Source organism: Thalassophryne amazonica, chromosome 7 (genome assembly GCF_902500255.1).
Source record: "Thalassophryne amazonica chromosome 7, fThaAma1.1, whole genome shotgun sequence".
Classification (NCBI taxonomy): domain Eukaryota; kingdom Metazoa; phylum Chordata; class Actinopteri; order Batrachoidiformes; family Batrachoididae; genus Thalassophryne; species Thalassophryne amazonica.
Genome location: NC_047109.1, coordinates 77,829,797 through 77,884,735, shown reverse-complemented (window position 1 = coordinate 77,884,735; position 54,939 = coordinate 77,829,797). Strand labels below are relative to the sequence as shown.

General features: G+C 41.3%; 1 protein-coding gene across 3 annotated transcripts; it reads right to left on the bottom strand.

The window, feature by feature from the left end:
• Positions 1–2,376: 2,376 nt before the first annotated feature.
• On the bottom strand, positions 2,377–48,214 carry leng8 (leukocyte receptor cluster (LRC) member 8). 3 transcript variants are annotated; one of them, XM_034174644.1, is made up of 16 exons: positions 47,903–48,212; positions 40,799–40,936; positions 36,735–36,861; positions 31,435–31,509; positions 30,526–30,949; positions 25,987–26,158; positions 25,740–25,910; positions 18,383–18,625; positions 18,128–18,286; positions 16,893–17,187; positions 16,302–16,403; positions 14,918–14,986; positions 14,707–14,836; positions 7,112–7,319; positions 3,381–7,030; positions 2,377–3,080 (listed from the first exon to the last, which is right to left on the bottom strand). In XM_034174644.1, exons 1-15 carry the CDS (start codon positions 47,941–47,943, stop codon positions 6,868–6,870), a joined length of 2,517 nt encoding a protein of 838 aa, XP_034030535.1. In that variant the 5' UTR covers positions 47,944–48,212; the 3' UTR covers positions 2,377–3,080; positions 3,381–6,867. The 3 variants fall into 3 exon arrangements, with proteins under 3 accessions (XP_034030535.1, XP_034030537.1, XP_034030536.1); XM_034174646.1 differs by lacking the exon at positions 2,377–3,080 and having other exon boundaries at positions 6,576–7,030; positions 36,735–36,854; positions 40,807–40,936; positions 47,903–48,214; XM_034174645.1 differs by lacking the exon at positions 2,377–3,080 and having other exon boundaries at positions 6,576–7,030; positions 18,395–18,625.
• Positions 48,215–54,939: the final 6,725 nt, after the last annotated feature.

Below are 54,939 nucleotides of genomic sequence, written 5' to 3'. Positions count from 1 at the left end.
GCTCCTTCCTTTCATTCCCCGAGACCTGCATGCACAAACAGCTCCGAGCACTGTTTCATTGTGACAGCGCAGTCAATATTGCTCACTCTCACAACTGGATCATCCCATGAACAAAACATCTTACAGCCACATTGTAGTCCGCTTTTACTGTTCTACAACTTCACTTGTTCTGACTTAACAGAAATTCTCTCACTCGCTGACACCTATTCTAGAAGTTTTTTTTTTTTCATATGAACTTTAACAGGTTACGTTGTATTAACACAGAATTTTACATATATTAAAGTTAAAATTCTATTTCATGTGGTGAAACCTGTTTATTATAACAAGTTTCTGCAGTACTGGTCAACTTCTGCTACCAAACATTTTTTCCCCCGTTAATTTTTGCTCCCTTCCAGCAGTCCCAGACCACTTTGCATTTTATGTCATTTGCATCATCTGCTTTTATTTCTAAAAATTAGTTGATAGATTTGTAGCTTTTACCTTTCTGGTGTTCATCTTCTGTATTCTTGCTGCACTCCAGACCAATTCCATTTTTAAAAAAGAAATATATTCTGCAGTTAGCTGAGTATTAAGTGTCTGATGGTCGGGTCTGGCATGTCCCCCGAATCATTTTGCTGCAAATGTGTCAGGTAATATCATTCAGACTTCACTCATATTTACACACAGATCAAGCTTAGCCAACTCTACTATTGCACCCATATCACTGTAGTAGTTAGGAATCTGCAGGTAAGTGACCCTCACCCAAGAGAAAATCGTTTTCTCAAAACTGCTCTTGGCCTTGTTAAGGGCTCCTTCACGCAACACGATCTACGTCAAGTAACGCACGGAGTAATTGCACGACAGTTGTGAAAAATTGGAGCTGCGACCAACGCCTCGTACATCTGTTGCTACAACTATTTGCACACACCAGTGGCTGAAAGACAGTGCCCTGAGAGAGCCCATTCGATCCCTCTCACGACAGGTGTCGGCCAAATTCCAGGTGACATACACAAACATCTAACACCGCTTGCTTAGCATTTAGAAAATGTGTTGCCATTTGCTCTTAGCACGAAAACAGTTTGCTGACAATCGCTTTCGAGTTGACGGTGAAATTGGTCTAATTGCCCTGAGTGTGAAGTTGCCAAGTACATGTGGGGTGCCAGAATGTCAGCTCCCCCAACACGTGTGCCTATGTTTCACGCGCAACCCCCTGAACACGTCGCGCATGGTCCCCACGCAGGCGAGGTGCCTTTCATTTGATCAGTGACAACTTTGTGCACTGAACGTACAGGGGGAGTGGCTGGCTGTCAACAGCAGTAGTTTTGACATCGCTGATTCTGGACGTCACAGCTGCAAAACACGTACGTTGTTTTGATGGACCACGTACTTGCTGTCCTCACATGGAAATACATAAAAACATCACTTTTGTGACATGCAGGAGTGCATGCACATTTGACAGACTGCCAGATCATAATAGGCAGCAGGTGAACTGAATGTCACTTCACCCACTTGAGCTTTGTTCCATATGATGCAGTGTCTGTCCTGCAGTGCACCATCCACAAGACACACTTTGGGCTGGACACACCGGCTGGGTTCAGCAGATGTGGACAAGGAGTGCCCTGCTTCTCATTCATGTCATTTCATGACTGTACGTCTGTGACCATGGGTCATCTACAGAGCAAGTGTTCATACATGTATTGTCCGCTTGATAAGAGGAATTCAATAACATGTCTTTTTAAATGGTGTTAATTTTTAAAAAATAAGGCCATCTCCTTGTTGATTTCAGGCATTTCGCTGCACCTTTTACAGGACAGTGATGGTAGTGCAGTGGTGAAGTTTCTGGCTGGCAATCAGAGCTTTTATAAATTGCAGGTTGAATCCAGTGGGTGGCATATATATTTTCACAGCAGCTGCATGATGTGGTTATGCATGCTACAACTACTTGCATTGTGTTCCCGATGCGACTGTCATGCGCAACACCAGCACGTGCATGAAACCAATACAGCAGGATCGTTCACGCCTGCCTGTCAGCTCAATGTTTTCATGATTCGCCCTGATTTGTACCATATGTGAAAGGGCCCTAATTCATGATTAGGTTAAAATTTTACAGGGTAAAACAAGGACATCTTGGTGAGAAACACGATTACACTTTTCACATTTTTCAATTTGCCATTGTCAACAACCTCCTATTTTGTGAAAGCAGAAGTTTGAGTCACAGCCAAACTGTTCCCCCATTTCAAGTCTGCAGCAACAGGTGTACGAGCTGATGATTATTGCAGTAAACTGATACCACCAGCAACTTTTAATTAGTACAGCTATTCATCTGACAAACTTCAAAACAAATCACACGTATAAATTATAACAACTTTATTAGGCTTCTGTTTTCCCTTTTTTTTTGAAAATGTATGTACACAGACAGTATTTACAAAAATGGCAGTTCATATCAAATCTGTAGATTATTAAGTAGGTATAGAGTCAGTTAGCTGCAACAAACTATTCAAGCACTGCAGAGGAAATACAATACTTACTAGTGACTGACTAGTTGCACACAGCAATCAGTCACAAGCACACAAAGGAAAAGAATGAAAGAATACTGGTTAGAGGTTGACAGGAGGAAAGGAGGACATGCGGGTATAGATAAGAAAAAAACATTTAAACGAGACAAATGACAAGAAATAAATAGATGTGACAGTGTGTCCGATATCAAGGAAGAGGATAAAGACTGAGGTAAACTACATGGAAGGAGAGGGGAAAAAAACAAAACTGAAAAAGCAAGCATGGGGGTGGGGGGCAAGGGGAAGTGGAAGTTTGTTAGTCGTTCAAAGTGAATTTTCAAAAAACAGATATGGACATATCCTGGGCTTTTATACACTGAAAACCTCATGACATAACCCTGTGTTAAACAATTAAAATCTAAAAAAAAATTTACAAGAATCAGCTGCAACAATAACCTCAAACAAAATTCTTTTAAAGCTTGGAAAAGACATTTCAATGAAAATTAAAATGACAATCTGCCTAAATTAGAATACACAGACAAAAATCAAGTGTTCTTCTGTTGAATGTAAATGAAACTTCAAGATTGTTCTGCATGTCCAGATCCACTGTGAAAAGAAAAAAGTTCTACTGTACCCCAGACTGCTTAGTTATACAAGCAAAACAAACAATACTAAATTACATCAAAAAAGACAGCAAATTACTGAAAGAAACAAAAAAACAAACAAAAAAAAAACAAACAAAAACAATAAAAAAAAAAAAAATGGATCGAGACAAACAGAACACACTGACAAACAAGAATCATCATCTAAGGAGGAAAATGCTCATCATTTTTACACATTATGTGAAAATGAATCAGCTGCAAGACTTCAACTTGAGTGAATCAAACCAAGACTCGAATGGCTCACAATTCACTCTCCGGCTGGGGTCAGCAGCTGAGGCGGTTTGCCATTTTCACATCGCTCCTTTTACTCCTGCAATGCAGCCGTGCCACAAACTGCAGATGGCGAGGTCTGGTGGCGTGTGAGAAATTATAGAGCGAAGGAAGGGAATAGCAGAGAAAAGTGAGGGAAGGTAAATGAAGGGGAAAGAAAAAAAATAAGTGAGTTCAGCATTCATCCTACATTTGCTGCTGAAATGACAAAACACTGCAAGTAAATATGGATCATATGACATTTTTGTCCTTTGCACTGTTAGGATTCAACAAGGTATCCAAACTGTAATGTGTCAACATTGAACTGCTCAAAAATAAAAAATAAAATAAAAATGTACCAGATACAAGAAGGCAAGCTTTTTTGTTGATCCAAGCACAGAACATTAAAATTGGGGGGTAATACATTCATATTAGAATTAGAAGGCGAAACATTGAAAGCCTGTGATCTACCAGCAGAAATTAGTGACTGGATTCACAATTAACCTGCCACACTGGAATGAACTAAATGATCCCTGCAAAACATGCAATATATCAATTTACATATTTACATCAATGTGCAAAAGGAGAAAAATATATATCACACTTACCCATGTGTGAACAAAAACACCTCAACTATCTATGCACCAACTGAAAGAAATCCCAGCAATATCACAATATTTACAAAAAATATATATAGTCTGAACAAAATTTTCAACAATACATTAAATACCTCAAATTCTATGTTGACAACACTGTTCATGTGTTCTCTGCACTCCCATAAAGTCTACAGGATATGAATCACAAACAAAACCACTCAGGCAAATGTGAAGGACCACTTCATTTAGTTCAAATTTGGATTGTGTTGTAACATTTAACAGCTGCCCAACTCCTACAATTTATCATCATGGATTGTGTGCCAATCAATATTAAAAAACATCTTAAGAAAAGCTCCCGGGATGAAGAGACCCTGATAAGCACTAATGAGCCAGATAAATGGACCAGATGAGGAGGAACAAAAAAAAAAGAAAAAAAAATTCAGTATCATACGCTTGTGGTTTTTTACTGCAATAGCTTAAGTTATTTATTTTTTGTAATTTTACAAAAATAATTTCACTACTGTAAGTATTGGACCAAAAACACCTTTTAAACACTTTCCAAAGGGGATGTCTCGATCAAGCTTGTCAGCCACTCATGAGGTCATTCTCAATCTTTAACAAAGCGATCAGAAGTCCTCACAGCACGCTCAAACAAACTATTTAAAAGTTCGAATGAAACCGCTGCAGCAACAAAATACTGCGGCATTACATTGGTAATATTTTACAGCAGTGACAAAAACAATCCAGCCTCCGCTCTTCATGAGCTCTAGTTTATTTAGTCGCCAAATTATCCTCGTCTTTCTCTGCTACTCCCACTCACGTATTAGTTAAAACTAATTCAACTCCACTCTGATGAGTTCGATACATTTCTTGTTTTTATTGTGGAGGTACCTCACTGCCCAACACTGATGATTAGTCCAAATTTAAACACACAGAAATCACATCTGGAAAGTGCCAAAATTCAACATGTGACTCGTGTGCTGATGCAACACCTTGGAACGTCTCCTCCGTCAGTCACAGAGGCCTTGTCACAGTGCAGCAGACTCGAGGTTTATTGCTGCCGGCATGTCTAACGCAGATGAAAAATTGGGATTGGATCAGGATGCAAAAAGCAGTTACCAATCATCAAAAACACCAGTGTGGCTAACCAGTTTGACATCCGAACATCCCCAGCTGTCATAATTAAATCAGAACACATTTTAGCAGGAACTTTTCTAGGAACCTACAGACTACATCTTTTTTTTGAAAAGGTGAGGGATACTCAGTTTGTCGATCACTGACTGATAATTTTGAATAAGATGCAGAATAACTTTTTTGTGTTATTGCACCTATTTAGGCGGAAGGGACACCTAAAGACAGAGGGTAACCATTAAGCAATCAATGCAGGCAAATTAATGCGTCTGTGATTCAACCATCCAATTAAAAGTCCTTTTCTCTTACCAGCCTCACAGACACCAGAACAACATGTAGGATACAAACCACTCATCATTCCGTCACGAACCAACAGCATTTCTTCAGCTTTGGCCTGCAGCTGTATCTGCAAGGGGCCACTTCACCACTGCAGGGGGCCACTTCATCTTAATGGTAACGCGTACTTCATCTATTTCAGTTCACAGTGAGCAGAGATTCCTTTCAAATCATGGTAGGAACCTACACCTATGGAGAAAGAAGAAGCAGGCTTTCCTTCTTCAGCCAATGGCTGCTCTGGGATCAGGTGGCTTTTTCCAAAACTATGGAGACGTGAGATCATGTTGATGAAGACCACTTGCCTGAATCATCACACAGTCACTGCTCAGGTTGAGATTTCTCCCAACGCTGACTAAACGACTTCACGTGACGAGAGCAGAAAGTCAAATAAATACTAAATTAAAATCAGGAACAAGACTTCCTATTTCAGTCCATACGCCTGGCGAAGAGAAAAACATGGGTGTGGCAGCGGCCTGAAGGTCAGAGAAGCAGCTTCGTAGGTTTGATCCTGACTGGTCAGACAAAAATTTGAGTGGGGAATGTGAGCAACACCCTTATCTTTACTAAGGTGCCCCTGAGCAAGGTCCTTCATTCCCAAATTGGTCCTGTGTGCAGCTGATGGACTTGCATCTCTTGACATCTGTGTCCATTTTTTGTGTGAAACAGGACTCTGCAATTATATATATATATATTTTTTTTTTTGGGGGGGGGGGGGGTGCTCTCAGATGGAAAAGCTCTTCAGAAATACAGTTCATTTAGCAGGATGAATCGCCAGTTGTATGAACTTCGAGCAAACGAGACTTACAAACCACTTCTTGGCAAAACTTTCTGGTGTCTTCTCACAGCATAGTCTTTACAAAAACTTTTGACCTCTTGCCACAAGTGAGGAGAGAGCTGGAGGAGTGACTTGAACATCAATTTCCAGATCCCTTTGAGTAGATAACACTTGAATCTTCAGGTCTCAGAGCTGTTGACTTGAGGGAGGAAACACATAACAGAACACTGTTAGCTTTGTCATCTGATGACAATAAAGGAACAGGAACCATGAGGGTCTCCCTGACAGATATGATACTCCTGGGCCTTTCAGTGCAGACACTATATGATAATCCAAAACTTCACACTTTTCTAGCATCACCAATGTACTGACATAACTTGGGCAAATACAGTATTTCACTGATACTGTGTTTCAGCACACTTCCTCATGTTTATACACCTTAGTGTCAGATGATTACATCTAGATTCTCATGTCTAGATGCTTGCAGCAGTACCATTTATGTTACCCTTCTTTAAAAAACAAAACAAAAAAAAACCCTAGTTTGCCCACTTCTCTACCACAAATCTGAGGTGATGCAAGTGCAGTGTCATTATTTATTTAAAAATCTATGCTGGTCTCTAACCTCCCTCCTTTATGCTAACTCATTAGCAGGCAGCCAAAATAGCAGAGCTGGCTTTACAGTCTATCTTTTTGGGATCAGAGGGGGTAAAGGTGACACCTAGCCCATTAAGAAAGGCCATACAGGAGTCTAAACAAGGGAAGGCCAGAGTAGACTGCACATGCTGCACTGGCATGTCGGGCCTAAACCTGTAGACAGAAGAAACAGAAACTGTCAGCAATTAATTATACAGACAATTTGCACATGAATGCTTTTGAAACATATCTTACGTTTTGACTATTGCCCGAAGTGCAAGCTTTCGTTCCCTCTCTACAAACTTGTCAATGAGGTATGAAGCCATGCGTGGGGCTTCCAGATAAAGCTTAAAGAACCGTCGATAGTTTCCTAAAGCCCAGGCAGCACGCAGCGCAAGAGCATGAGACACACACTCATCAGCTCTCAAAGCTGGTGTCAAATACACCAACTCAGTGGTCAGATCTGGATGTGGAGAGAGAAGGTGCAGAGGTTACAATAGAGGAGACTCACTGGTAGATGTAATCAAAACACAGTGCTCAGTTCATGATCCATTTCTTGGTGGCTCAAAAAAAGTGTCTATTTTTCTTTCTGTGATCGTTATTACACTCTTACTGGTGGCCATTATTGAAGAACGAAGGCAGCAGATGTACTATGCCGTTTGTCGTGCATTTATCTGAAGGTCTGAGTAAAATGGGTCGCTTCAGACATTGTTCAGACGAATAGCGCACTTTGATTAAAAAGTTGAAAATGATATGCTGCACAGCTAAAATGATCTCAAGTGCTTCAAAATGGCAACAAAAACCAGAAAGATGTGGAAGAAAACAGAAAAGCATTCAAATGGATCAAAGAATAGCCAGAATGGCAAAGACTCGACAAATGACCAGCTCCAGGGTGACCAAAGGTGTAAAATTACCTGTGGACACTAACAATTAGAAGGTATGTCGCCAAACGTGTTAGTCAAAGGAGAGGTGTGAACTACAACCCCTGGCAATAATTATGGAATCACCGGCCTCGGAGGATGTTCATTCAGTTGTTTAATTTTGTAGAAAAAAAAAGCAGATCACAGGCATGACACAAAACTAAAGTCATTTCAAATGGCAACTTTCTGGCTTTAAGAAACACTAAGAAATCAGGAAAAATAATTGTGGCAGTCAGTAACGGTTACTTTTTTAGACCAAGCAGAGGGAAAAAAATATGGACTCACTCAATTCTGAGGAATAAATTATGGAATCACCCTGTAAATTTTCATCCCCAAAACTAACACCTGCATCAAATCAGATCTGCTCGTTAGTCTGCATCTAAAAATGAGTGATCACATCTTGGAGAGCTGTTGCACCAAGTGGACTGACATGAATCATGGCTCCAACAACATGGGAAGGTTGTTAAAGGCAAACATACTAGTAGACCAAGGAAGACATCAAAGCATCAAGACAGAAAATGCAAGCTGTTATAAAAGCCAGAGGTGGTGTAACAAAAATACTAGTGATGTGTTGAGCATTATTTTGTTTTTCATGATTCCATAATTTTTTCCTCAGAATTGAGTGAGTCCATATTTTTTTCCCTCTGCTTGGTCTAAAAAAGTAACCTTTACTGACTGTCAATTTTTTTTTTTCCTGCTTTCTTATAGTGTTTCTTAAAGCCCGAACGTTGCCATTTGAAATGACTTTAGTTTTGTGTCATGTCTGTGATCTGCTTTTTTTTCTACAAAATTAAACAACTGAATGAACATCCTCCGAGGCCGGTGATTCCATAATTTTCCCCAGGGGTTGTATAATGTTTTTCCTCCTACAGCCAGCATGACACGTATTAGAGTGTTAGCATGAGAAAGCAGCAAAGGACAATCTGATTGTCCACCAGATGGATGTGAAAACTGCTTATCTACATGCACCAATCAAATGTGAACGTTACGCTGACCAGCTTGAAGTCTATGAAGTTGGGTCCTATGGTGACAAACTTGTATGTAAACTTGAGAAACCTCTGTACGGACTAAAATAGTCAGGACACAACTGGGACAGAATGTTGCATGATTGCTTATGTGAAATACAGTTTGTACAGAATCCAGGTGATCATTGTTTATAGTAGAGTTACTGATAGTGAAAGAGTTCATAATCATATGGTTGCAGATGTATTATGTAAACCAGCAACAAAACTAAGGCAGACTTCATGTGACCTGTTTATATATATATATATATATATATATATATATATATATATATATATATATATACACTCAACAAAAATATAAACGCAACACTTCTGGTTTTGCTCCCATTTTGTATGAGATGAACTCAAAGATCTAAAACTTTTTCCACATACACAATATCACCATTTCCCTCAAATATTGTTCACAAACCAGTCTAAATCTGTGATAGTGAGCACTTCTCCTTTGGTGAGATAATGCATCCCACCTCACAGGTGTGCCATACCAAGATGCTGATTAGACACCATGATTAGTGCACAGGTGTGCCTTAGACTACCCACAATAAAAGGCCACTCTGAAAGGTGCAGCTTTGTTTTATTGGGGGGGGGATACCAGTCAGTATCTGGTGTGACCATTTGCCTCATGCAGTGCAACACGTCTCCTTCACCTAGAGTTGATCAGGTTGTCAATTGTGGCCTGTGGAATGTTGGTCCACTCCTCTTCAATGGGTAGTCTAAGGCACACCTGTGCACTAATCATGGTGTCTAATCAGCATCTTGATATGGCACACCTGAGGTGGGAGGGATTATCTCAGCAAAGGATAAGTGCTCACTATCACAGATTTAGACTGGTTTGTGAACAATATTTGAGGGAAATGGTGATGTGTATGTGGAAAAAGTTTTAGATCTTTGAGTTCATCTCATGCAAAATGGGAGCAAAACCATAAGTGTTGCATTTATATTTTTGTTGAGTGTATATATATATATATATATATATTCATCTTAGGTGCATGTCCACTGTGAGACCAAAAAAAAAAAAAAAAATCCGGAAGTCACAATGTATGATTTTTTAAATAGTTTATTTGTATGTTACTGCTGCAAATAAGTATTTGAACACCTGTGAAAATCAATGTTAATATTTGGTACAGTAGCCTTTGCTTGCAATTACAGAGGTCAAACGTTTCCTGCAGTTTTTCACCAGGTTTTCACACACTGCAGCAGGGATTTTGGTCCACTCCTCCATACAGATCTTCTCTAGATCTTTCAGGTTTGGAGTTTCAGCTCCCTCCAAAGATTTTCTATTGAATTCAGGTCTGGAGACTGGCCAGGCCACTCCAGGGCCTTGAAATGCTTCTTACGGAGCTCCTCCTTAGTTGCCATGGCTGTGTGTTTGGGGTCATTGTCATGCTGGAAGACCCAGCCATGACCCATCTTCAATGCTCTTACTGAGAGAAGGAGGATGTTTACCAAAATCTCGCAATACATGACCCCATCCATCCTCCCTTCAATAAGGTGCAGTCATCCTGTCCCCTTTACAGAAGAGAACCCCCAGATTATGTTTCCACCCCCATGCTTCACGGTTGGGATGGTTTTCTTGGGGTTGTTCTCATCCTCTAAACATGTTAAGTGGAGTTGAGTCCAAAAAGTTCTATTCTGGTCTCATCTGACCACATGACTTTCTCCCATGCCTCCTCTGGATCATCCAGAGGGTCAGTGGTGAACTTCAAACGGGCCTGGACAAGTGCTGGTTTGAGCAGGGGGACCTTGCTGCCCTGCAGGATTTTAAACCATGAAAGCATCATGTGCTACTAATGTAATCTTTGTGACTGTGGTCCCAGCTCTCTTCAGGTCATTGACCAGGTCCTTCTGTGTAGTTCTGAGCTTTCTCAGAATCATCCTTACCCCACAAAGTGAGATCTTGCATTGACAGTCATCTTGAGTTTCTTCCACTTTCTAATAATCGTAACAGTTGTCTTCTACCAAGTTGCTTGCCTGTTGTCCATCCCAGCCTTGACCAGGTCTACAGTTTTGTCCCTGGTGTCCTTAGACAGCTCTTTGGTCTTGGCTGTGGTGGACAGGTTGGAGTGTGATTGAGTGTGTGAACAGGTGTCTTTTATACAGGTAACAAGTTCAAACAGGTGCAGTTAATACACGTAAAGAGTGCAGAATAAGAGGGCTTCTTAAGAAAAATTTACAGGTCTGTGTGAGCCAGAATTCTTGCTGATTGGCAGGTGTTCAAATACTTATTTGCAGCAGTAACATACAAATAAATGATAAAAAAAAAAAATACATACATTGTGATTTCCAGATTGTTGTACTTATTTTCTATATTTTATATACACACACACACATATATATATATATATACATATGTATATACATATATATATACACACAAAGAAATCACATGTACTTAAGTATTCACAGCCTTTGCCATGAAGCTCAAAACTGAGCTCAGGTGCATCCTGTTGCCACTGGTCATCCTTGAGATGTTTCTACAGCTTAAACCCCATCACACCATGACAATTTATTCAGTGTATGCTAAGCGTATTAAAAATGCTGGCATATATCAAATATAAGTTATGATTAAGTTTTATATAAGAGCATGTTGACACACGCTGATATGTTGTAGTACAGCAAGTACATCAAAAATGTTTGGGCATGCACAATATTTTTGAGGAATGCCAGCTTGTCTCATACATCCCACATATGGAGACCATGAGTTATGCGACTGTTGACACGTTTCTTGTAAGTTACTCATTAGTCGAAATACATCCATTGATGCTGTCCATTGATTAGCAGAAAAACTAAAAACTGCAGTCCCTGCAGTATGTGTGCTCACAGACATGCTTGCCAATATTTGTGTGGTAAGCTAACCAAATAAAAGTGTTTTGCCGGTGGTGGAAACGCAAACCAAGCCAGACTTAACTGTTCCGACCTGCACTATATTGTGCAGAACCGACTCGACTGCTCGGTGGAAATGGGACTCTCAGCATATGTTGGCTAAATCATCAAGGTGTGACAGGACCCTTAAATGGAGTCCACCTGGGATAAATTAAGTTGATTGGACATGATTTGGAAAGGCACACACCTGACTACATACAAGATCCCACAGTTGACAGTGCATGTCAGAGCACAAAAAGCATGAGTCAAAAGAATTATCTGTAGACCCCTAAGATGGTCCCAGTGAGCACAGTGGCCTTCATCATCCCTAAATGGAAGACGTTCAGATCCACCAGGACTCTTCCTAGAGCTGGCTGCCCATCTAAACTGAGTCACTGAAGGAGAAGGGTCTTAGTCAGGGAGGTGACCAAGAATCCAATGGTCACTCTGTCAGAGCTCCAGCATTCCTCTGTGGAGAGAAGAGAACCTTCCAGAAGAACAACCATCGCTGCAGCAATGGACCAATCAGGCCTTTATAATAGAGTGGCCAGACGGAAGCCATTCCTTAGTAAAAGGCTCATGGCAGCCCAGCATTATGCTGTGAGGATGTCTATCAGCAGCAAGAACTGGAAGACTAGTCAGGATTGAAGGAAAGATGAATATAGCAATGTACAGACACATCCTGGATGAAAACCTGCTCCAGAGCGCTCTTGATCTCAGACTGGGTCGAGTGTTCATCTTTCAGCAGGACAATGACTCTAAGCACACAGCCAAGATATCAAAGAACTTCAGCTTCAGAGCTTCAGGACAACTCTGTGAATGTCCTTGCGTGGCCCAGCCACAGCCACGACCTGCATCTGATTAAACATCTCTGGAGAGATCTGAAAATGGCTGTGCACCGACACTCCCCATCCAACCTGATGGAGCTTGAGAGGTGCTGCAGAGAGGAGTGGACAAAACTACCCAAAGATAGGGACACCAAGCTGTGGCATCATATTCAAGAACACTTGAGGCTATAATTTCTGTAAAGGTGCATCAACAAAGTATTGAGCAAAGGGTGTGAATACTTATGTACAACCCCTGGCAATAATTATGGAATCACCGGCCTCGGAGGATGTTCATTCAGTTGTTTAATTTTGTAGAAAAAAAAGCAGATCACAGACATGACACAAAACTCAAGTCATTTCAAATGGCAACTTTCTGGCTTTAAGAAACACTGTAAGAAATCAGGAAAAATAATTGTGGCAGTCAGTAACGGTTACTTTTTTTAGACCAAGCAGAGGGAAAAAAATATGGACTCACTCAATTCTGAGGAATAAATTATGGAATCACCCTGTAAATTTTCATCCCCAAAACTAACACCTGCATCAAATCAGATCTGCCCGTTAGTCTGCATCTAAAAAGGAGTGATCACACCTTGGAGAGCTGTTGCACCAAGTGGACTGACATGAATCATGGCTACAACACGAGAGATGTCAATTGAAACAAAGAAGAAGATTATCAAACTCTTAAAAGAGGGTAAATCATCACGCAATGTTGCAAAAGATGTTGGTTGTTCAGTCAGCTGTGTCTAAACTCTGGACAAAATACAAACATGGGAAGGTTGTTAAAGGCAAACATACTGGTAGACCAAGGAAGACATCAAAGCGTCAAGACAGAAAACTTAAGGCAATGTGTCTAAAAAAAAAATCAAAAATGCACAACAAAACAAATGAGGAACGAATGGGAGGAAACTGGAGTCAACGTCTGTGACCGAACTGTAAGAAACCGCCTAAAGGAAATGGGATTTACATACAGAAAAGCTAAATGAAAGACATCATTAACACCTAAACGGAAAAAAACAAGGTTACAATGGGCTAAGGAAACGCAATTGTGGACTGTGGATGACTGGATGAAAGTCATTCAGTGATGAATCTCGAATCTGCATTGGGCAAGGTGATGATGCTGGAACTTTTGTTTGGTGGTGTTCCAATGAGATTTATAAAGATGCCTGCCTGAAGAGAACATGTAAATTTCCACAGTCATTGATGATATGGGGCTGCATGTCAGGTAAAGGCACTGGGGAGATGGCTGTCATTACATCATCAATAAGTGCACAAGTTTACGTTGATATTTTGGACACTTTTCTTATCCCATCAATTGAAATGATGTTGGGGATGATGAAATAATTTTTCAACATGATAATGCATCTTGCCCTAGAGCAAAAACTGAAAGCATTCCTTGCAAAAAGACACACAGGGTCAATGTCATGGCCTGCAAACAGTCCGGATCTTAATCCAATTGAAAATCTTTGGTGGAAGTTGAAGAAAATGGTCCATGACAAGGCTCCAACCTGCAAAGCTGATCTGGCAACAGCAATTAGAGAAAGTTGGAGCCAGATTGATGAAGAGTACTGTTTGTCACTCATTAAGTCCATGCCTCAGAGACTGCAAGCTGTTATAAAAGCCAGAGGTGGTGCAACAAAATACTAGTGATGTGTTGGAGCGTTTTGTTTTTCATGATTCCATAATTTTTTCCTCAGAATTGAGTGATTCCATATTTTTTTCCTCTGCATGGTCTAAAAAAGTAACCGTTACTGACTGCCACAATTTTTTTTTCCTGATTTCTTATAGTGTTTCTTAAAGCCAGAAAGTTGCCATTTGAAATGACTTTAGTTTTGTGTCATGTCTGTGATCTGCTTTTTTTTTTTTTTTTTTACAAAATTAAACAACTGAATGAATATCCTCCAAGGCCGGTGATTCCATAATTTTTGCCAGGGGTTGTACATGTGATTTCTTAGTTTTTTAATTTGTAAGAACCCCCCCAAAAAGGAATAAGGCTGTAACATTAAAAAATGTGGCCTTTTGGCAGCCCAATTGATTTAAATCCATCATAGCAATGAAGGTTAATCCCTGCACATCATCATATACAATTTTTAAGAAATTACTTTAACCAATTTTGTTAAACAAAAGCTGCTACTGGATGCTTTCAACACATTGAGTTCCATTTTAAATGTTGAAGGTGAGAAAGACAGCTAATGTGTAATGCAAGCAAAACGTGAACACACCTCCAGAGTTTTTAGTGAATATATAATATAGCAGACGATATGCTGTAAACTCTCCAATGTTTTCTGATGGACTGTCCTTATACAGGGCCTTCAGCTGAGTCTGGCACTGGTTGAACTCTTCATGGTCACCCTGAAAATAAAACACATTAAAGTCGTGTTTAAAAATAATACACTGTTGTCACTGCAACACAATGCAAGGAAACAGACTCACCTTTTCCAGAGCAATACGTGCATGGCACTCATAGACTTCCACTGTGAAATCAGTACGAATTCCCTGGACCTGAGTAGTGAGGGAGAATGAAGTTATACACAGTCTCTTGTGCTACTTTACAATAACTATAACTATTTAATTTTTTCTCCCCACAAAAACCTGTCACTCATAACCTGCTCAGTAAGAAAAGCAAGAACCATACAAGTCCCTCAGCTCTCCCATGAGCCAGTGATTATTCACACTCAAATTTCTGATTCATCAACTTAACACCCATGTTCACTGAAATCATATCAGACAAGGTCAAAGATCTCGTTCAAGCTGACACTAAAAATCCAATTTAGGTGCATATCGAGATTTAAACCATCTCAAGCTTCATTCTTAGGTGGTTTGAAATGAGATTCAAATGTCATTTTTGCAAATCCATTCTGATTTGAATGTTCATATCGGATTCTGAGCGTATTTTGCTACATCTGTAACACCATACACCTGAAACACACTCAACGCTTTATAGGACACGTGCAAAAATCTTGCACATTTATGCATTTACACATGACAGTGTTTCAGCTGTTGCTCAGTATTTCCACATAACTGGTCTTTGTTAACGCCTTTTAGTCCTGCGATAGAATGCCATCCTGTCCAGGGTTTTCTTCTGTTTGTTCAGAAATTCTTATGAAATCCTTAAAAACCTTTTAACTGTTAGAGTGGCCTAAGCAGTGGGTTACCCTTCTGAGTCTGGTCTGCTTGAGGTTTCTTCGTAATTATCAGAGGAAGTTTTTTCCTTACCACTGTCGCCTGTGTGCATACTTGGGGGGTGGGGGGGTCTGTTAAAGTTAGACCTTATGCATGTGAAGGGCCTTGAGGCAGCACTGTTGTGATTTTGTGCAATACAAATAAAATTAATTGAATTAAATTATTTTTATAACATCCTGTGACTCACAGGTGTTTGGGTTTCGTTGCAATGTTTGGACACCAGTCATGTGACTGTTTCCATACGTGTAACTATTAATACTATAGCGACGAGATGTGGATAAAACTGAAGATGAAAACTGCCATGGATACACACAGATCGGATCTGGTTACTTGTATATAATGTGACCATCACTGAGATCAGATTATAATTAGATCTGCAATAATTCCAATTTGAACGGGTAGTGTGAACAAAGCCCCCCCACTACCCCCCCAAAAAACACTGCACTCAGCAGAGATCCAAAAAAAAAAAAAAAAAAAAAAAAAAGTACTCCGTGTCAGTTTGTGGACAGTCACAGCTTACAGAAAATAAACAAACATCACTGGAAGTACAATATAGCTGTTAGAAAAACATTTTTTGAGTGGACTGCTGAAGAAAGGTCAAAGGACACACTAACAATGTGTATAGGTAACCAACCGTGAGGTCCTGTCTGATGGACTTCATCTGTTCACATGCATAGGCATAATCCTGGTTCAATTTCCAGTGAGATTTCACAGCTTGAATAGATTTTTTCAGCACCTGCACAAAATACAGTTTAAAAATTAAAAGTTGAATCTTTGTTCTCTGTGAAGCGGTTTCAAACACTATTATTTACAGCCAACAGCCTCCACATGGTGCAGAAAAATAAAACTATTAAAGCAAATACATCTACTCTCAAGTTCATCCCAATCCGCTGAGTTGAGCTGTGATAGGGTTTAATATTTGGGGACTTTCCTGTGTATTAAAACGAGCAACTAATTAATCAAAAGAACATGACATGTGGTTGGGGTCTCATTTTAAACATTGTGAGACACAAGTCTCACAATTCCATACCTGCACATATAGAAATTCTTAACATCAACAAAATTTATTCCAGAAATGCTGGAGAAGTGACCAATATAGCTCATTTAAATAAAGTACCTATCAAGCCCTAGAGAGAATAATTATGAACATCATCTGAGTGATCAAGCAGAAGAGGTTTGGCCTCAAAAATTACAACAAACAAGAGCAATCAAAAGAACAACTTACAGGCACAGGGCGCACTGTGGAGGGGTCAGGGGCACAGGTGAGCCTCAGATAGGGCTTGGTGATGTCCTGGCAAGTTCCCACGATTGGACAATCCTCCCAGCTGAGGCCCTCCTGTGTTCCATCAGGCAAGTCCAGTGAAGTGATAGAAAGAACCAGTGGCTCCAAGCGGAGCTGCTTGTGGAAGCGAGCGGCTCTCTTTTGCTTCTTTGCTTCTCGATTGGGGTCATGGAAATCCATCCCAGCATTGCCACCTTTCCTCTTCTTTCCAATACCTGCACCAGAATCTTCCAAGTTTCTAAGGGAACAGAGTAATGGTTACTCACACATTGTTGAAGGCAACATAAAAAAGGCTACCTTATTTCATCTTTACTCTGTAACAATCATGAATAAACAAAATAACCACATTAAACCTAGGCCCAGTTTCATAAAGCGGTCTAATTATGTTTAGTCGACTAATCTTTTGACGTTAGTCATTGCACAAAGTGCTTTGTCAGCTAAAGTTTCACGTTAGCCAACTAAAGTTTTTAGCCAGCTACAGAGGAGGCTATTCTTATTTTAGTTGACAAAACGTCAGCGTCTTGCCTCAAAAATGGCAGCCATCATGTACCACCACTTGATTGAGCAGGAGGAAAGAAGAGCCTTGTGGTGGGAGCGGGTGTTCTGGGACTGGTATAATTCACTGAAGATGTTTATGGACACCGAGGTTAAACAGTGATACCGCTTCCATCCACCTACAATCCTCTTCATCGTAGACACGATAGCTCCAGCCATCAACACCAAACGAGGAGGAACAACACCCTGTCAGCCCTTCTTCAGGTTTTGATTGCGCTGAGGTTTTACACCTGTTGGACCTTTTAGTAGGTTATTGGCAACACCATCCACGTCTCCAAGTCGACCGAGTGCCAAATCATGAGAGATGTTAATTCGGCATTTATCCTGCACATCGGACAATTTGTCCAGCTACCAATTGAGGGACACAGTCACATTCGCAGATGACCAACCTGGAAATAAAACTCTCACGTATTGGAGGTGTTTCTTGGCAACGGTACTTGAGAGTCTGCTTATGCCCGTGAAAATCATTGACTACCGTAAGACGGCTAATCTACAAGTTTAGCCGTCTATGTGAAAGGGACATTAGACGCTAACGTTGTGTGACTAAGCTTAGTTGACTAAAAGATTAGACTGCTTAATGAAACCGGGCCTAGGTATGATAAAATTGTATTTATTTTTTTTACCGCCTTCCTCTGTTTGCTTTTCCCCCTCTTCCTCGTCCCCGCTCTCCCCGTCCTCGTTCCCGGTCATTACCACAGCCACGTGCTCCTTTCTGATTTCGTTTTGACAGCTGAGTTCGTAGATCATTTGAGGCACTGCTGTCTGACTGCGAGTCAGACTCACTGGGTGACAAAAGAGACCTAACATTTAGAGAGAGAGAGAGAGAGCGCGCGCGCGCACGCACACACAGAAAGAGCAAAGGAGTACTACTGTAATACCTGTGCTTGTACCTCTTGTTGCGGTCTCTGTAGCGGCTGTATGAGGGGGAAGGTGAGCGGGAAGATGAACGGGAGGAACTCGAAGAAGGACTCCTTTGAGAAAAAATATTCCTGTAGTGACCCAATCTGGATCCAACACCTCTGCCTCTTGAAGCTGTCACTATACTTCCACTACGAGTATTTAAACTGTCTGATGTCCTTTGGCCAAGAACAGTCTCCCAACGAGACTGCTTGCTCCTTAACCTAGGAGAAAAATAAACAGTGAAATCTCAGCACACTGGCTACTTTGCCCGCCCCTCCCATCACCACTGCACGGTCAATTTGGAAATCTGCGTATTTCCCGAGCAATTTACATATTGCTAAGGCTGCTGCCTTTATTGGAAACAAAGGACTATGGCCTATATTAAACCTAGTGTTCTTACTGTAGAGCAGAGGTCTCAAACCGGTTCCAGAAAGGGCCGAGAGGGTGCAGGCTTTCTGTGCAACCACCCACTCCAGCAGGTGATTTCACCTGTTCAAAGTGATGTTAATCAGTGAAATCACCTTCTAATCCAAACTAATCCAAGGGTTTTTCTAAACTGAGAAATAGAGGCACCGCGCCCCCTTGTTTTTGCTATGTGCCCCCTTGCCGAAATGCAGATTTTTTTTTTTTTTTTTTTTTAAATTCCTAGTATACAGCCTTCCCCTCAGTGATTGATTCTTCCGTAAATAGATAACACTGACGTCAGGAAATAGCAAGGCCATTCGTAGTAATAAACAGCATTTTTTTCCCCCCAAAATACTAAAAATGTGGCAAAATGAGAGTAAAATGTGTAAACTTATTTCATGCAGCTCCCATGCTCTGTTGTCTGGCCTGTAGCGGGGAGGGGGGGGAGACAGCCCTCATCCGTCCCCAGCAGAAACATGGCACTTTGAGTTTTTGGGCAAATTACACTCAAAGTGAACATTTAAAAACAAACAAACAGATGATGCAGAGGAAAGTGGACATGTGTTGCAGTTTGTTTATGACCCGGACCTCAAATGAATGCTTGGTCTCCACAGTAAAGGTCAAACAATGTTGACGTCCACTGGATTCTATGACATGTGACATATGTTACCCCATAACATGATAACTATGGATGGCACATTGTGCAAACTATTCCTTTTTGAAACCCTATTAACTCAACTAATAATTTGCACCACATTTTACCAAACTTGGGAGCAATTTTAACTTTTGACCCCTGTACAAAATGAAACTCACCTTGCTGAACAGAACATTCAGAACTATTTATAGTAATTCACAGCCCTGCATTTCTTTCAGATGGCAAGAATTTACAAAAAGACAGAAAACCGTGCAAAGACAGCGAATAAGCATCCCTGATAACTAATGTCTAAGCTCAGGCATTACTGGATCCGTTTGTGGTTCTAGCTTTAAAATCGGGTCATGTAGCTTTAAGGAAGCCATGAATATGAAATTATAGCCCTTGGGGTTAGTATGTGTTTGATAGCCATTTGAGGTTCAATCATCAGAAACTCTGTCAACGTGTTTTCTAGCTACATCTTCAGGCCGAAGTAAAGCCCTTCCTCAGTAGATGTGATCCTCTACTGGTGGTTGGCTCTCACTGCGGTATTGTATCACTTCCTGTTCCGGAGCACAGCGGTGTTTTTCTGTATCCGTTAGCTGTTTAATCTGCGCAGTTAGATTGATCTAGTTATCTAGATTACGATTTGTTTCCCAGTGTAATCTTTACGTGCCTTAACTAAAGCACTCCTTCTGCTGAATCACCTCTAAATTATTTACACATTATTCACTTTGCGTGTTTTTAGGAATCCGCTAGCTTAGCGTAGCTACTAGCTCTTAGCCGATTTAGCATGACGGCTTCTCCTGTCTCTCCCGCACTTTTCTGCTCTGGGTGTGAAATGTTTAGTTATTCCTCGGCCTCCTTTAGCAGTAACGGTACTTGTAATAAGTGTAGCTTATTCGTAGCTTTGGAGGCCAGGCTGGGCGAATTGGAGACTCGGCTCCGCACCGTGGAAAATTCTACAGCTAGCCAGGTCCCTGTAGTCGGAGCGGACCAAGGTAGCTTAGCCGCCGTTAGTTACCCCCTGGCAGTTCCCGAGCAGCCGGGAAAGCAGGCTGACTGGGTGACTGTGAGGAGGAACCGTAGCCCTAAACAGAAGCCCCGTGTACACCGCCAACCCGTTCACATCTCTAACCGTTTTTCCCCACTCGACGACACACCCGCCGAGGATCAAACTCTTGTTATTGGCAACTCTGTTTTGCGAAATGTGAAGTTAGCGACACCAGCAACCATAGTCAATTGTCTTCCGGGGGCCAGAGCAGGCGACATTGAAGGAAATTTGAAACTGCTGGCTAAGGCTAAGTGTAAATTTGGTAAGATTGTAATTCACGTCAGCAGTAATGACACCCAGTTACGCCAATCGGAGGTCACTAAAATTAACATTAAATCGGTGTGTAACTTTGCCAAAACAATGTCGGACTCTGTAGTTTTCTCTGGGCCCCTCGCCAATCAGACCGGGAGTGACATGTTTAGCCGCATGTTCTCCTTGAATTGCTGGCTGTCTGAGTGGTGTCCAAAAAATGAGGTGGGCTTCCTAGATAATTGGCAAAGCTTCTGGGGAAAACCTGGTCTTGTTAGGAGAGACGGCATCCATTCCACTTTGGATGGAGCAGCTCTCATTTCTAGAAATCTGGCCAATTTTCTTAAATCCTCCAAACCGTGACTATCCAGGGTTGGGACCAGGAAGCAGAGTTGTAGTCTTACACACCTCTCTGCAGCTTCTCTCCCCCTGACATCCCCTCATTACCCCATCCCCGTAGAGACGGTGCCTGCTCCCAGACCACCAATAACCAGCAAAAATCTATTTAAGCATAAAAATTAAAAAAGAAAAAATAATATAGCACCTTCAACTGCACCACAGACTAAAACAGTTAAATGTGGTCTATTAAACATTAGATCTCTCTCTTCTAAGTCCCTGTTGGTAAATGATATAATAATTGATCAACATATTGATTTATTCTGCCTTACAGAAACCTGGTTACAGCAGGATGAATATGTTAGTTTAAATGAGTCTACACCCCCGAGTCACACTAACTGTCAGAATGCTCGTAGCACGGGCCGGGGCGGAGGATTAGCAGCAATCTTCCATTCCAGCTTATTAATTAATCAAAAACCCAGACAGAGCTTTAATTCATTTGAAAGCTTGACTTAGTCTTGTCCATCCAAATTGGAAGGCCCAAAAACCAGTTTTATTTGTTATTATCTATCGTCCTCCTGGTCGTTAATGTGAGTTTCTCTGTGAATTTTCAGACCTTTTGTCTGACTTAGTGCTTAGCTCAGATAAGATAATTATAGTGGGCGATTTTAACATCCACACAGATGCTGAGAATGACAGCCTCAACACTGCATTTAATCTATTATTAGACTCTATTGGCTTTGCTCAAAAAGTAAATGAGTCCACCCACCACTTTAAACATATCTTAGCTCTTGTTCTGACTTATGGTATGGAAATAGAAGACTTAACAGTATTCCCTGAAAACTCCCTTCTGTCTGATCATTTCTTAACATTTACATTTACTCTGATGGACTACCCAGCAGTGGGGAATAAGTTTCATTACACTAGAAGTCTTTCAGAAAGCGCTGTAACCAGGTTTAAGGATATGATTCCTTCTTTATGTTCTCTAATGCCATATACCAACACAGTGCAGAGTAGCTACCTAAACTCTGTAAGTGAGATAGAGTATCTCGTCAATAGTTTTACATCCTCATTGAAGACAACTTTGGATGCTGTAGCTCCTCTAAAAAAAAGAGAGCTTTAAATCAGAAGTGCCTGACTCCGTGGTATAACTCACAAACTCGTAGCTTAAAGCAGATAACCCGTAAGTTGGAGAGGAAATGGCATCTCACTAATTTAGAAGATCTTCACTTAGCCTGGAAAAAGAGTCTGTTGCTCTATAAAAAAAAAGCCCTCCGTAAAGCTAGGACATCTTTCTACTCATCACTAATTGAAGAAAATAAGAACCCCAGGTTTCGTTTCAGCACTGTAGCCAGGCTGACAAAGAGTCAGAGCTCTATTGAGCTGAGTATTCCATTAACTTTAACTAGTAATGACTTCATGACTTTCTTTGCTAACAAAATTTTAACTATTAGAGAAAAAATTACTCATAACCATCCCAAAGATGTATCGTTATCTTTGGCTGCTTTCAGTGATGCCAGTATTTGGTTAGACTCTTTCTCTCCGATTGTTCTGTCTGAGTTATTTCATTAGTTACTTCATCCAAACCATCAACATGTTTATTAGACCCCATTCCTACCAGGCTGCTCAAGGAAGCCCTACCATTATTTAATGCTTCGATCTTAAATATGATCAATCTATCTTTGTTAGTTGGCTATGTACCACAGGCTTTTAAGGTGGCAGTAATTAAACCATTACTTAAAAAGCCATCACTTGACCCAGCTATCTTAGCTAATTATAGGCCAATCTCCAACCTTCCTTTTCTCTCAAAAATTCTTGAAAGGGTAGTTGTAAAACAGCTAACTAATCATCTGCAGAGGAATGGTCTATTTGAAGAGTTTCAGTCAGGTTTTAGAATTCATCATAGTACAGAAACAGCATTAGTGAAGGTTACAAATGATCTTCTTATGGCCTCGGACAGTGGACTCATCTCTGTGCTTGTTCTGTTAGACCTCAGTGCTGCTTTTGATACTGTTGACCATAAAATTTTATTACAGAGATTAGAGCATGCCATAGGTATTAAAGGCACTGCGCTGCAGTGGTTTGAATCATATTTGTCTAATAGATTACAATTTGTTCATGTAAATGGGGAATCTTCTTCACAGACTAAAGTTAATTATGGAGTTCCACAAGGTTCTGTGCTAGGACCAATTTTATTCACTTTATACATGCTTCCCTTAGGCAGTATTATTAGACGGTATTGCTTAAATTTTCATTGTTACGCAGATGATACCCAGCTTTATCTATCCATGAAGCCAGAGGACACACACCAATTAGCTAAACTGCAGGATTGTCTTACAGACATAAAGACATGGATGACCTCTAATTTCCTGCTTTTAAACTCAGATAAAACTGAAGTTATTGTACTTGGCCCCACAAATCTTAGAAACATGGTGTCTAACCAGATCCTTACTCTGGATGGCATTACCCTGACCTCTAGTAATACTGTGAGAAATCTTGGAGTCATTTTTGATCAGGATATGTCATTCAAAGCGCATATTAAACAAATATGTAGGACTGCTTTTTTGCATTTACGCAATATCTCTAAAATCAGAAAGGTCTTGTCTCAGAGTGATGCTGAAAAACTAATTCATGCATTTATTTCCTCTAGGCTGGACTATTGTAATTCATTATTATCAGGTTGTCCTAAAAGTTCCCTAAAAAGCCTTCAGTTAATTCAAAATGCTGCAGCTAGAGTACTGACAGGGACTAGAAGGAGAGAGCATATCTCACCCATATTGGCCTCTCTTCATTGGCTTCCTGTTAATTCTAGAATAGAATTTAAAATTCTTCTTCTTACTTATAAGGTTTTGAATAATCAGGTCCCATCTTATCTTAGGGACCTCGTAGTACCATATCACCCCAATAGAGCGCTTCGCTCTCAGACTGCAGGCTTACTTGTAGTTCCTAGGGTTTGTAAGAGTAGAATGGGAGGCAGAGCCTTCAGCTTTCAGGCTCCTCTCCTGTGGAACCAGCTCCCAATTCAGATCAGGGAGACAGACACCCTCTCTACTTTTAAGATTAGGCTTAAAACTTTCCTTTTTGCTAAAGCTTATAGTTAGGGCTGGATCAGGTGACCCTGAACCATCCCTTAGTTATGCTGCTATAGACGTAGACTGCTGGGGGGTTCCCATGATGCACTGTTTCTTTCTCTTTTTGCTCTGTATGCACCACTCTGCATTTAATCATTAGTGATCGATCTCTGCTCCCCTCCACAGCATGTCTTTTTCCTGGTTCTCTCCCTCAGCCCCAACCAGTCCCAGCAGAAGACTGCCCCTCCCTGAGCCTGGTTCTGCTGGAGGTTTCTTCCTGTTAAAAGGGAGTTTTTCCTTCCCACTGTAGCCAAGTGCTTGCTCACAGGGGGTCGTTTTGACCGTTGGGGTTTTACATAATTATTGTATGGCCTTGCCTTACAATATAAAGCGCCTTGGGGCAACTGTTTGTTGTGATTTGGCGCTATATAAAAAAATTGATTGATTGATTGATCGATCTTCAGACGGCCATTCATTCCTTCATCAGCTCCAGACTTAGTTACTGTAACGCACTTTATGCTGGTATTAACCAGTGTCCTCTTGCACGCATCTAACTTGTGAGAAATGCTGCTGCTTGTCTTTTAATAAACACTTCCAGAAGTGAACATATTACACCTGTAGTTTACTCATTCAACTGGCTTCCAGTTTGTTTTAGAACTGATTTTAATGTTCAATTTGAAAGCTATTAATGGCTTTGCACCATCTTACTTGTCTGAAATTTTAACTCTCCGCACATACAGTAGGACATTACAGGCATCTGGTCAGCTTTACTTAGCTGTTCTGAGGTCAAAATATAAGCACTGGGGTGACTGTGTTTTTGTGGTAGCTGAACCCAGACTGTGGAATAAGTTATATCCTGATTTATGCACTATTTATGACCCAAAACCCTTTAAACTCAATGCTCAAAACTTATTTTAAAAAGCTTTTAACACCTGGTGGTGCTGTGTCATGTGCCTTTTTTTTTTTTTTTTTTTTTTTTTTTTAATTCTATTGTATTCTTGTTTCATTCTTATGAATTCTTGTTCCTCGATTTTACTGTAGAACACTTTGGACACTGTCTGGCTGCTGTAAAGGGCTATAAAAATAAATGCCAATTGATTTATAGTAATCTTATAAAATAAATATGTAAGTTGTGATATCATTTGGGGTAAAAGCAAAGAAAAGGTGAAAATGTGCAAATAAATTCAAACACCACACATATTAAGCAGTACAAGAAGAGCAAATACTCAGCAAAAAATCCTCCAGAATGCAATCCTGAACATCAAAATCCCTAAATTTTCTGGGGTCCTCCAGCAGCCCCCAAACCTCCTACCAACAAACCGCACCGCACCACCACCCCCCCCCCCCCCCCCTTTCAGTACCTGACTACAGGCCTGGTTGTTGTTTTACACTCCTTCAAGAAGCCTCAGAATGCCCCATTTTGACGTCAAATTTTCAAAAGCTCCACACCACGTTAGGGGGAGGGCACCCCCTTCAGCACCATCCTACCCGTTTGGTGTGTCTGCTCCCTCGTATCTGGTGTCGCCCTCTTGCTAAATTTTCCAATGAGGACCCCCTGGAAACCTCCTCTAATCTAGGATTAAACTCACTCTGGCAGTGGCTCGCGGGTCCAGTCAATAGTGTAAGCAGAACCATCCTTCAGCCGGTCTTGTAGAATTTCCTTTAGCACTTTCTCTGTACGATCTTTGTCTTCCTCTGTCTCACATGCTGTAAAGCAGCGCTGAACGTACTCCTTCATGCTTGAGGGCCAGTCCTGAGGACTGGATATATAAAAGCATCAAATGTGAGATAATTATTTACAGAAAAGATAACTGGCTGAGCCACAACAGTTCTCACCGTCCCTGAGCAGCTCCAGATGCAGTGTTGGCAGCAATAGTTGGAGGGGAAGTTGGACTTAATCCCAAGGGTTGCTCCCCTGGAGGGAAGGCTTGATTGGAAACAGGGGAACACTGAACCTGATAGGGTCTCTTAGGAATATTGAACTTAACAGCAGCTGTCCCAGGTGCCTCTGTGGAAAAAGATGTGAAAGACACCTTCACATAAATTTCTTATTGATGTATAACCCTCATCTCCAAGTTAATCAATACATCTATATAAACACTATAATCCACTACACCTTCCAACTATTTGTATACCAATTCAACAGTTTTAATCCATTTGAATTAAGTATGTCATTACCTCAACAGCACCTTGTATGTCAAATAACACTTAAATGCTGGATGTACATTATCAAATTCCATTGGGTTCTAGACATTTGTCCATTCTTTCATAAAACCCCACCTGTTTTACATTTCAGCAAAACAGCAAATCTCAAGTACAGGAAACAAGATGATGCAAGGGGGAAAAACCCCCTCCAAATTTCAAGAGAAACTTCAGTGACAACAACCAACTGTATAGCAACAACAACCAACTGTATAGCAGATCAGTTGTGAAAACACTCAACAGGGCTGAGCAATTAAACGATCTCAAACCCAGCCTGCAATTAATGACCCAGACAGGTGATACACCTCATACAATTTTACTTTAACAACCTATTGACCCCGAGTTAACAGTGTTGCTGCCCTCTTTTCAGAGCACCAGTCTTTTCGTATCCAGCCTCTTTTTTTCAGAAAACTATTTTTTAGAAGACTTTCAAGGTATCATCACTGTAGTGTTTTCAAGCAGCCAGTCAGATGGAGAAAAACTTTTCATACCCTAAGATAAAGAGCAATGAGCTGGCTCTGCTATCTGCGATAGCAGATTGGACAAATGCTTTGCCCCTCCAGACTATGTGCTTTTTATCACTGTGTGCAATACAAGACAGCTGTTAGCTGTTTGTCAAGGAAGGGTTTTTTCTTTGTAAAAAGTTGGGCCTGTTGTGATTGTCCGTTTGTGCAATAAATCCAGGTCCACACAGTTTAACAGAAGTTCCAAGCCTCCACTGTTATTTATTCTGTGCTTTGACATAGGACACTGGAGTTTTATAACATGAAACAATTAGCTTGTACACATTACTTCCCATTTCTGCTCTTGGCCATTTCAAAATAAAAGTCCTACATAAGATAGGTTTTTGAAATATTAATGCCGTGTTCACACCGGACCCCACGCGACGCCACAAATTTGCATCACTTGCCTGGCAATGGACGTGGCACCATTGCCCGGTGTGTTGCTCTGCTTGAGCTGCGTTCACGCCAGATGTCACAAATTCATTTTGCTGCAGGAGCTGCGTCTGGATGACGGCCGCTTTCAGCGGGACTTCAACCTCCCCAGGACCCCAGTTTGAGGACCCCGTCCCGTTCACGCGCGCACGCGAAAAAAAACAAAAACAAAAAAACAACAAAACTGGCTGCTGCTGCAGTTCCTCGCTCTCCTCTCCAACTCTGTCATAATTGTGTTATAAACCAATCACCATTTGCTTCATTATACATTTGTGTAGTTGATAAAATTATCTTCACGGACGATTTGTTCTCAAAGGCACGTGTGCAAAAAAAAAAAAAAAGCTGCTGCAGTTCATCGCTCTGCCCTCAAACTGTCATAATTGTGTTAAATAAATAAAGGACAAAAGGGACACAAGTCCTACTCACAGGCTGATTGCCAGAGACAGGACATGTCCACATCAAGTATAAACTCCAGACATCTCCATGTCACTACATATCGAGTCCCTGATTTGTCATTGCGGTGCGACAAGGTGAAAAAGTTCAGATTTTTCAACTTGGGGAAGAGGGCGACGCGACGCAACACAGTATCGCGCCACTCGCTCAAAATCACTTTTTTCGTGTCCATCGTATCGCGTGGCTTGGACTTTTGTGGGGCCACAACACGTCCTTCCATAGGGACTACATGGCAACCTCTCGCCACCGTCGCTCACGTGGCGTCCAGTGTGAACGCGGCATAAGGCTGTTACACCATGACAGAGGAAATGGATTAGTTATGTATTTAAATATTGTGTCTATTGGTGCAAAAATAAAGACATAAAATCAAATAATCGCATAAGCCGTTGGTTTCACAGCACTGATGGACAAATGATGTCACATTTCCACTGCCAACACAGCAAAAGATTTTCCTGGTTTCAAGACATGTATGCACGCTGGGGGAAGATGGATTTGGGAACTGTCCTCCCTCCACTCATACAGAATTCACATCCCATGTTGGAGCTTTGGACAATCAGAAGCCCAGTTTGAAGGATCAGACAGTCGCAAGATACACAGTAAAACTTGCATACCAATGGATTCAGGTGGACCAGCAAATTTTTTCTGTTATATGTATAAAACGGACTAAATCCGTTTTTGTTTTTTTTTTCCAAAGTCCGCTGCAGAGTGGCACCTTAAAATCTTAAAGCCCGACTTGTGCTTCTGCAACTCTTAACTCTGTGGCCATGCAATGACATTGACATGCGTGTGACCCTTTTAAAGTTCTCCGTCACGTCTTTATGCAATTTGCTGCATGAACAGTGGCTTTTTCTGGATTAATTTGTCCCTCAATGAGCTCCACTTCTTTATGCAATCATTAACCTCCAAACCAATGATATGGCACGTACAATTTTTCTCCATGAATTGCGGGTCATTTGCGTGCCTTTTTCTGACTTCTTGCTGTAAACTTGGTCATGTTTGCAGACTTTGCTGCCAAATGTATTTGATCCATGATAAAAATGTAACTGGCAGGTGCACTGCAAAAACTTTTAAAATATGACAGGAGAGGAAGGCATGAAAATGTAAAAGTGACAAATCACAGCCCTTGCAGTCTTAGTTGTTTAGGAGGTGCACATCAGGCTCCGGGGAGGGTTTGCAGCCAGGTAGAGGGCTCTGAATTTTGAGGCGGGAAAAAATAAATAAATAAAATTTCTTACTTTTAGAATAAGGCTGTAACATAAGGGGGGGGAGCAACCCTTGGGATTAAGTCCAAGCACTGTGAGTACTTTCTGGATGCACGGTATATATGAGGATATTTGCCTCTATTGTAGTCCACTCCATGCAGATAAAGGATGGAGAACTCAGGAATCGTAACAGATTGTGGTCCAATCCATGGTCAATGCAAAGATCCCGGTGTGACAGAAAACTACATACAAACCAGATTTAGTCAATATTTAGTCTAAAAAAAAGTAACCGTTACTGACTGCCACAATTTTTTTTCTTGATTTCTTATAGTGTTTCTTAAAGCCAGAAAGTTGCCATTTGAAATGACTTTAGTTTTGTGTCATGTCTGATCTGTATTTTTTTTCTCTACAAAATTAAACAACTGAATGAACATCCTCCGAGGACGGTGATTCCATAATTTTTGCCAGGGGTTGTAGTTGGCTAAAGTTTCACATTAGCCGACTGAAGTTTTTAGCCTGCTACAGAGGAGGCTAATCTTATTCAACCCGGAAGTAAACTAAACTCTCACACATCGAAGGTGTTTCTTAGCAATGGCATTCGTAGGCTGCTATGCCTGTGAATATCCCTGAATAATGTTGGGCAACTAACCATAGTAGACTAAAAGATTAGACTGCTTTACGAAACCGGGCCCAGGTTTTGAACCAACTGGACAGAGCATCCGCCTCCCATGAGTTTGTGAGTTCATGTCCTGAGTGGGAGGAGTCAAAAACAGCACAATGCAGAACAGTTGCTACACAAGCACTTAAAATACTACTCTGTGTCCAAAATACAATTCATTTTCTACAATATGATTAATTCCTTCTCAAGTTTTGATTAGGTCAGGCACACAAGTGTCTCACTGCTATATTCCAAGTTGAGTGAGAATACATAGACAAAGTTGAGTAAGCACAGAGCCAAGATGTTTTGAGGGCAAATGATGCCCTGGATAGGACGCCAGTCTGTCACATGGCCACATATAGACAAACACAGACATTCACACCTGTACACACACCTACGGACACTTTAATGTTTCCAATACACCTAACCTGCATGTCTTTGGATGTGGGAGGAAGAAGAGGGAACCCACACAAACATGAGAAGATCCAAACTCCACACAGAAAGGCCACAGGTGGGAATTGATCCCATGACCTTCTTGCTGTGAGGCAAGAGTGCTAACCACTAAGCCATCGTGTTGCTGTATGCACTGCCAAATCTATTTAATTATCTCATACATACAAATTAATCAGGGGGACTGAACTATATATTGTGTGCACACAATAGCACTGCAGAGCTCTGTAAGGTGTACTGGACACCTTCATATGAACTAGCAGAGAATATATATTGATTCAAAAATTACCTCCTGCCCCCCACCACCTTATTTCAGCTTCTCAATAACAGAGATGCATGTCAATCTCACAAATTTGATATTTCTGATCAGCTTGTTACAGAGGCTGACTCAAAACAGTTGGCTGTGCCTCCCAACCGAAAGCTTATTATTAAGCTGTATATGTCAGATAACTTACAAAACAAAACATAAGCTTACGTTTCATGCGGTGCCAGAGTTGCTGTCCTTGCTTCTGGTTTTTGTTTTTCTCTGCTCTTCCAAGACCAGGTCCATACTGGCCTGGCTGCTGTTGTTGCTGGGAAGTATTTTGAGAAGGCTGATAGGTGTTCTGGGCCTGGAAACCCTGTCCGTAGATGGGTCTGACTTGGGAGTGATTGTACACCTGCATTTGGTTTGTGTCTCCAGATGGATACACCATGGAGTTGTTGCCATTATAACCATTTTGTGATGGAGGAGGAGGGTATTGGGAGTTGGGTGGGGGAGGAATAGGTGGGGGTGGAGGAGGAGGGGGTTTCTCAGAGGTAGTTGGGCTCTGGGGTGGTTGCGGAGTAGCAGGGGGAGGTGGCTGTGGCTGAGAAGGGTAGTTGGGGGTTTGGTCTTCCATTCCAGGCACTGGAGGAGGCTATGAAAAGAACAATGAAATAAAGCTGTTCAACAATTGGGCAAAAATTAAACATTACAGGTGGAAGCTACACAAAAACCCCTACAAAATGATGAGGTATGGAAGGGCTATGCAATTCTCCCTACCACATATTACAAAGGGGGGGGATCTACCCAGAATGCATTGCTTTGTCAACATCTGGGTCCCCACCCCCTTGCCCCACCAAGTCAGATGAATTTCCAGTTTCATTGTTGGCAAGGATGAGACTATATATATAGTACTGTGCACATTTTTAGGAACATTGGGTAAATTATTGTTCACATACCAAAAATTACTTCATCCTTATTAATATGCAAATTATGCACAAACCCCCTTCCCAATATCTATCCAGTACATCTACTGCCTAGAGGATACCCATGTAGTAATATTACAGTATGTTTGGCATGCAATGTTCATCATAATAGGATATTAAAAACAGCTTTAGTGTGCATATTGTTGTAATATACCTGTCCACTTGAAGGAGTTCTTGGGTAGGGCCCAGGAGGTACACCATACTGACTTGGTGGATAGGCAGCTCCATACTGGAAATACAAAGAGACATGTAATTTTGTCACTCATTTTACTTTTTGCACAGTAAGCAATTACAAAATCTAATTAGCTTTAGCAGCAAATATTATGGGTCCAAGTACCCCAGCAGAACCAGAGCTGCCCCAAGCAAGGGACACAGAAGCATACAGCAGGACAAAGCACACTGTGCATCTTGCATTTCACCCAAAATATATCATTTGTATTCCAGGTCAGTCAAAGCCTTCCCGCCAAATGGTGGCAGTAATGCACCTTACAGCTGTTTAGCCAACCACTAAAACAGATCAAGAAGAATTCCTGTTTACTCACACCAAGTTCAGATCAACACAGCTCAGTCTCAAGCCACTAGCAACATCAGAACATCCAACTTTTCCACTATTACCCCTCGAGCAGATGGTTTCCAAGACCACATTCTCAGGATCTTGCACGCAAATGTGGCACAGTCCAGGCTGACTGCCGTTATTTATTGAGCGAGCAGCAATCTAAGGACACATGCAATGCCTGAGTGAAATGAGGACTGTCAGACTGTGTGCTGGAAGGCTGTAAATTCTGCTCATTTTACAGTTTGTCTGGTTTTAAAGTATGACAGCAGGGCTGCACCAAAGGCATTTTTCCCTGCTTAAAAATTGATTCATCTATCAATTTTTTTTGGGGGGGGGGTGTCTTTTTTTTCCCTTAACCCTCTGGGGCTGATGCCGTCGTATACGACGGCTCAGACCAAGCTTTACTAAATTATAATAAGTTTTGAATGATATGAGATAGAAACTTACTTTTTTGCTGAAAAGTTAACTCCGCGGACCTTCGTGCCAGCCATCGACCATCTTTGTACTCCTCATAGAAGCTGTGTGATGACGTGCGCAATGTGAGTGTCCAATCGGAATTGGTTCACCGTCACATGGTTTTTCCAAAATCCAATCGCAGGGCAGATTTACCTCACGTGAAAAGCCAAAGATCGCTTTCAGGAGTGATACGTTACTAGTTGGCCCGTTTGAATAGCCCCCTGGGTGCTCCAACGAGTACATACTATTAGTACATACTCAATGTGCCCTGCGCCAGTACGCAAAGCAATCAGTGAAAGCAGGAGCAGACAGAGAGCCTCTGATAATCTCACGTACTCAAACAAAGAGTGTGTAACTATCAGGATTGCTCCACTAGTTTGCATGTAAATGTTACTGGATAACTCTGTTGCTTTCTCTGCATAAAGCACTGTTTACCATATCAATGAACAAAACGCACAGACCATTTTGTATATATTGTTAAAATGTGCATTTGTGTTTATTGTTTGAACCTTTTTGTTGTATAGACTCACACAAGACCTCAAATTACATTAAAAAGTGTCAAAACAGCTGTTTATTATAGTTTGCTGTGTGTTTTGAATAAATGTGTGGGGAAAATTATTTTTCCCTTGCCTAGTTTTGATTGTAAACCTTTATTACCCTTATAAAACACAACAAAGACATATATATTCTGAAAGCACAGGTTGTCCTGAAAAAAAAAAAAAAAAAAAAAAAACAGACAAAACTTGATTGTGGGATGCAGGGAGAGCTGTTAACAGCAATAATAAAACATTTATGCCAGGTGAGTGAACTGTCCAAAAAATGCCCTCAGACCCCAGAGGGTTAATATAATGATGAATTTACCCAACTTAAAATGTGAAAGCTTGCCATTTAAATTTCAATATTCAATCATGTTCACTATCAAACAAACAAAACAAAATAAACTATGCACTGCTGGACATCATCCCCAGCAAAAAAAAAAAAGCCCATGCTTAACTAGTCATCTGTCTTATAATAAAATCTTTTCAGCTTGCGCTTCTGTGGAGTTCTGTCTCTGAATGCACGGTCATATTACTCTCTCATTGCAATAAGTTAATGAACGCTATGCAAATTGTCACATTTACATTAAATTACATCAATGCTTTGCACTTGTCCTATTTCACAGATCTGCCATAGCCAAGCCATCCACAGCTCTGCTGCATGCAAATTTATGTAAAATAGCTCAGCTTTCCTCTCGGTCAAACTGACTGGTTTTAGGCTGGTAGGATGCATGATACGCCCCCAAGCTGGATTTGAAAGCAGTACAAACACAGCAGCGGCATATAATATTGTTTGTCTGGTGTCGCAGACACCACAGATTTAAACTTAAGACAGAGGAATCTGATAGCTATAAAACAAATGTCCTTAACTCCCAGCAATGTTCTGCTTTACCAAAACAATAGTAACATTACTTTTGGACTTCTTATCTGGTTCTTGTCTACCAAATTGGCTATAACTTTACTTAACTGCAGTTCTATGAATCATCATTGCAATGGATGCATAAGTCCTAAGGACTATTCCCATACTTGTGCGTTTGTTTTATATTTATTATTAAAGAAAAATACATTTTCCTTTAAGCACATTTTCAAATTTGCTACTATTTGTGTTCTAGCACACACAATGACAAGCCTAATCTGTCTGAAAGCGAGAGCAGTGTATCAGCCTCTGATCATTAAGTTTTTTTTTTTTCTCGATAAAGTTATAAACATTATTGCAAATTTCCTTGAAATACTGTGATATAATTTTGAGACTATGTCACCAACCCTTATGGTATGATGTCAAATTAGTACATGTCATTTGGATGAGTCATGTGAATGAGCCCACAACCTTTTAAGTAGTTTCTTGGGGTATAAATCTTTAGGTACTTGTGATTTAATGACGATTCAGGTTTTCTTTTTCCTATTAGAGGACCCCCCCCCCATATGAATACTTCTTACTTTCCAAATAAAAATATTTGTAATGATTCAAAATTAATTTATTTCCAATATATTCTTTAACAGCTCTAACATTTATACTTTTGTGGCTCTCATTCACTGATTCTAAATTGTAAAACCCAGGAAGGCTGTTGGCCCAACCCCACCACTAAAACCACCTGTGTAAAGGCCCCCTGATACTTACACCACTTTGATGCACGCAATGTCCTGCAGGAGAGTGAACTCATCGCTATCAGGTGAAGACTGAACGTGAGAGGGACGCCGACGCGTACAATTGCGCAGAGTATTTTGAAATGTTCAAAAAAAAATCTTTAACGCTTAAATGTCGTGCAGCATTGCACCATCTAGTCGCCAACACTACGTGCAGCTCATCAAATAGAGTAAAGAAGAAGTGAACAGTGTGATTGCATCAGCGCACCTCGTCTGAATGATTCTAACAAGATGCTAACTCTATGATAAACATACCTTTACTGCAGCACACAAGAAGAAAAGAACACGCAACAGTTTTACCAAGCCATGACAATGTAAACATGACAAATAATTACCTTTTTTAGACAGCTCCAAATGCTTCCTCCAGCTCGTTTAGAGGGAGAACAGCTACAGCTAGAGTGCTCCTCTGTGATTCAGGAAGCGTTTAGAGGCGTTTTCATCAACCAACTCGCAGAGAAAATGATTAGTCTGCTATGAAATAATTATTTTTACAAACAGTGTCCAGCGCACAACACGTGGCAGCCAGTGGAACAAAGCACGGCGTCCAGCCAGGAACACAGTGGGTGGGAGCGTCACGATGACATGCATGCAAGTGCGTGGATCAAAGTCATGTAAGAGTTAGGGGGCCTTAAGTGTGGCTTCAGACTGACTCGTATTTGGATTTACTACCACCCCAGTTAAAAAGGTCAGACTTGTAAGTAAGTCCCTTCGGCTGCTCCCTTGTTTGCACTCGGGGTCACCACAGCAAATCCAAGGTGGATCTGCATGTTGAATTGGCACAGGTTTTACGCCGGATGCCCTTTCTGACACAACTCCACATTACATGGAGAAATGTGGCAGGGGTGGGATTTGAAACCGTAACCTTCTGCACTGAAACCAAGTGCTTTAACCACTTGGCCACCACCCCTGCTAAAAAAAAGTCAGACTTGTATGCTGCTTTTTTCTGCCTTTATGGTGACCTCATCACAATGCACATGCACACTGGATGTATTGCACTAATGCACTTTGTATGTGTGTCAAAATAATTAAAACAGGAATGCACATACAACCACTGTGGTGCATTGTGCATATTAAATTGCAATTAATGTTTAGAAAATTGATTGACATTTGTGAACAGATTCAGAGTAGTCCATGTCTGCATCACAATGCATCTAATAATCAATTCCCTTCTTTTTGTCTGTTTACTTCAAAACTTAGAATTACAAAAGAAAAGCCCAGGAACTTGACTTTTCGATAACAAACTAACATAAGTGTAAGTTAAAAGACTGTTTAACTCCAAGGTCCAGTGGGTTCTGACTGTTCTGTGGTATTCTTACACTTCCATACTAAAATCAAAGCCAGTCAAATAACATCATTTCTACATGTCACTGTTCAAATATTACTATCTTTACTTCTACACTACACATGCAACACACAGTTTTTCCAGTCTAGTGAACATACTCAGGATTTAAGTGATCTCAATATAAAGTTATTGTTCATGTTATCAAGACAACCCAGAATGTTTTGGTGAAAGAAAACAGAAGAGAGTTTTCTTTCACCAAAACATTAAATCTAGGCTTGCATCTCAGATGTACCTTCTGGCAGATAGTAGCTGAACTTCAGGCCTTCTTTTTAATAAAACCCTCCTCTGGGCCACTTCATCATGAAACTGTATAACCGGGGCCACAAAATGCGAAACATGCACTGTGCACAATTTCTCCAATCACAGCCACAGAAGCCTGTAGCTTCTTCTGGGTTGTCTAGGTGTCTTGGTGGCTTTCCTCACTCTTCTCCTTCTTGCACAGTCACTCAGTTTCTGAGAACTGTCTAATCCACACAAATTGACCATAGAGTGCCATACTGTTTGCATTTCTACAAAACTGATGTAAATAAAGTTCAAGACATTTTCAGTAACTTGGAAATGCTCATGTATCCAACCTCTGACTTGCCTGAAGAAAACTGGAAATTAAACTGGTTATTTACAGGTATTATACCAAAGGGGCTGGTTACTTATGCAACCCATCATGACTTTTATATTTTTAATTAATTTATATCAAGTTGAACAGATTTACTTTCAGTTTGAGTCTAAGGAAGATCATTTTAGAAACTTGTATATTGAGAAGCCTGATCTACATTTTGCATTTGAAATGCCATAAATTAAAATGCATGAAATACCAAGGGGCTGAATACTTCTGCAAGCCACTGTATATCTTCCCCTCAACTTTTATGTTAAATGTGAGAAACATACTGCACAGTAAACAAAGTAGCCATAACTGTACTTACTGGAGCCATGGGGTAGTAGTAGTTGTAAGGATATGCATATCCAGGATACTGCTGGTTTTGTTGGTACCACTGATAATATTGCTGCTGCTGTTGAATGGCAGCGGAATCAGTTACTGGAGGCTGAAATAACAGGCAAAAATAATCCTGGAATTAAAAAGGTAATCTAAACTAAAATGTCCAACACAAGCAAAGAACAGGGAACAGATTAGGGTGTAGAGTTAATACAAATCCTAAACAAAAGTATAGTAGTGATGTTACATCTGACACTGAAGCCCTGAGGCTTGTGTCGAGCAAAGGGTGCATGTCCAAATGAAGCCTGAATCAAGGCCTTTATCATATTGCATTTGATCACGTGAGCAAAGACAAAGAAGGCACTGTTTCAGTGGAAGGACACGAATGTCTCCTCCTGTGTTTCGATTCACTGAAAAATGGCATGGGACGTGCATACTACTTTCTGCTTGGATCTATGGAGCCTTGTTAACAGTTGAGATATATATATATATATCCTTATTTGTCAGTCTAAATAGCTGGACCATCAGGTACTTAAGTTTGCAATAACACCCAAATCATGAGCTCACAACAACATTTATTGAGACTAAAACAGTTACACATACATTTCTATTGTAGATTTGATTAAAGAATGTACAATTTCACTGGTGCGGAGTTAGAAAACTATCTGTAGTCATGATACTTGGAAAGATATTCAGAGATTCAACCTTCAGGAATCAATAACTTCAAAGCAAGTTTCCGTTTTAAATCAAATAACACCTCTTTCCAAATATTGTAATACAGACAAAAAACTACAACCATCCAAACTACCCCCCCCCCCCCCCCCCAAGTACAACCACAGGAAGTTCATTGATGTGAGTTTGGTGACACTACAAACCATAAGTGTGATGTTATTGAGTTTTTATTAAAGTATTTCCTTTCACTGTGGTAAGCTGTTGATGGTCCCTGAGCTCTGATCTCACAGACAACTGCACATCGAGATTAATGTAATTCACAAAGAATGGCGGACGTCTCATTTTGGCAAAAAAGAGGAAAAAAAGTTAAGGTCGATTGTAGTTTGTTGTCTGCATTACAACATTTGGAAAGAGGTGCCATTTGATTTAAAAAGGCAATTCCCTTTGAAGTTATTGATTGCGGAAGGTCAAATCTTTGAATATCTTTCAAACTTCACTTGGCAGAGAGCAGCGACAAGAAGAACGATGTTTAATCAGTCAAGTCCCACGACAACACATGGAGGATATTATTATTTTTCCTTTACACGAGGGACTGTAACTTCAGCTTACAGGCGAGCCGGTAACAGTCACAGACTGTGCCAGCATTACAAGAGACGATGTTCGGACAAGTCCAACAACAACACACGGAGGATATATCCCCCACACCCCCGCCTTACATGAGGGACTGTAACTTCAGTTTATGAACCAGCAAAGCCAGAGATATTAATGGTCAAGTCCATGCCAGAGAAGCATCACTGGCCGCCCATGAAAAAGGCATGTCAAGAAGAAACTAACAAAAACTGTTTGGTGTGAAATGGAGGACAATTCTCGTTTCTTGCCCGCAACAGTAGACAATAGTCCTGGTTAGCGACTTTAATCAGCAGAAAGGTGAGTCATGATTGACATCTTTAAATGGCTTTGACGAAGGTTGATGAATAAATTGTGGACCCGCTACCTCTGAATCAGAAATAGTGGGTCCACAATCAAAAGAGAAATGATCATTTTCCTACACACCCTCGAAAACAACAGCCCAACTGCAGAATAATTTTTTTCAGGCAGTAGTTACTCTGTTATAACGCTAGCAAGAACTATGAATAAAACACACCCCTCTTACTTGCCCAATATCAATCATTCCCAGTCACACAAGCACTTACTGTTAAAAAAAAAAAGTCAACCATTTATAGCAAATGGTATGTTCTATTAATTGTATTAAAAAGCATTTATATGTAATGGACATTACATTAATCTGTGTATATATAAATAATTTTCAGGGTTTTTTCCAATAATACAACCCCTGGCAATAATTATGGCATCACCAGCCTCGGAGGATGTTCATTCAGTTGTTTAATTTTGTAGAAAAAAGCAGATCACAGACATGACACAAAACTAAAGTCATTTCAAATGGCAACTTTCTGGCTTTAAGAAACACTATAAGAAATCAAGAAAAATAAATTGTGGCAGTCAGTAACGGTTACTTTTTTAGACCAAGCAGAGGGAAAAAATATGGACTCACTCAATTTTGAGGAATAAATTATGGAACCACCCTGTAAATTTTCATCCCCAAAACTAACACCTGCATCAAATCAGATCTGCTCGTTAGTCTGCATCTAAAAAGGAGTGATCACACCTTGGAGAGCTGTTGCACCAAGTCGACTGACATGAATCGTGGCTCCAACACGAGAGATGTCAATTGAAACAAAGGAGAGGATTATCAAACTCTTAAAAGAGGGTAATTCATCATGCAATGTTGCAAAAGATGTTGGTTGTTCACAGTCAGCTGTGTCTAAACTCTGGACCAAATACAAACAACATGGGAAGGTTGTTAAAGGCAAACATACTGGTAGAGCAAGGAAGACATCAAAGCGTCAAGACAGAAAACTTAAAGCAATATGTCTAAAAAGAAAAAAATCAAAAATGCACAACAAAACAAATGAGGAACGAATGGGAGGAAACTGGAGGCAACGTCTGTGACCGAACTGTAAGAAACCACCTAAAGGAAATGGGATTTACATACAGAAAAGCTAAACAAAAGCCATCATTAACACCTAAACCGAAAAAAACAAGGTTACAATGGGCTAAGGAAAAGCAATCGTGGACTGTGGATGACTGGATGAAAAGTCATATTCAGTGATGAATCTCGAATCTGCATTGGGCAAGGTGATGATGCTGGAACTTTTGTTTGGTGCCGTTCCAATGAGATTTATAAAGACAACTGCCTGAAGAGAACATGTAAATTTCCACGGTCATTGATGATATGGGGCTGCATGTCAGGTAAAGGCACTGGGGAGATGGCTGTCATTACATCATCAATAAATGCACAAGTTTACGTTGATATTTTGGACACTTTTCTTATCCCATCAATTGAAAGGATGTTTGGGGATGATGAAATCATTTTTCAAGATGATAATGCATCTTGCCATAGAGCAAAAACTGTGAAAACATTCCTTGCAAAAAGACACATAGGGTCAATATCATGGCCTGCAAATAGTCCGGATCTTAATCCAATTGAAAATCTTTGGTGGAAGTTGAAGAAAATGGTCCATGACAAGGCTCCAACCTGCAAAGCTGATCTGGCAACAGCAATCAGAGAAAGTTGGAGCCAGATTGATGAAGAGTACTGTTTGTCACTCATTAAGTCCATACCTCAGAGACTGCAAGCTGTTATAAAAGCCAGAGGTGGTGCAACAAAATACTAGTGATGTGTTGGAGCGTTCTTTTGTTTTTCATGATTCCATAATTTTTTCCTCAGAATTGAGTGATTCCATATTTTTTTCCCTCTGCTTGGTCTAAAAAAGTAACCATTACTGACTGCCACAATTTTTTTTTCTTGATTTCTTAGTGTTTAAAGCCAGAAAGTTGCCATTTGAAATGACTTTAGTTTTGTGTCATGTCTGTGATCTGCTTTTTTCCTACAAAATTAAACAACTGAATGAACATCCTCAAAGGCTGGTGATTCCATAATTTTTTGCCAGGGGTTGTACACATAGCACTTACAGCATCACAGAATTTCAAACAATTTACCATATCTAATTTAAATATACTGACATATTACTTGCATCACTTTATCAGGACCAGTGGTATAGCTTGGTACATGTAATATCACAGTAGGGCTGCTGTACATCAAATGACCACAAGATGTCTAATCTGTAACGAGCTGTTAAATGGGTCTTTAAGTAATGAATCTTTTGATGAAGCAATTGGCTGGGAAGCTTTGACATCAACGGGGCTTCATTTTACCATCTCTAAAGTACAGACATTGGTACCTGGATGAGTACTGCAACAACCCCACTAAAATAAAAATCAATGGTCTTCCAGAGTACAAGGTGCATTCTTAAGAGAAAGTGGCCCACCTCTGGTGTAGGATGGCTGGCTTGTGTAGTCTTAGAGTTGTGGTTCTTGCTTATTGAGGCTAGTGCTTTTCGTGCTTTCTCCCATTCTGGATTTTCATGAACCTGGCCTTCTGGAGTAACACCGTAGGACCTGTCAGTGACACAAAACATGAGTTACATATTTTGAAAGAAAATGTGTCAACAGGAAAACAAAAATCTAAATTCATCACAACTTTATTGTTTTAGTAAATGGCAACAATATAGAGCTGCAAAATTGGAAAAACTGAATGAAGTACTGTGGAGTCACATTGTACCGAAGATTCAAAATACACTTCTAGTCTGCAGAAAACTGGCAAGACTAGCTCAGTAGGTGGCTGCAATAAATTTCAAGATTTAGAGATGACAGTTGTTCTGTGCAGTATCAGAAGGTCGGTAGAGCCTTGTGAAAATGAACAAGGGTCTAAGATAGGGGTATAACAATTAACAGATACAAACTGATTTTACAGTAAGAGATATGGCTACATCAAAACACGATCCCCTGAAGCAAACTAAATTTACCGTGAACTGGACAACCGATTGATTCAAATGTTATAAATTGGTTGAATTAATATCTCTATTGCTGCTTCACATCTTTAAATGCTTCAAAAACTTAAGAGGTCAGTGTGACGTCCTAGGAAGACGTTGACAGGCGCTTTTAACTTTGCAAAGTAATAAAAATCAACGTCTTGTCGTGGTACCGATTTGAACTTTAGGTTCACAATTTCTTAATTCTGTCATACTGGTTTAGAATGGGAATGTTATGTCATGGTACGAGTATTTATGCTAATGATAGCTAGCGTCTTCTATGCGGCACTTTCTGCTGCTGTATGTGGTGCTGCCCCCAGGGCCGGGTGAACAAAAGGCGAATGAAACAAATGATTTTTCCACAGGAGAAAACCTGAAGGTTCCCAATTTTTTTCATGAAACCTGTATTTGAAGATAAGCAATGCCACTTGTAGCTCATTGCAATTTATGACAGGAAATTATTAATGTATACATTAAAGAATTGTATTGCACAAAACTGTATCTAATCAGTCCATAAGAAAACATGTTGTTCCTGAATCATATTGGAACCCATGTATCCTGATATTATTTTTATAAGGGAAAGATGCACACTCCTAGTCCAAGCTGATGTCTCAGCGGATCAGTGGCATTCCATCCAGTGGTGTATCAAGCCAAAATATTGCAAACTCAAGATGCATGATCTCAACAGAGATTCGGGATGGACAATTTACAGTCTGCTGTGAGAATTTTGCACTTTTGACATATTTTTTGGGATTAAACATTGATTTTCAAATCAGATAACACAAAGTTAGCCAATTATCTACAACCCCAGTTCCAATGAAGTTGGGACGTTGTGTGAAATGTAAATAAAAACAGAATACAATGATTTGCAAATCCTCTTTAACCTATATTCAATTGAACACATCAAAGACAAGATATTTAATGTTCAAACTGATAAACTTTGTTTTTGTGCAAATATCTGATCATTTTGAAATGGATGCCTGCAACATTTCAAAAAAGCTGGGACAGTGGCACCAAAAGACTGGGAAAGTTCATGAATGCTCAAAGAACACTTGTTTGGAACATTCCACAGGTGAACATGTTAATTGGAAACAGATGAATGTCATGACTGGGTATAAAAGGAGCATCCACAAAAGGCTCAGCCATTCACAAGCAAAGATGTGGGAGGATCTCCACTTTATGAACAACTGCGTGGAAAAAATAGCCCAACAGTTTAAAAGGAATTTAGGGATTCCATCATCTACAGTCCATAATATAATCAAAAGATTCAGAGAATCTGGAGAACTTCCTACACGCAAGCCGCAAGGCCGAAAACCAACAATGAATGCCCGTGAACTTCGATCCCTCAGGCGGCACTGCATTAAAAACCAACATCATTCTGTAAAGGATCTTACCGCATGGGCTCAAGTACACTTCAGAAAACCATTGTCAGTTATAACAGTTTGCTGCTACATCTACAAGTGCAAGATAAAACTCAATCATGCAACGCGAAAGCCATACATCAAGAACATCCAGAAACACTGCCACCTTCTCAGGGCCTGAGCTCATTTAAAATGGACAGACACAAAGTGGAAAAGTGTGCTGTGGTCTGATGAGTCCACATTTCAAATTGTTTTTGGAAATCATGGACGCTGTGTCCTCCGGACAAAAGAGGAAAAACACCATCCAGATTGTTACCAGTGCAAAGTTCAAAAGCCAGCATCTGTGATGGTATTAGTGCCCATGGCATGGGCAACTTGCATATCTGTGATGTCACCATCAATGCTGAAAGATACATCCAGGTTTTAAAGCAACACAAGCTGCCATCCAAGCAACGTCTTTTTCAGGGACGTCCCTGCTTCTTTCAGCAAGACAATGCCAAGCCACATTCTGCACGTTACAACAGCGTGGCTTCACAGTAAAAGAGTGCGGGTACTAGACTGGCCAGCCTGCAGTCCAGACCTGTCACCCATTGAATATGTGTGGAGCATTATGAAGCACAAAATACGACAACGGAGACCCCGGACTGTTGAACAACTGAAGTCCTACATCAAGCAAGAATGGGAAAGAATTCCACCTACAATTAGCTTCAACAATTAGTGTCCTCAGTTCCCAAAGGCTTATTGCAGTGGTGTCCAAACTATTCCAGAAAGGGCAGAGAGGGTGCAAGTTTTCTTTGCAGCCACTGACTCCAGCAGGTGATTTCACTGATGAACTCATCCCACCTGTCAAATGGATGTTAATCAGTGAAATCACCTGCTGAAGTCAGTAGCTGCAAGGAAAACCTGCACCCTCTCGGCCCTTTCTGGAATAGTTTGGACACCACTGGCTTATTGAGTGTTGTTAGAAGGAAAGGTGATGTAACAGTGGTAAACATACCACTGTCCCAGCTTTTTTGAAACGTGTTGCAGGCATCCATTTCAAAATGAGCAAATATTTGCATAAAAACAATAAAGTTTATCAGTTTGAACATTAAATATCTCATCTTTGTGGTGTATTCAATTGAATATAGGTTGAAGAGGATTTGCAAATCATTATATTGTTTTCATTTACATTTTACACAATGTCCCAACTTCACTGAAATTGGGTTTGTATTAGTTAATATCTACATTTTGTGACTTCATCATCAGTCAAACACAAATACTGACCATCATGAGCTTTTGCTCAAATCTGTATCTCAGGGGTCACCAACCCTGGAGAGCCCCTACCCTGCATGTTTTCCATGTCGACACTCAAGTCACACCTATTTTTTTTTGTTTTTAAGTGGTGTCTTCCAGCTGTTGATTGCCCGAGCACACCTGATAGCATTAATTGACTGGGAGTGGAACAGAGAGAGAGTTAAGGTTAAGGTGCCCTGACATTTGCATGACTTATTGGTGCACTTGCATGCACATCGTCATGACAATCCCACCCAGTGTTCCCAGCAGGATCCCGTGCTTTGTTCCACTGGCTGCTACACACTGTGCACTGGATGCTGCATATATAAAATAATAGGGCTGCAGCTATCGATTATTTTAGTGATCGAGTATTCTATTGATTATTCTGGCGATTAATCGAGTAATCAGATAAAAAGTACTTTTGCGTTTTAAAACATCAATAGTCCAGGCTCTCCCTAAGCAATGACACAACATCACTGCGCCAAAGTGTTGACATTTTGCTGAAATAGCATGGGATGTGGCTTTCTGTTTTGTTTTCTCCAACTTGTAAAATTTAAGTATTTTTTTTATAAAGGTTGGCAGATTGGGTCCACGAGTGATTACTTTTTATCCCTCTTTCTCTGCGAGTGAGCAGATGCATTTCAGCTGGAGGTTGAACATGCAGCCTCACAGTCATTTTTTAAATGTTATTTTATTTAGGTTACCATGTTTGTGGAGTGTTGTGTGTTGCCCCAAAAAAGTTAAAAATAAAATCCAATCCAATCCACTTTATTTATATAGCACATTTAAACAAGAGAACAGTTTCCAAGGTGCTGCACATAAAAATGATTAAACAACTATACAAAACAATAAACCCACTCAGATACTAATAAATAAATAAACATAAAAACAATAAAATAAAACACTGGGCCAAAGACAACAGAGGACCATACAACTCATGCAGAGCTAAAAGCCAGAGAATAAAAGTGAGTCTTCAGACAAGACTTAAAACACTCCACTGTGGGGGCTGTTCGAACGTGGAGAGGCAGAGCGTTCCAGAGTCTGGGCCCAGCCACAGAGAAGGCCCTGTTCTCCCTGGTCTCAAGTCTCGTCCTAGGCACCACAAGCTGGAGCTGGCCCTCAGACCTCAGAGCACGCGCTGGGGAGTAAATATGGAGGTCTACAATATATTGTGGGGCCAGTCCATTTAAAGCTTTAAAAACAAAATTTTAAAATCAATTCTAAAACTAACAGGGAGCCAGTGCAAAGATGCAAGAATGGGTGGAATATGTTCATGTTTTTTGCTCCCAGTTAAGAGGCATGCAGCAGCGTTCTGGACTAACTGCAATCTGTGAAGTGTATTATGATTAATTCCAAAAGAGTGAATTGCAGTAGTCCAGGCGTGAAGAAATAAAAGCATGCATGACGCACTCCAAGTCAGAAAAGGATAAAATTAATTTAATTTTGGTTAAAAGACGAAGCTGAGAAAAGCTGGATTTAAACCCACCTTGACCTGCCTGTCCAGTTTAAGATCAGAGTCCATAATGACGCCAAGGTTGGTGGCTGTGGGCTTCATGTGTTGACTGAGAGGGCCTAGGTCTAATCGAGCTGTGGAACCAACACTGGGCCCAAACACAATCACCTTGGTTTTGTTCTCATTTAAGCTAAGAAAATTTTGACCCAACCAAGCCCTGACGTCTTCCAGGCACACAAGCAAGGGTGTCAGGGGGCTGCTAGAGTTCTTCTTAATAGGCAAGTAAATTTGACTATCATCTGCATAAAGATGATTAAGATATGCCATGTTTTCTAAACACCTGACCTAACGGGAGAAGGTATAGGGTGAAGAGAATAGGCCCAAGAATAGAACCCTGGGGGACTCCACAGTTCAGAGGAACAGAAGACGAGGCGGACTCCCCCAGCCTGACAGTAAATGAACGGCCTGTAAGGTAAGAGTGGAACCAGTCCAAAGCTGTCCCCCTGACACCCACACAGTTCTCAAGAAGAGATAAAAGAGTTGCATGGTCAACTGTGTCGAAGGCAGCAGTCAAGTCTAAAAGCACCAAAACGGCAGAATCACCAGAATCAGTGATTAAAAACAGGTCATTAAAAACCTTTAAAAGTGCAGACTCCGTGCTGTGAAATAATTTATAACCTGAGAAATGTCTAAAATGTTGTTCGTTTCTAAAAACTCTTGTAGTTGTACAAGAACAGCTTTTTCCGCGAAAGAAAAGAAAAAGCGAAGAAAGAGTGGACAGAGCGACAGCAGCCGGCCGGCGGGTCAATAATCACTCCCGTCGAGCGGACGGTGTGTTTTTTAAAAATAGCCACACTGGTTCACTTTAAATGTGCAGTAAGTCTATTTTACATGATCAGCATGGAAGGTCTTTCTCTTAAAAGGCTTTATTTTACTCTGTGTCTCACGTTGAAAAACGGTAGCTATCGTTGTTAATTTGATTAGCTGATATGCTCTAGTCTTTTTTTTTCTGGAAATGTTACAGCGCCACACAGACCTGGCATATGTACTACAATGTTAAACAAAGCTTCAAGGCACAGAATTTGCCTCGAACATTTTTTGTAATTGAATTATTCGACTAATCATTTCAGCCCTATAAAATAATTATTTTGTAGCAGATTAATCATTTTTGAGTTAGCTGTTGAAAACACCTCTAATCGCTTCGGGAAACACAGAGGAGCGCTCCAGCTGCTGCTTTTGGAGGTGGAGAAAGCATATGGAGCATGTCTAAAAAGGTAATTATTTGTCCCATTTATCTTGTAATGGCTTGGTAAAACAGTTGCATGTTCTTTCCTTCTTGTGTGCATCTGTAAAAGTACGTTTGTGATAGATTTAACATCTCATTATAATCATTCAGACAAGCTGCACTCTGATGTGGTGCGCTGACGCAACCACTCACACTGTTCAATTTCTTTTCTCGACTTGACAAGCTGCACATAGTGTTGGCGAGTCGATCGCGCAACGTTCACTACCACTTCACGTTTGTTGCATGACATTTACGCGGTAAAGAATTTGTGAACATTTCAAAATTCTCTTTGTGCAAGTGCTTCGCTCACGTTAAGTCTACACCCGTTAACGACGCATTTACTCTCTTGCACAACACAGTGCATCAAAGTCATGCAAGTGTCAGGGGGCCTTTAGAAAACATGCAGGTCAGGTACCCTCCAGGAACAGGGTTGGTGGCCCCTGATCTAGAAAATCCAAAGAACATATTTTGCCATCCGTTTGACCTAAGGGATGGCTTTTCTCCAAATTTCTAATGTTTTTGGTTCTTTCTCTGGGAACCTGTATGTTCTCTTGGTCCCAAGCACCTTATCCTTCACAGAAGAGTTGCTGTACAATGGAGCATTACAAAAACTGTATGAATTGCTTTCCTTCTTTTATAACAAGTTAACTTGGGTGAATCATTCAAAAACCAGGCACCTTCTGTGCCGTCATTGCTGTTTGCCAGAAATTGATTTTCACACTAAAAGTCACACTACATTATGAGAAAATTACAGTGCATTGTTGGAAACGTCCTTAAGGATAAAACTTTAACTGAAATGGTTGTGGGTGATACACAATCAGTGCGTGCAGTCACTACTCTTAACAGATGTATACACACAATTTACAGCTCAGAAAGCACACCAAATTGATGATTATGCATCTTACATTAAAGGGGGAACTTTAGACAAACATTCACATTTAGACATAGTCAAGTGTCTGCATTCTAATGTCACCGTTTTCTTTCTTTTCCCCACGTCCATATCGTTACATTTCAGCGGAACTAGCCTACAGCCTTGTTGAGCCATTAAAATCACATCGGCCTCCACACAATCGACAGAGTTGACATTAGTAAATATCATATTTCAAGTCTGGGTCTGGGCTACTTCCAATCACACGACGCTGGCATTAGTCCTTTCGTCTGTTAAAGTATAAAACCTACCAGTTAGCTGTCGGGGCTGTTTGCGCCGCGTTCGCCGCCATTTCGCCACGTTAGCACGCTAGCTGCTCCCACGGTAACAGCTTCGTTAGCGAGAAGCTAAATGCTACCTCTGCTGCGACAGCAATGAGTAAACAAGACGAAGTCTGACACAGAAGCTGTGCAAAGTATTAACACCGCAGGCCTTAAACAAATCAAACGGCAGTATAATCTGATTAAACGTATGAGCACTCAAAAATAAAGTCGGCAAAACTACTCCCCTTTTCGCTGCGTTCGAGAACAACTTCGTTCGAAGCCTGTGGTGACACAAAATGGCAGCTACTAAAGTCATCGTCTTCTTCGGGGTTGGTGTGGATATTTGCAAAATTTGAGACCCGTGCTGCCATCTACTGTACCGGCGTGTAAAAAAAGAAAAACAAATCTTTTTTTTCTTTCGAACTTAGGTTTGGGTTTATATTATGTAAAGAAGGAACTACAGCAGATTTCCTACAGTACTCAGTATTCCCTTTCATAAATGATCAAGAGTGCAGTATAATATTTTCACTATATCTTTATAATTAGACTTTTTCATGCTGGCTGAGTTGTCCTGCTCAGTGTGTATATGATTCTTGAGATAATAATAATAATAATGATAATAATAATAATAATAATAATAATAATAATAATAATAAATCCATTTGGAGTTATTTATAATATCTCCTTTATATTCCTGTATCATTCATTCTCATCTTTTTTTAATTCGTTTTTCATGCTCTTTTCCATTTCTCAGTCTCACCACTCTGACTTTGTCTCTAAACTGTTCTACCTGTGATGTCCCTCTGATATGTTCATTTCTAACCCTGTCCATCCTTGTCAGTTCTAAAGAAAATCTCAGCATCTTCAGCTCTGCCTCTTGTCTTTTTGTTAGTGTCACAGTCTCTAATCCATACAACATAGCTGGTCTCATTGTGACCTTGTAATCTTCCCTTTTCACTCTTGCAGATGTCCTTCTATCAGAGATTACTCTGACCACCTTCTTCTACCCACTCCACCCTGCCTGCACTCTCCTATTCACCTCTCCACCATACTCTCCATTACTTTGGGGAGTTCACCCCAAGTATTTAAACTCATCTACTTTCACCGTCCCTACTCCTTGTAGATGATCGGATGAAAAATCATTGTTGCCATTATGTTCCAGTAAAGTCAGTCTAAATGATCTTTACGCAATAATTTTGTTAAAAACATACAAAAGTACATTTCGCAGAGTTCAACTCAAAAAGTCTACACAGCAGCGAGATATAAACCCAAGAACAAAAATAATGTTTAGAATTTTTTCAATGAGAAGTGGAACACCATGTGGTCCATCTGAACCAGTGTTGCCAGATGTACGATAATTATCATATTTGTACGATAGTTTTGCCCTCTGTACGATGTACGATCAATAATGGGAAAAAAATCCAAAATGTACGATAATTTCAGTTGGTTGCCCAAACACACATCTCTCTCTGACACGCAAGAATCATTTTGCAGGCGTTGCCCTCAGGCGGCATCAAAGACACACCACACACAGGGCTGCTGCTGGCTTTGCTGGCCCGGGACAAAGTCATTTGAAAGCCCGCCCCCTCTCCATACAAAGTAATGAGTTCCCATCCAATCTCTGCTGTGACAGGAAGATTCCCCAACCAACAACATCTTTTTTTTTTTCGAAACTTTATTTCAACAAATGCAATAACAAACAAACAAAACACAAAAGCAAAGCGATATGCAAGAAAAATAAAAAAGTTCAAGTTCCTTATGGAGGTGTCAACATTTTTTTCTGTGTTGAACAAAATCTGCACAAGTGGCCATGGCATCGGATGACAGCGACCTCGAGGTTGAATTCGACTCTTTCTAGTCTGGTAATTAACACGTTTGTGTCCCTTCACAGAAAAAAAAAAAAATCTTTCTAGTCTGGTAGTGCATTTGCGTTCTTTTTGTGCCATAGTTTCCCCATTACTATAGGGATATTGTGAATTACTGTTTAAAAATGTGACATAAAATTCTTTGGAAATAAAAAAAAAAATGCTAAAATAGCTACGTTGTATGTGTTTTGTTTGTGTACGATAATTTCTCCCAAAATACGATAATTTTGAGGTTTTGGTAAGCAGTGTTGCCACAGTTACTTTGAAAAAGTAATACAATTACTGATTACTCCTTGAAAAAGTAACTTAGTTACTTTACTGATTACTCAATTGTAAAAGTAACTAAGTTAGATTACTAGTTACTTTTTTAGTTACTTTCCCCAGCTGCCGACAACAACCCACCTCAACATGACAATGATACCTGTTTTGCCAAAACTTACTTTATAGTCACCCTTTCTTAACTTCAATGAAAATAAATACTTGTTTTATAAAAAGTAAAATAAAGACCTCTTTCTTGACCTCATATTTAACTGTTGACAGCACTGTAACAGTAAAACTTGTAGTTTCGAACCTACATTGTTTATAAATGTAACTATTAAATTCATTCTAGCATTTTTCTAACATTTAAATTCTCTCTAAATATTTTACTTGTCGAAATTAATATTATTTTAAGTAGTATTAGTAGTTGTAGTAAAAAAAAAGGCTTCAAAACTGGACCTTTAATCCAGGGGTTGTTGTGGGTAAGGGGGGCACATCCCTCCCCCACGCCCCCATTCCATCTGGATTCGCCCCTGCTTTGGCCTTTGAGCACAAAGAATGGATAACATTTATTTATGCAGAAAACATGACCAGATTTACAGGTAAGAAAGTTTTATTGCGTTTTCACATCATGTGGTCCTCAGAAAGAGAGTTTAGGTGCATTTGAGTGGAAAATAGTGTTAGTTGTTGACGCGTCGCGGAGGATCAGCTGTTTTTAACGAGACGATACGGAGCGGCTCAGCTCAGAATTCTAAATAAAGGAGGGAAGAAAGTATAAAAATGTCTTGGTAAAGCTCAGTGCAGGTGTGCTGATCACCGAGCTTTAAGAGGTGAGGACGAGTCGAGCAGCTGCAAAAAACCGTGGGTGAAAAGCTCACAGCTTGCTGAAAGTGGACAGTTCAGTCGAACCCCGACCTCCTGCCCACGGACCAAGTTTAATGCTGCTGTCGACCCACAATGAAAAATAATAGTAACGCACAGTGACATGGAGAAGTAACTTTAATCTGATTACTGATTTGGAAAGATTAACGCGTTAGATTACTCGTTACTAAAAAAAAGTGGTCAGATTAGAGTAACGCGTTACCGGCATCACTGTTGGTAAGATAGTTGCATATTTCATATCTGGCAACACTGATCTGAACCAATCACTGCTCAGTTTTCACATCCTAGCAGCATGTAAACAACATGGCGAGTGCTGGCTAGAGAAGTGGAAATTAAATGCCTTTTCCACCTTGAATCTGTAAATAATGAGAAATCCATCCCAATGACAGTAGTGAGGTGGATTACGGTTGTTGATAGCTGTAAATCCTGTTGAAATGGAGGGAAGTCCTTTCATAATGTTGTCACCGAACACCCTGAATTCAGGTTTCATCTGACATGTTATTGTCAACTCACCAACATAAATTTGATCACCAAGGTAATATTTCATAATAGTTTTGGGCAAATTTCCCACATTGGTGATGGAGTACTTGAAAGGACTGTTTACCTGTTGAAAGGGTCTTTCCTTTACATGTACATGGATGCTTGTGGTCACTGTACAGAGCAGTGAACATAAATACATGTACATTTAATATGTCAAATATTTTGTCAGCAACCTGTATCATATGCAATAATGTGGGCAAGTGGATAACCACTGGTGTATTTGTTATAGTTCATGAATTCCATGTATTCCCTAACTTTGTCTTGACAAGAGATAGGCATGCCCAGTACCTACACTGAGCCCGTTACCTTATTAACATCAAATATTTTTTAGGCTTATGTGTAAAATCCAAACACTCTGCAAGCTTTTATTTCTAACTTCTGCCAGTCGTGCCAAGAAAACTTTTTAACTGCAACAAAATTGGCTTGATATGTCGTTAATGTTCGTATGCAAGTATATGAAAGAACATAAGCACAATTATTTTGCATCTGCCAATTTTTCAACGTTATGACATCTCTTTGTGTTTTTCCAAGGATTCTGACCCTGAAAGCTATCCACAAACCACAACCACAAAGCTAACCACAAACCCAGCTTCCAGCTGCAAGCACTCATAGAAACGACTGCAAACAATACAGAAGCAAAAACTGTCTGTGAAAGACTCAAAAAACGGCTGAGCAGTTTACCTTCTTGGCTTGAAGATATCTCGGCAGGGAGGTGGAGTTGCAGCCTGGCTTTTGTGGAGATGGTGGTGAGTGACAGCTGTCATTCCCGGCTGCTCCCGTGAGGCGGCTGCGCCCTCTCATGCCTGAAGCCCGCACTTCAGGCAGGGCACCCTCTGGTGGTGGGCCAGCAGTACCTCCTCTTCAGTGGCCCACACAATAGGACCCCCCCCTCAACGGGCGCCTCCTGGCGCACGACCAGGCTTGTAGGGGTGTCGAGAGTAGAAGTCGGCCAGGAGGGCCGGGTCCAGGATGAAGCTCCTTTTCACCCAGGAGTGTTCCTCAGGTCCATACCCCTCCCACGGTCCTCCACCAAGTACTGGAACCCCCGGCCCTTCCGACGGACATCCAGGAGCCGGCGGACCGTCCAAGCCGGCTCCCCGTCGATGATCCGGGCAGGAGGCGGCACCGGTCCGGGAGCACAGAGGGTTGAGGTGTGGTGTGGCTTGATGCTGGAAACATGAAAAACCAGGTGGACCCGCAGTGAAGCTGGGAGCTGGAGCTTCACTGCGGCCGGACTGAGGACTTTGAGGATCTTGAATGGACCGATGTACCTGTCCTTTAGTTTGGGTGAGTCCACTTGGAGGGGGATGTCCTTCGTAGAAAGCCACACCTCCTGCCCGGGCTGGTATGCAGGGGCCAGGGAGCGCCGGCGGTCTGCATGGGCCTTGGCCCTCGTCCGGGCTTTCAGCAAGGCAGAATGGGCGGCGCTCCACACCCCACGGCATCTGCGCAGATGGGCCTGGACCGAGGGCACACCAACCTCTCCCTCCACCACGGGAAACAATGGGGGCTGGTACCCCAGACACACCTCAAACGGGGAGAGGCCGGTGGCAGAGGACACCTGGCTGTTATGCGCGTACTCGATCCAGGCCAGATGGGCAACCCAGGTCGTCGGGTGCGCGGATGTTACACAACGTAGGACTTGTTCCAGTTCCTGGTTGGCTCGTTCTGCCTGTCCGTTGGTCTGCAGGTGATACCCGGACGAGAGGCTCAGGGTGGCCCCCAGTTCTCTGCAGAAACTCCTCCAGACTTGAGAGGAGAACTGGGGACCACGATCCGAGACGATGTCTGTTGGTATCCCATGCAGACGGACGACATGTTGGACCAGGAGGTCTGCGGTCTCCTGGGCCGTTGGGAGCTTCGGGAGGGCCACGAAGTGGGCCGCCTTGGAGAATCGGTCCACTATCGTGAGGATGGCCATCATGCCCTGGGACGGCGGGAGGCCCGTGACAAAATCCAGGCCGATGTGGGACCAGGGGCGACGAGGCACCGGAAGCGGTTGAAGAAGCCCTTGACTCCTAGTGTGGTCCGCCTTGCCCCTGGCACAGGTGGTACAGGCCTGGATATATTCCCGGACGTCGGCTTCCACAGACACCCACCAGAAGCGCTGCCGGACCACTGCCACGGTCCTTCGTACCCCTGGATGACAGGAGAGCTTGGAACCGTGACAGAAGTCCAGGACAGCAGCCCTGGCCTCTGGTGGGACATATAAACGGTTCTTCGGACCGGTTCCTGGGTCCAGGCTCCGTGCCAGGGCCTCCCGGACAGTCTTCTCCACGTCCCAGGTGAGGGTGGCCACGATAGTGGACCCAGGTATGATGGGCTCCGGTGGATCCGACAGCCCTATTTTGACTTCGTCTTCGTGTATCCGGGACAGGGCATCTGATCTTTGGTTCTTGGTCCCGGGGTGATAGGTGATCCGGAAGTCAAAACGCCCGAAGAACAGTGACCAGCGGGCTTGCCTGGGGTTCAGCCGCTTGGCGGTCCTGATATACTCCAGGTTCCGATGGTCTGTGAAAACCGTGAACGGCTCCGAAGCTCCCTCCAACAGGTGTCTCCACTCCTCAAGAGCCTCTTTCACCGCAAGGAGTTCCCGATTGCCCACGTCATAGTTCCGTTCAGCTGGGGTCAACCTGCGAGAAAAGTAGGCACAAGGGTGAAGAACCTTGTCGGACTCCCCGCTCTGGGATAACACGGCTCCTATCCCTGAGTCAGAGGCGTCCACTTCAACCACAAACTGGCGGCAAGGATCGGGCTGCACCAGAACTGCTGCAGTCAAAAATCGACGTTTCAACTCCCTAAACGTGGCTTCGCACCGATCCGACCAGGTGAAGGGGACTTTTGGGGAGGTCAGGGCTGTCAGGGGACTACTAACCTGACTGTAGCCCTTAATGAACCTCCTGTAGAAATTTGCAAAGCCGAGGAACTGTTGCAGTTTCCTACGACTTGTGGGTTGGGGCCAATCTCTCACCGCCGCAACCTTGGCCGGATCAAGGGCGACGGAGTTGGAGGAGATGATGAACCCCAGGAAGGACAAAGAAGTGCGGTGGAACTCGCAGTTCTCGCCCTTCACAAACAGCCGGTTCTCCAACAACTGCTGCAGGACCTGACGTACATGCTGGACATGAGTCTCAGGATCCGGGGAAAAGATGAGTATATCGTCTAGATATATGAAGACGAATCGGTGCAGGAAGTCCCGCAAGACGTCATTATCCAAAGCTTGGAACGTCGCGGGAGCATTCGTGAGGCTGAAAGGCATGACCAGGTACTCAAAGTGACCCAACGGGGTGTTAAATGCTGTCTTCCACTCGTCTCCTTTCCGGATCCGAACCAGGTGATACGCATTCCTAAGATCTAATTCGGTGAAAATTTGGGCTCCATGCAGGGACGTGAACACTGAATCCAACAGGGGCAAAGGGTATCGGTTGCGAACCGTGATCTCATTCAGCCCTCTGTGATCAATGCATGGACGGAGTCCGC

What these genes read in the sequence shown, in the direction of transcription:
- leng8 (XM_034174644.1), bottom strand. Translation starts at nt 47,943, where the DNA reads ATGGCGGCGAACGCGGCGCAAACAGCCCCGACAGCTAACTG. An exon ending in CCACAGTGCGCCCTGTGCCT is followed by an intron (nt 16,404 to 16,892) that starts GTAAGTTGTTCT and finishes TATTTTGTGCAG; the next exon opens with GTGCTGAAAAAATCTATTCA. An exon ending in ATTCACTAAAAACTCTGGAG is followed by an intron (nt 7,320 to 14,706) that starts GTGTGTTCACGT and finishes CTCCACATCCAG; the next exon opens with ATCTGACCACTGAGTTGGTG.